The sequence below is a fragment of the Nicotiana sylvestris genome, chromosome 5 (genome assembly GCF_000393655.2).
Source record: "Nicotiana sylvestris chromosome 5, ASM39365v2, whole genome shotgun sequence".
Classification (NCBI taxonomy): domain Eukaryota; kingdom Viridiplantae; phylum Streptophyta; class Magnoliopsida; order Solanales; family Solanaceae; genus Nicotiana; species Nicotiana sylvestris.
Genome location: NC_091061.1, coordinates 103,519,943 through 103,592,031, shown reverse-complemented (window position 1 = coordinate 103,592,031; position 72,089 = coordinate 103,519,943). Strand labels below are relative to the sequence as shown.

Below are 72,089 nucleotides of genomic sequence, written 5' to 3'. Positions count from 1 at the left end.
ATGGAAAAATTATTTTATTTTGAATTTATGGGAGTAATTCACACAGGGCAAAAATCACGTGCTCACAACTTTTCAATAAAGGCGGCAACTTGAAACGCCTCATTTATGACCATACCTTCAATAACAAATTTATAATTAATAACACTATTAATATTATTAATAAAATTATTGTCGCGGGTCATACCTTTAGCAAGGAGGTCATGCATGATGACTTGTAATTCTTGGACTTGAGTGATGACCGACCTAATGTCAATCATCTTAAAATCCAAAAAATTTGCAGCAACGAACTTCTTAAGTCCAGCATCCTCGGTCTTGTACTTTTTCTCAAGAGCGTTCCATAACTCTTTTAAAGTTTCCATGACACTATAAACATTATACAAGCCATCCTCCAAATAACTTAAAATGTAGTTTTTGCATAGGAAATCAGAGTGTTTCCATGCTTCAATTACCACAAATCGTTCAGCCTCAGGAGTATCTTCTCCCACGACTGGAACATCCTCCTTGATGAATCGTTGTAGGTTTAGTGTTGTTAGATAGAATAGCATCTTCATTTGCCAACGTTTGAAGTTTGTACCGGAAAATTTCTCGGATTTTTCTGCCGGTGTCATTGTATGTATTGGTCTTGACGAGGCTGCAGCACTCGATGAAGCACCCGTTCCAGCAGCATTTTCATTAGTTTGGGTTTCATTCGTCATGTTTCTGTAGAGTTGGAAACAAACAGAACTTTGTTAAATCAGTGAAGTTTCGATATCTTCAAACTGAATACCAAACCAAACATACAACACGTAACAATGGTATATTTCAACCCGTACATTTATTATACTTTAAACCGGATAGAATAGTTATTGGAGTAGAAAGCACCATAGCTTTAGTCTCCAAACCAGTATACAAAATATAGATAACAGTTCAAAATAGATTTCAACACAGAAACGTTAATTAAAATTCCTTAAGCTTGTTCTCGCTTCTGTGTTAAAACAGAAATTAAAAACTGTTAGAAGAAACTGAAAAGTTGTAAAAGATAAAAAATATTCCGAGTCCACAATTTCCTTGTGCGTCTTTAAGGAATTTTAACCCCCTCACAAGTTGCCAAGGTAATGGATTAAATCCTCCCAGGATGAAACAAAATAAACCTTCCTGCAACAATGGCAATACAAACCGCAGGATACCAACGAACTCAAAGAACGGAGCAAAATCACACTTACGAATTTGAAAGAGAAACTGCGAAGTAGAATGCAAGATTTTCAGAAGGAAGTTCTATTTTTTTTCCAGTATCTGAAAAGGAAGCCATGCCTCGGAATTTATAGGCAATTGTCGGAAGAGGTGTGATGTCTGTTCATAATGTGAACAGATCTTTGAAAGAAAGAGGTGTCTGTTCATAATGTGAACAGAAGGGAAAAGCAGCGTTCAACGTATTGAATAATACATTCTAGTTAATTCCGTTAATGAACTGACTGGCACTTAATTAATTCTTAATAATTAATTAAATAAACTTTATCCAAAAAATTAATCTCATCGATTAATCATTTGACAAAGCCGAAGTCGAAGCTGAGCCGAGCGACGACGACGGCGCGGGGCTTCATTCTCTTCAATTCTTTTAAGAGCTCTAAGAAGTGATCCTATATTTATACACACAAGTGTAGTTGTCCCTTACCAATGCGGGACAAAGTTTATTTGTCATAAATGACAAAGCTTACTTGATTCAAATTTTCCATTTCCCTCCATTTTATTTCCCATTATTTTTCAATTCACACTTCTAGTCTTTAAAGCCCAATAGCTTAAAGTCCAACAGGTACATGTTGTAATACAATGAAGTTGAACTCTAGAATGGCTACTGCAACAGTGTTTATGGAAGTTTGATGGGTTAATGATGAATAAACAAATATGAGAACAATGAGGAGCACAATTGATTCTTTGATATGATTTGTTGATTAAGGTATTTTTATCCATTGATTGTTGAAAATGGGAAAAGACATGGGTTATTTAGATTTCATAATTTTCTTTGATGAAAAAAAAAAACAGCCAAATCTGGTGTGGAGCTCCAACTCAGCAAAAAAAATATTTTTAAAGTGAATTTATAGTTGAGGTGGAGTTTGTTAGTGGAGAGGGGTATATATGCTCAACTTAACTAACGATAAGGGTATTTTTGTACCCAATAGCAAACGTAAGACATAATTGCTTTGTTTCCAATAGTTTAGGAGCAATTTTAACCCTTTTTCGTTTTTCAAAAAAATGGAAGCCCATTTTGCTCAACTCCCTCTTAAGAAACCTTTTGTAATTGGCAAAATACATAGGTAGCCCCTTAAACTTGACACTAACTTTTATTTAAACACTTCAACTAAGACTTGTTGCTATTGTTCTATATAAAATGTGTTTATTAAACACATATTTGACAACTCCAAACCAATATTTCTGCGTGAACTTCACCTTCTTTTTGAGGTGAAAGACTAGACCAATTAAAAAGTTACATGTCAGCAAACAAAACGACCAATTTGTTTTTTAAAAAAATTTGACCCAGAAATAAGAAAGATAGAAGGAGGGGGTGATCGGAGGTGATGACCAGACTAGAATAAGAAAAAGGGGAGATGGTGGTTGCAATCAAGCAAACCTAAGAAACTTGAGGAGGTAATGGTGGTGGTGGGTGGATTAGAAAGTCACAGTGATTGTGTGGAGGCATTGGCCGAATCTATAGTCTAAAGAAGATGGTGGTGACCGGCCGGATCTGAAAAAGGGAGAGGGAGTCAGTGGTGATGTTGGTGGTCGGATTTAAAGGAGGAAGAGGTGGCGGTGGTGGCAGCAGCCGATTCTGAAGGAGGAAGAGGTGGTGGTTATGGTGATCGCCGGCCAAATCTGAAAAAAGTAGTGAAACTCTTTAAATATAGAAGGAATATGAAGGAAATTGGACCTTAGTTCGTGTATATGCTGCATGAACTTCCACCAGAAGTATTATCGTAAGGATTGTGAGTTCAGTCTTTATTAGTTTAGCCGAAAATTAATTTGCCGGCAAAAATATTGAATTTTCCGTCGAGCAACATACAGTATACACTGTTCACGCGCCTATAAGATATGACATACGCGTGCTTTTACATGTCAGCAAAATGTGTTAAACAGACACATTTTATATAGAGTTAAGGTACCCAATAGGAACAAATCTTATTGAATTGTCTAAATGAAAATTAATGTCAAGTTTAAGGATATTTGGCCTTTTGAAATTTTGGAGCATTCTATTATTATTCTTCTTGCTGGCTATATATAGATGGCTCATTTTCAAACCCTTCCATTTCTCCTTAGCCCCCTCTATCCTTTATATACTTCATCTTCTCTTCTTCCGTCTCTCATGGATAACACAAAAATCAACGAAGAAACACAACAAAAAGAAGAAGAAAACGACGACGTCTTGTCGCTATGTCACCTCCAAACAATCGACGGCGACGACAGCTCTGCTATTACTCCGAGAACTCCTACATCAGCACAAAACATTTTCGAGTTCTTCACAGCATTAAATCCCGATAGCTACGCTAACAAAGACGACGTCGTTTTTTGCGGAAAGATCATTCGCGAAGATAATTCAGATGATGAGAATAGAAATAACTTGGCCACATTCCGAACTGCCTCTTTCCGTGGAAACCTTACCATCGACGACGAGAGAGAGAAAATCGTCTCAGGTAATAACCGGTCAAAATCGCATCGATTCTCCGACTCTCATGACCGGAAAGTGAACATCACTTCACTGACTTCCATGTCGACGAAGTCACTGAGAAGAATGTTCATGTTTGGACCGGTGAAGTTCAGGCCGGTTATGGAGATGAATGAGATCAAGCAGAGGCAGAGCCGCCGTGCTCCGACGACGATGTTTCCGTCAGTTAGTGTTGCTGGCGAAGATGAGACGGCGGCGGGAGATGGCCGAAGGACAGCTGTGAGCGAGAAAGAGGGAGTGAAACCACCATTAGGGTGTAGGGCCCACTTCGGGAATATATTTTGTAGGTCATTGAATTGCTTGTTACCCCCGGGCACGGAAAAAGTTTAGATAAATACGTAGGATGAATCACAAAATTCAGAAGGAAAAATAAAAAAGAGAAAAAGAGTAACTTAAATATATGAATGGCCAAATACAGACCATTAAACTAGGAGGGTTCAAAATCGAACCGAATCGAAATCGAAGCTTAATGGTTTATTGGTATTGGGTTAACGGTTTAACGGACGGAGAACGGATTGAAAATTTTTCATTAATGGCTTATCGGTTTGGGGGCGGATTATTCAATTTTGTTAACGGATAATCCGTTAACCCGTTAAGAATATATATATATATATATATATATATATATATATATATATATTAAATATCAAAAACCCTTCCACTTTAGTCTTCCACTCTTCCAGTACTCTATCTCTAAGTTCTAACGCCTAATTCCTAAATAATCAGAACAGAAACCCTAACGCATACTCCCTCTCGCCACCGTCTCCCTCTCCCTCTCGCCATAGCCACCATCTCCATCTCGCCGACTCGCCGAAAGTTGAGACAATTTTGGCTGGAATTTTGTAGAGTTTAAGGTTTGGCTCTCTTTCCAAATGTACCTTCTCTAAATCATTTGACATTCAATTCCAAGTTCATTTGGAATTGGGCCGTAATCTTCCCACCATTTTATTCCTTTTCTAAGTAAAAAGTAACAACGGAAAAGTTAAATGAGTTTGTTTGCATGGAATTTTCCTCATATGAGCCAACAAAACGTAGGTTGTTTGAATGGAATTAGCCTCAGATGAGCCAACAAAACGTAGGTTCTAGACACATTTATCTAAGCAAAAAGCTTTAATTAGTTTTCATCCTGTATAACATTGCTTTAACTTTTTATCACATGTTCTAACAATTTTCTTCTTAATCTTATTGCTGGGAATTGATTCCTAACAAATTTAGCACACTTTGAATTAGGCCGATAAACGGCCCGATAACCACCCGATAAGAGCTAAATCGATATCAATCCGCCCGATATCTTATCGGGTGGCTAGCGGATTAATACATTTAAAAGCTGATAACCGATAAGTCAAACCGTTAAGAGTAAATAACCGTCCAATCCACCCGATAAGCAGCCCTACATTAAATTTGGCCCAATTTTTTATTTTGGCACTTTGACTCAGCCTTGTTCCATTTTGGCCCTTCTACCCCATGTCTTTTGTTCCACTTTGACACAAAAAATTTTCTCCCAGGTAAAAATGCAGCGCGTGCAAATACCCAACTGCTACCCCCACCCCACCCCATTGCCCCCCCCCCCCCCCCGCAAAAAAAAATTTAACTTTTTTTTGTAATTTCAAATTATTATTTTTTTCATTTTTTCTGCCCACATCCCAGTAATAACTACAGGTTCAACTGAACCCATAACTTTCGACGCGGAGTAAAAATTTTGTATGTAAAAATTCATTAAAATTGTAAAAAAAAAATAGATATAACCCATAACATTTAAAAATATAATGGGTTCTTTTGTTCCACTTTATCACACAAAAACTTTTATCCCAGGTAAAAATGCAGCGCGGATAAATACCCAACTGCTACCCCCACCCATACCCCATTAAAACAATTTTTTTTTTGTAATTTCAAATTATTATTTTTTCTACCCCCTCCCGTGAAAAAATTATTTTTATATATATTTTCAATAATAACTGTGGGTTCAACTGAACCCATAACTTTCGACACGGAGTAAAAATTTGTATGTAAAAATTTATTAAAATTGTAAAAAATATATATATAAACCCATAACTTTAAAAATATAATGGGTTCAATATTAAAAACATTAAAATTGAATCCATAGGATTTAAATTCTGGACCCGCCTCTATGTTGGGAGTATGAAATTTGTTTTAAAAAATGGCTCTCACGCGCCTACAAGGGTGAGGCAAATCACACATGGAATATAGTCAGCTTTTGTGTCAAAGTGGAACAAAAGAAATGAAGTTGGAGGGCCAAAATGGAACAAGGCCGAGTTAAAGTGCCAAAATAAAAAATTGGGCCAAGTTTAATTTGCTGTATATGTATTTGGCCCATATGAATTCATTGATTCTAAATTTTCTGTGTTTGCTAAAGCAATTTTGCATAATATTTGACCAGAATTTATTGCTGATTTGCGCAACCTTCATTTGGAAAGAGATTAGATTTTTTCTTTCACTCTTTTTATGTGTATTGTTTTAGTGTGATCAATTTTAATTGTAAACTTATATGGGTTAGACAAAAATTTAACTTATGTTCGATAAGAATTATGTACCTATTTGTAATAAATCTGATATGATGACATACCAATAAAATTAAATAACTTACTATAATTGATTATTTACATTAATAATATGATAAAAAAGTTATTTGGTTAGTGGTGATAAACTAAATTTTGTATATACATAAAAAGCAAAAATGCAGTAGTGCGTTCAATGTACCTTAGCATAATACAAAGTCATCTGGGAAGTAATATTCCTTGGGTTGTCTCTAAACAATGGAGAGACACAAGTTATAAAAAACAAAGAAAAGACAAGTTTATGTTACTATGGTGAGTGGCGATTACTCAAGTGTGCTTTTTGCTTACTAAATTTTCATGCAGTTGTAATAATTAGGTTGAAACCTCTTTTTGTTTGTAAACCGTAGATGCCAGAGATATTTTTGCTTCAGATTATTTTACTGTGGTCTATCGCACCCTTGTCAGCCCTAAAAGATTGGTGTTTTGTTTATAATCAAAATGAATATCCTAAATTGAACAATGGGAAGTGGCCAAACACTATTGATGCATCTCACGGAACACACACAACGATAAGTAAATGATACAGCAGTGTTTTACGTAGAAAATTCCTAGTTCACGAGATTAAAATCACGACTTACACTCGTATGATTTCAGCTTCACTAATCGATCAAACTTTAGATTACAACCTATTATAATCTAGGAATTAACGTCTTAATCCCTCACCTACTTGTAATAACTCTATTACAAGCCTATTTGTAATAATTCTATTACAAAGCTCAAACTTTGACTAACTCTAGTCAAACACAAACAAAAGATTTATGGTTTTATAAACGATGTCCTACGGAATGCTTCTAACTAAGCTGAGTAGAAATTACAAGTACATAACACTAACAAAGATACAACAATACTAAGGACATATGATAAACTCAGTGCTGAGATCTGGTCCTTCGTTATGTTGCTACTTTGTTCTTCAAGCCTTTTAGTCAATTGAAAAGCGATAGCACACTTGAGAGAGACTTAATGATTTAGGGCTTGCAAGTATGTATTTTTTTCCTTGCCTCATGTTGATAATATATAAGTGAGGGCAATGGGATGATGTATGCAATTATATTATCCGATACAAGGCATGTTCCATAAAGTGACTGTTGCACTGTTGCGCGTGTGTAGGGAGTTGATTTGTATTGTCACCGGAGGAACTGATAGCCATATGTTCTCTCTATCGTTTCTTTAACTGAACGTGTTGGAACTTGTGCCAGACATAAGGCATGTTGTTCTTGAGCACTTTAAGGATGTATAACAGGTTCCCAATCTGGTTCTCATATGAAGTTTGTTAGATCATCAAAATATAAAAAAGCACATAACTTAACAAATTTCCTCATTTTGATGATGAAAAGATTATAATTTAAGTTCCCCCCTGAGAACTAGATCTCTATACAATTTTTCCTGCGGAATGACTTTATTCCCCCTGAGATCCTGAGAACCTGAACATGTTCCCCCTCTCAATTTTCTTCCCCTTTTTGGCATCATAAAAAGATTATACGCAAGTAAATGCAAAAATAGTCCAGCAAGGTTAACTCATGTCACATGTGTGCACACAACATGGCTAAAAATAGCGCGCAAGAGTATAACATACATAGCAAAAGATGAGATGCTCATTAATTAATAAGAGAAGAAAATAGAGGTAGTAGCGCCATTATTACAAAAACATCTACATAAAAACAATTTAAAGTACCAGTCATAACAACAATAACAAGCCAAAAAAATAACACTGGGTTAAGACACACAACATTCAAACAAGACACTAAGAAGGGAACTATTTAAGGGGCACTGGAAGAGGGAGGGAAGGATGAGGAGGCAAGGGTTTTGAGAAGAATGTCCACTCGAGCATTTGTAGATCGTTGCTCGTGTATCAGCTGCTGTTTCCTCAGGTCTGCATTTTCAGTAGTCAAGTGGACAACCTCTGTGCCTTGGGCATTGCTGGAACCAAGTGCCTCCTTAGCTTGACTGAGCTGCCCCTCAAGAATGACATTCCTAGCCTTCAGCCTCCTAATTTTCTCGTTATCAACATTCTGAGCATCAATTAACTGAGAAATGGTAGAATTTTTGTCAACACCCTTTTCTTGTCAATACACTCACATTCCTCCAAGGTTGACTTCGAGAAAGTTTGCTTTCGAGTTCTGACTGTTGCTCTTCCCAAAGGGACTTTGAAGAATTCAAATACGCGAGTGAACAAGAACCCATAAGGCAAACCGTGGTTCCCATCCTTGAAACCTGCCACCTTTTTCATATGTTTAATCATGATACTAGGCAGATTGATAGTGGTGTATGCATCCAGAGCCTCCATGAGGAACACGTCTGCTTTTGAAGAAATGGAACGCCTTTCTATGCATGGAAGCAAGACCTTTTTCACTATTTCAAACATAAGTTGATACTGTAGAATGAGGGGCTTCTTGTGTACCTGTTCCCTTTACTGAATAACCTGATTTTTTAGAATGACCTTTCTAAAGTTAGGGGAACAGGTCCCTTCAACAGATGAGAGCCCTTCGGTGGTCACACCCAAGATACTTCCTAGAACAACCTCGTCCATCACAAAGTCTACTCCATTAACTTTCAAACAGATGTTGTCGTCTTCCACAATAAGCAAATCTGCGTAGAAACTGCAAACCTCCTCTTCATAAACCTTGGGACTCTGAATGGTAAACATATGAGTCCACTTTTGAAACTCGCAGATTACAAATAGTTGTCTCATGTCTGACATTTCAAGAATGTGAACGTCAAATTCTCTGCCCCATAGCACCCTTTACTTCTTAAAGTTTTCTCTTCTCTCAAGTTCAGACACATCCACTTTGGGTTTCTTGGAGGAACCAAGTTCCTCTTTGTCACTTGCCTTCCTCTTCAAAGACTTCTTCACACCTTTCTCCTTCTTTTCAGACTTCTCACCAGACTCCTCTCCTTCAACACTCTTCTCTTCATCAAACTCCACGGCGTTCACATACGATCCTCTCCTAGGCTTTGTAGTCATATATTTCTTATAGGATTTACGAGTTAAGGAAGCAGGTTCATCACTCACCCTTTCATCATCAACATTCACAATATTTGCTGGAGGCACATCCTCCTCACTAACCAGCTTTCCACCTTTTACCAACCTCCTTCTTTCCTTTTCCTCTTTGTTTCTCTTCAAAGCACTCTGAAAACTTCTTTCTTCTGCTGCCTGGTAGTGGGTCTTTTAAGAATGTGCTCTTTGGGAACTGCCCTACCACTTCTAGCAACAATAAAACTTGCCATAATCACATTATGATAGTCTTTCTTATTATTTTCATTTTCCTCTTCAGACAAGGGTCTTATTTCAGGAATAATAAAGTCCAATGACACTGCATCAAAGTGAGGAGAATAAGCAGGGTCAGTACTGACTTGGGGCTCCTTTAAGGAGCATGGGGTTTCATCCCAAGTAGGAGTAGAGCGATCTTCTTGGGCAGAGGGAGCATGTCCCTCTGATGTTCTCCCAGTAGTACTGACTAGCACCATGTTTTCAAGAGGCACTAGTTCCCCACCTTCAACTCCATGTCCTTCTCCTTCCCCCTGAGACCCGACGGTCATATCACCACACTCATACTCTCCAACAACCCTCCATCGGTAGCAATCAGTAGAATATTCTCTATAGTTGCTCTCTCACTCGCACCCAAAGTAGAATCAGAAGATGCAGGAGGAGCATTACCTATTGGAGAGGCAACATTCAGATCAAAACTTGGAGCAGGCACTTCTGATACTTCACCACTGCCAACAACATCTTATTGGGCTGCATAGACATCCCCAACCTGCTTACTTGAGGCATCTTGTCCCTCTTCTTCGTCCAACATTTTGTCGTCTGCCATTTTTTCGGCAAAGCAGAGGTTGTAGCGACAAATCTGTTGGGGGTTTGAGAGTTGTACGACTACGGTGAAAACCAGAACTCAATGGGGTTGGAGAAGAAATAGTGGGTGGTTGTTGGTCTGAGTTGGGGTTTTTACTAGGTGACAGTTGGTACTCAGACTCACGCTTCAATGCTTCGTGAGACGAAGACACAGTGGGAGTGACGCTGGTAACGTTGGAAACCGCTGGATTCTAGGACATAGTGAACTTTTGGAAGTATGGACATGAGAAAGAGAGGATTTTTTGAGAGAAAAAGGAAGTTTGATGGCTTTGATGTGGATAGTTGTGAAAAGGACGTCTTTTGGGGTTATTTAGAGGGGGTGAGGGACCAGTTACAAATGGGTGCAATGGACTGGGTAGACGGGTGGATTTGTAACGAGTGTGACGTTTAGGTTTTAAAAGGATGAGAGAGAGGGAGAGAGAGATAGGCGGAAAGATTTAATGACATGGCACTTTTATAGTCGTTTAAAATGTGCATGAGTGTCAAAGGAACTACTAACCTGAGTCAAGGGAACCAGGTTCCTTACCCAAGTTTTGTAAATGTGAGCCTCATCATTTTACCAAAATGCAATATTATTAGCTGCTTGTTTGCTCTGCATTTGCCAAGCGTGTTTACCTCTAATGTGTAGAGATGAGTTAGAAATTGCGAGAAAACACTTCTTAGTAGTTTCTATGTTCATTTTTTCATAGCCAATCATTAAGGGACCTGGTGCTCAGTTTGATTTTATCAGCCCCAATGCCAGTCGACTATTTTCAAAGTGCTCTCTGCTCAATGCTTTGGTGAAGACATCAGCTACATGGTCTCTCTTTTGCGAATTCATGCAGATGAGACTCTTTTCAACATTATCCTTGAGAAAATGATGTCGCATATCAATGTGTTTTTTCTCTTATGCTGGATTGGGTTCTTTTACATGTTGAGAGCTTTTATATTGTCACACAGTAATGGCACACAATCAGAAAACACACTAAAATCCTCCAATTGTTGCTTGATCCACAACAGTTGAGCATAACAGGAGGCATCTACCACATATTCAGCTTTTGTAGTAGAAAGAGCCATAGAGTTTTGTTTTTTTGTACCTCATAAATCAAGCATGACCCGAAAAAAATGCGCCATGCCAGATGTGCTCTTTCTATCCACTAAGTAACCAACATAATCAGCATCAACATATCCAATTAAGTCGAAATTGTCTTCTGAATGATAGTAGAGGACCAGGTCCTGTGTTCCTTTAAGATACTTTAGAATCCTCTTAGCAGCTTTCTCATGAGATTCCTTTGAACTTGATTGGAATCTATCACATAATCCTACACTTAACACAATATCTCTACTAGTTGTGAGATACAAGAGTAAACTAATGATACTTCTGTACATGGTTTCATTCATATGAGAACCAGGTGCATCCATGTCCAGACGAGTGGCAGTGGAAATAGGAGTATCGATGATTTTTGAACTTTCCATATTAAATCTCTTCAGGAGCTCTTTAATATACTGTTGTTGACTTATCATCGTTCCCTTAGAGGTTTGCTTAACTTGCAGACCTAAGAAATAGTTTAGTTCTCGCATCATGCTCATCTCAAACTCACTTCCCATAAGCTTGGAAAACTCCTCACACAAGGAATAATTTGTTGCACCAAAGATGATGTCGTCAACATAAACTTGCACAATCAACAGGTTCCTCCATCGTTTCTTCAAAAATAGAGTGATGTTAATTTTTTCTCTTTTAAAGCCATTTTTCATAAGGAACCTGGACAACCTTTCATACCATGTATAAGGGGCATGTTTTAACCCATATAATGCCTTGTCAAGTTTGAATACATGTTTAGGATGCTCATGACACTCAAAACCAGGTGGTTGTTTGACAAAGACTTCTTCCTTTAAATACTCATTCAGAAATGTATTTTTGACATTCATTTGGAACAATTTGAATTTCATATGAGAGGCAAAGGCAATGAGAATTCTGATAGCTTCCATTCGAGCAACTTGAGCAAAAGTATCACCATAGTCAATATCTTCTTCTTGATTATAGCCTTGAACTACTAACCTAGCCTTGTTCCTTGTTGTATTCCCAAACTTATCAAGCTTGTTTCTGAACACCCACCTGGTTCCTATAACAGTTCTGTCTGAGGGTCGAGGAATCAGGTGTCGTACATTGTTTATCTCAAATTGATGGAGTTCATCTTGCATAACATTAATCCAGTCAGCATCTTTCAATGCTTCTTTGATATTTTTGGGCTCAATTTGAGAAAGGAAAGCTGAGAAGGCAAAAGATCTTCTTGTCTTTGATCTGGTTTAAATCCTTAAATTAGGAGGAGTGATCGCAATTTGGAGAGGATGTGAACTTTTATGCTTCCAGTTGGACACCTAAATCTCATTGTGAGAAGACCCTCGTTCCTCTGAATATGATCTAGTGCTAGCATCAATGGAAGAGTGAGTGCCACTTCTTTGCTAGGCATCGAGAGTTCCTTGCACGACATCACCAACTTTGTTTTCTGCTTCAGTTGTTGTAATGAAGGAACCAGATTCTTTTGTATCTAATGGAGGTTCTACTGCATCTTCTTCGTTAGACTCCTTGACTTGACTCATCATATCAGCCTTTCCATTTGCCATATCAATAACTTCTCCAGGAACTTCTGACCGCTCATCGTCTTGATCAATCTTATCATGTGAATCTTTTCCATATAAGTGATGTGATTCATTAAAGATTACATGCATGTTTTCTTCAACACATTGAGTCCTTTTATTGTAGACCTTGTATGCTTTACTTTGTGATGAATATCCAAGAAAGATTCCTTCATCACTTTTGGCATCAAATTTTCCCAACGCTTCCTTACCATTATTGAGGGCGAAACATTTGCAACCAAACATTCTCAAGTGAGTTAGCTTGGGTTTCCTCCCGTTTAGCAATTCATATGGGGTCTTGTTTAAAGGGGACTTGATCATGTACCTGTTTATTAAATAGCAAGCAGTGTTGACTGCCTCCGCCCAAAAAAATTTTGGTACACCACTGTCAATTGGCATCTTCCTTGCCATGTTTTCAAGAGCTCCTATTTTTCCTTTCCACAACACCATTTTTTGGGGGTGTTATGGGAGCTGAAAAATTATGACTTATACCATTTTCAGCAAAGAATTCGTTGAATTTTGCATTATCAAACTCTGTGTCATGATCAGATCTTATGCTTACAACATTATAGCTCATCTTTACTTGAATCTGCTTCAAAGGCAGCAAAAACTAGAAAAGTTTCATCCTTGGTTCTAAGGAACAAGGTACATATGAATATGGAGTAGTCATCAACTATGACAAAAATATACTTCTTTCCTCCTCTACTAGGCACCCTCATAGGTTCACAAAAATCCACATGAAGGAGATCAAGTGGCCTTGAGGTGCTTACTTCCTTTTTTGGCTTGAAGGATGACCTGACTTGCTTTCCTCTTACACATGCATCACACACCTTGTGATCCTTGAACCTTGACAGGCAGCCCACAAACCAGGTCCTTCTTAACCCGCTTGTTCAGCAATGAAAAGCTTGCATGTCCCAATCTTCTATGCCACAACTCAGCATCATCATCAACAACACTCAAATATGTAAGATCCCCACTGGTCAAAGACTCAAAATTAGAAATGTAGATATTTTTGAATCTTTTTGCCATCAGAACCACTTCACCAGTCACAAGATTGGTGATTGTGCAAGTCTTTGATAAGAATTCAACTTTGTTTCCTTTGTCGCAGATTTGAGAGACACTTAGTAGGCTGTATTTCAGGCCATTCACATAGTACACATTCTCAATTGAGTGAGTGAGTGTCTTCCTAACTCTTCTTACTCCTAGAATGTATCCTTTTTTGCTATTGCCAAAGGACACACTCCCACCTTGTAGGGATTTGAGTGAAAGGAAATAATCAGTGCTTCTAGTCATATGCTTAGAGTAGTCATAATCCATATACCAACTTTGGATGCTTCCTTTCACTGCTCCCTGCACAAGGAAATCAGATATTAGACTTAGGAACCCAAATAAGTTTGGGTCCCTTATAGTGAGGAAAATGGCGAATTAAACTTCTTCTTGTCCAGGTATGCATCACACATTTTTTTTATTTGAGGGACCAAATTCCTTAACAGTAGGTACTTTTTCAACAAAAACTTTATTTTTCTGTTGGGACTGAAATCTAGCTTTACAAGATTTTTTAAAGTGTTCAGTGTTACCACAGTAAGCGCAAAGCCAGTTACCAGGGACAGTAACATACTTGCTATGTGGGTTGTAAGTAGCCTTTTCCTTTTGGAGTCTAATTCCCTACCTGTTTCCCCCATTACTTTTAGGAAAATTTTCATAAAGCACTATCTTTTAGTAGTAATTAGCCATCTATAGATACTATTTGATATATTACGGATTACAGATACCTTTTATGTGGTTATAAGATGTATTTAATGTATTTAAGCTATTGTATTCATGAATACAGTAGCAAAAATAGGCGTGAATCAGGGAAATCCAGCTAATCAGTTGTTATATTCGAGTGTATTCGACTGTATTCATGGAGTGAAATATGGGATTACAGCTGGACAGATTCTTGTATTCGACTGTATTCACGGCGTGAAATAGGGGATTACACTATTTTTAAAAGGGAAAGTGAATCAATTAACATAATAGACTCCTAATATAACTCAACAAACTCAATTATAATACACAAATTTTGTATTTTCAGTTATAAAAAAGATTCTCAACCGAAAATACCCCAAAAACATAGCAATCTTCAGAGAAATTATATAATACATATGAATACATAAATTATATTAATTAAAAAAAACTTATGAATACATTCATGGCATATAGCGAGACAATGAATACAATGAAATACATAGAATACAATGGAATACACTGAAATATAATGAGAAAAAAATAGTGAATACAATGAAATACATGGAATACGACGAGATACATTGAATTACAATGAAAAAAAGACAATGAATACAATAAAATACATGAAAATACATTGACATATAAAATACATTGATATATATTAACAGAAAATCATCCTACAATATCCATATCTCAATTTTTTCAATTGGCAGGGACGATATTCACGAGGCTAGTGGAGCCAGCTTATACAACAGTGAGGAACGAGTTTAGGAGGAGAATGGGAAGGAAAACGACAATGACAAGCCTTGACATATATTAACAGGAATAAAAGACCCATCAACAATAACAACATTAGAAGCAGAGACCAAAAACTCATCGTGTTGAAACCCAACAAAGACTCTCCATAACTTTAGTTTGTCAAGCCCGTTGTTTATTATGCTTAAAATGGACTGAAACTTGTAGGGTTGATTTTTAGGGTCGGAGGGTTTGATTTTGGATCCGGAAGTGAAAACATACTGTAGGAATATGCCGTTGCAGTCGTCGGATGCGGGAGCCGGAGCAATTTTTGAAGTGGGCTTTACACAAATCCGGTGGAAGGAGGAGGAGATCGGAAATTTTAATGGGATGGGGGACGAGAATGGGATATATCAAAGTAGAGAGAGAAAGAAAATAGTGTAACTGATTAGCGTATTTAGTGGCTTAAGGCTAGGTGGTAACCAAAATTAAATATTTTTCTATAAACCTTAAAAGGTATCTATAGAATATAATTTTTTAAATGGTATTTATTTAAAATAAATAAGGTATTAACTTTTGCTATAAGAGGTAAAAATTCCTTACTTTTATACATTGCAGTGATTGTATCAGAGGATCAGGTCCACTTTAGAGATTTATCTAGGTCACGTTTAATCCTGCCTAGATCTTTCTGAAGTTGTCTATTTCTTTCAAGTTCAGCACACATACTCAATTTCACTATTTTAAGCTCATTTTCGAGTTTAAGGTGTGCCTCACTTGCCACTTCCTTACATTTTAAAGTGTTTCCAGAACTATTTTCTCTTTTTAATTCTTCTACATTTTCTTTTAGATCCACAACTACTACCAACAAGTCATCTCTCTCATGCTCTACGTTTTCAATTTTCTCAGTTAGAGCATCCTTTTATTTCTTTAAATTCTCAATGCTTTCTTTTAAATCAACCACTACGACTACCAAATCATCTCTCTCATGTTCTACCTCTCCTAGTTCCACAGTTAATACATTTTTATCATTGATAAGATTATGATAAGCATCAATCAGAATATTAGCTAAGTATACAAGATTCTTTTGGGAATAAGACTTCAAATTTCTTTGAACGTCTAGAAATTTTACCTCATCACCATCATCATCTTTTCCCTCGTCAGATTTTGCCATTAGGGCAAAAATAGAGTCATATTCAGCTGATTCGATTTCAACCTCCATCATAGAGGTGTCCCTTTGTTCATCATTTCCCTCATATTCACTGGAGGAGTCATACCATGCATCAAGAGCTTGTATCACAATATTGTCAGCAATATCTTTTCTATTGAATTTTCTGTCAAGAACAGGGTTCCTCTTGGTTGTTTTGTCTGTGTTGTACTTGTACTAGTCTTGCTTGTGAAGAGGACAATCTTTAATGAAATGTCCTGGTTTCCCGTATTTATGACACAAGTCATAGCCTTTTGATCTGCTTGAGCTGCCCTTTTCAGAATGTCTCTATTTCTACGAACCATTTTCTGAAATCTCCTTGTCAAATAGGCCATGTCACCATCCTCACCACTTGAATCATTATTGTCTACCTTGAGGACCAGGTTCTTTTCCCTTTTGGGTTCTCTTATTTCATGGTCCTTCATTTTCTTCATTTCATAGGTCTTCAAATTTCCAATGAGTTCGTCAATGGTCAGCTTTTGCAAATCTTTTGCTTCTGTGGTAGCATTGACTTTGCTTTCCTAAGAACCGAGTAATACACTGAGTATTTTCCTGATAAGTTTGTTCCTTGGAATGACCTCTCCTATAGAGTGGAGCCCATTGACGATGGAGGTGAATCGAGTATACATGTCCTGAATGGACTCATCATCCTTCATCCTGAAGAGTTCATACCCAGTAGTAAACATGTCGATCTTTGACTGCTTGACTTGAGTTGTTCCTTCATGTGTAGTTTGGAGAGCCTCCCAAATCTCCTTGGCAGATTGACAAGCAGAAATTCTATTATACTTATCTGGTCCAATACCACAGACGAGGATCTTCTTTGCTCAATAGTTTTTCTCTATAGATTTGTGATCGACATCATTATACTTCTTCCCCGTCTTTGGAACTATCACTGCTGGCTCGCCAATGGTCTTCATGGGGACGAAGGGTCCATCGCAGATGACATCCCAAAGCTCTGAATTTTCATCCATGATAAAATCATGCATCCTTGTCTTCCACCATCCGTCGTATTGTCCATTGAATCTTGGTGTTTTGTAGGTTGATTGACCTTCTTCAAAGTTTGGTGGAACAGTCATGTGGATCCTTTCTAGGTGTTAGCCTTATAGAAATAATCTGCTTTGATACCAATTGATGTAAACTTAGAGTAAAACTGTATAAAGAACCTGGTTCTCTATCAGTTCCCACAGAACATACACATACAACAGTAAGTAAATGACACAACAGTATTTTACATGAAAAACTCCCAACTCACGAGATTAAAAACCACGACCTACACTTGTACGATTTCAACTTCACTAACCGAGCAAACTTTAGATTATAACCTATTGTAATATATGAATTAACCTCTTAATCCCTCACCTACTTGTAATAACTCTATTACAAAGCTCAAACTTTGACTAACTCTAGCCAAACACAAACACAAAGTTTATGGTTTTACAAACAATGTCCTACAGAATGCTTCTAATTAAGTTGAGTAGGAATTATAAGTACACAACACTATCAAATATACAACAATACTAAGGACATGTGATAAACTCAGTGTTGGGATCTGGTCCTTCGTTCTGTTGCTACTTTGTTCTTCAAGCCTTTTAGTCAATTGAAAAGCGACATCACACTTGAGAGAGACTTAATGATTTAGGGTTTGCAAGTGGTGTATTTACCTTGCCTCATGTTGGTAATATATAAGTGAGGTCATTGGGATGATGTATGCAATTATCTGGTACAAGACATGCTCCATAAAATGATTATTGCATTGTTGCCTGTGCAGAGAAACAATGCATCGACTTTAACAGTTGTAGGGAATTGACTTATACTATCACCAGAGAAACGGATGGCCCTCTATTCCCTCTGTCGTTTATTTGACTGAACATGTTGGAACTCGTGCCAGACATGAGGCATGTTGTTCTTGAGCACTTTGAGGATGTGTATTGGGTTCCCAATCTGGTTCTCATATGAAGTTTGTTAGATCATCAAAATACAAAAAGGCACATAACTTTAACAACTATGTTCTTTTAGGAAAATTTACCTGCCATAGTTAATTCTAAGAGTTATGTATGAATTATAAGTACTTTTAAATTCAATTACTTTTCATAGTTACAATGAATTTTCAATTAACCCATCATAGCTATACCAAATATATAGAGTTATTTCACTATATAAATCTTTTCCCTCAACCCCCTCTCTCTTTTCCCTCAACCCTCTCTCCTTTTTCCCCATCTCTTCTCCCTCGGCCAGCCGTTGTCCAACTCGGTCTCCGCCATCAACCACTCTATCTCCCTCCTTCTTCTGGTTCTTCACCATCACAGAAGAGAGAGACGGGTGGAGACAGCAAAACCACTACTCCCTTCACTGCAAATCACACTTAAATACTGTCGCTACCCACTGTCAGATACAGATCTGAAAGCACGAAGTTGCGATCAATCCATTACTGGCGACAAAATAATGGAGGAGGAAGATCGGAGGCGTCACCTGATCTGGATTTGATGGAGATGTTGGAATCCATGGCTTCTTCTCCTTCTTTATATCTCACATCTGAATACATTCGTCTGGCCAAAAACTTATTCCTCTACTACTGCTTTTCACGCCGGAAAAAGGAGCCGTCTCTTTCTTCTCCATTACCTTTCATGTCAGAAAATTATTGTATAAATACAGTGTGTTTTGTATCTCGTTGGAGATCTAAAGTGTATTTTGTATTTCGTCAGAGATCTAAATTGTGTTTTGTATTTTCGCCTAAAATCCGACGAGATTTGATTGTATTCTTTATCTTTTTAGTGTAAATACAGTGTATTTAAAAATGATTTGAATGTATGCTTCATTTTTTGTGTGTAAATACAGTGGTATTTTGTATTTCGTTGGAGATCCGATCGGGTTTGATTATACTCTTCCCTTTTAAATACAGTATATTTTGCATTTTCGCCGGAGATTTGATCGAATTTGATTGTATTCTTTATTTCATCACTTTTTAGTGTAACATTCAAATACAGTCGAATATGTTCAACCTTGCGACATCAAATAATGGGGAATACAACTTAACACTGTATTCAAATACACTCAAATACACACGAAAAAAATACAGCTGAACAGTATATTCAAATACACTCAAATACAACAAATTATCTAAAATTAGCTACGAAATGTAAATACATAAAATATATCTACGAATTGTTAAAAGCTCTTAAGAAGTAGTGGTTTATGTAAGTTCCTCTTTTTTAACTATATTTTTTACGCTACCATACACTTTCGGAGTTTGTGATCTTTTTTCTTCTCTCTCTTTCCTTTTTTTTCCCCGGTCTTTGTTTTTCTTGCTTATGTGATTTTAACAAGTTAAGATGCACTATTATTTACTTCTGATTTATAATGATTCTAAAGTTGTCATGACTTTCTAATTTGCCTTGGGTATTTATAAGTACATTTAAAAAAAACTAAAAAGGAGTAAGTAAAAACAATGATTAAGAGGTTGTTTGAATTGGCTTTTAAGCCGGTCAAATCAGTTAAAGAGCGCTTAAATTAAGTTAAAAACTGCTTAAAACAAGCTAAAAGCAATAAGAGGGTGTTTGGATTGGCTTAAAAGTTAGTCAAATCAGCTTAAAACACTATTTAACTGGTTGGAGTGTTTGGTAACTTTAAAAACAGCGTTTAAACCCAAACAAGCTAAAAAGCAACAAGTTAGGGAATCCCAACTTTTTTTGTAGCTTAAGAGCTAGTTGGGTTTGACAATATAATTTACTCTTTAATCCTTATTAGTCTTTTATTTTCCCAAATATTCCTTCAAAGCCAAAAGCCAAACGTTCTTTTCCTTCTTTCTCCCTCCACCGTTTCCATTTTTGTCAACCATTTCTAATGCCATTTCCATGTCATATCCTATTTTCATATCTATTGCTTTTCCAAATTCTTTAATTTTTATGCCCTGATTTTATTTTCATGATTCCTTGTCACGTAAATAATCAGAACCACATTTTTATTTTACTCCTCCTTGTTTTATAGTATATTTACTAATAATTATTTTCTTGAAAATCTTTGTATTTTGAATGGTTGCGTTTCTTTTATATTGTCAAACAAACAATATCATAACTGTTTGCCTAGTACACAGACTAAAATACAAAAATATTCGAAAAAGTTGAAACAAATATATAGCCCTAAAGATACTAACTTCAAATGAAAAATTATCTAAACATAAATAAATTTTTCTAAATTTTTTAAAGGAAATTCTCCAAAAATAACATACTTTACAGCTTTAAGGATATTTCAGTCATTTTAACAGAAAAAGTGCTTACGAGCACTTATTTACCAAACACTTCAACAACTCTTTTTTCAGCTTAAATATTTTTATCCAAACACGTAACTGCTTATTTGTAAAATAAGTTCTAACACTTAAAAAGTGCTTTTAACTATATTGCTTAAAAGTCAATTTTTTTAAGTCAATCCAAACGGTCTCTAAGTTGGGCAACCCCAACTTATTATTTTTTTTTTCCGGTTTAAAAGCTATTTTTGCTAAAAAAAACACTTCTTTTAGTCAATCCAAATGGGCTCTAAGCCCATAAAAATAAAATAATGAAAAATTTGATTACTCACTTTCAATAGAGCGACTTCGACTTATAATGATCACCAACAAAAAGAATTTAATTTTTTAATTTTGTCAAATATACAACAATAAAATAACTACGCCTCAATTCCAAACAAAGTTGGTCAGTAATATGAATCCTCACTTTTTTCTTTAAACTTATATCATTATGCCAAAATAAAACAAGAACAGTAGTGTATATATATATATATATATATATATATATATATATATATATAAAAAAGAAAAAATAGTAATATTTAAAGCTTATTCCTAACTAGTAAGTATCACCTATATGGATCTTTTTCTTCCATTGTGTCCTATCTTTAGCTAAATATACATTGATTTCAAAAAAGAATTATCGATTTTTCCAGATAACTTCTTTTCATGTAATTTTAGGTCTACCTCGTCTCCTTTAAACACCGCCATTCATCATAATTTCCCACCTATGGACCGGTACATCTGTAGGGCAACGCAACACATGACTAAATCATCTCAGGCGACCTTCTCTCATTTTATCCTCAACGCATGCTACTTGTAGATTTTGGCGAAGGTGATCTTTTTTTATTGTATCTAATTTTATTTGAGCGCACATCTATCATAGTTCATATCTCTGCTCACTCATCTTTATCAATTTCAAGCAATACAACTCAAATCTTTATCAAAAAACGTCAACCAAAAAGTCAATCCGGACCTACTTTTCGGAACCTAACAAAAGTTAGAAATCCCGATTACCCATTTGAGTACGAGTCCAAATATACAAGTTTCACTCCAAATCCAACTCCGAATCACGGTTCAAATATCAAATATTCATTCTCCAAAACTTCTCACAAAACCCCCAATTTTCTCCCTTAGATTTTATCAACAAAAAATCAAAATCAATGATAGAATCATGAATAATAATCAAATCCAAGTCAAAAATGCTTATCCAATCCAAATGGGTGAAAATCGCCTAAAAAATTACCCCAATCCAAGCTTCTAATCTCAAAATATGATAAAATAAGCCAAACAGTCAAAATTAACACATTGCCTAGCGATTCTCGTTTATGCAAACTCCAATTTGCATGTACCAGCTCGCTTTTGCGACAAAAAGCTCTCTTCTGCGAGTCCCACTAAGAACCCCGACTTTCACACCTGTGCACCCAACTCATATCTACGGCTTCACAGGTGTGATCAAATCCCGCATAAGCTCACTCCGCAGGTGCCACCGACCCTGCACATTTGTGCACTTCCAGCCCCAGGCCGTCATTCTCAAATGCACACTGCTCCATCGTATTTGCAAACCTTTTGTCCACATATTCGATGCACCAACACCAGACCTGCCAACTAGCTCCAAAATAATCTGGAATTCATTCGAAACACATCCGAAGCCCTAGGGACCCCGTCCAATTATACCAACCAGTCTCAAAATATAATTAGACCTACTCGAGGTCTCAAATCACACATGGCAACATTAAAACTACAAATTGTACCTCAATTCAAGCTTAATGAACTAATCAACTTTCAACTTTCAAAACTCATGCCGAACCACGTTTTACCAACTCGAAATAACCCAAAATTTTACACACAAGTCTGAAATGATATAACGAACCTATTTCCAGTCCCTGAACAACAATCTTACCTCGATAACCTTAAAATCAACTCCCAGTCAAACCTATGAACCTTCCATACCTTCAAATTTTCAACTTTCGCCAATTTGAGCCAAATCAATCTAGGAACCTCCTAATCCAAATCCAGACATACACCTAAGTCCAAAATTACTACATGAACTTATTGGAATAATAAAATCACCAATCCGAGATCGTTTATACAAAAGTCAAACTTTGGTCAACTCTTATAACTTAAGCTTCCAACCATGGAACTAAGTGTTCCAATTCATTCCAAAACCTACCTGAAACCAAATCAAACATCCCTGCAAGTCACCTAATAATAAATACATATACGGGGAGCATCAAATAGGAGAACACGACTCAAATACACAAAAAGACTGGCCGAGTCGTTACATCAGTCCTGCCTCTATTCACAATAATAAAATGGAATTGGAGGAAATATATAACAGAATAAAACTGCTAGAATTCTTAGAGACGTTTAAGTTGTGAAGAGTTTTCCTAACGAATAATCACTCTAACCTATGAAAAGCCTTCTCAAGATTAATTTTTAAAAATCATGTTAGTATTCTTTTTCTTTATTTTCTTGAAATAAGTGATATACTCTGGTAGAATGATGATATTATCGGCAACTCTTCTGCTAAAAAAGAAGCTGGCTTGGCTTTGTTCAGTGATGGAAGGAAGAAAAAGTTTGATTTTATTTACAATAATTTTAATGACAACCTTGTACATGGTGTTACTGAGTCTAATGAGTCTGTAATTCTTGAGGATAAAAGTACTGTCACATTTGGGAATAAGATACAGGAAAGTAATGTTCATTTTAGGATCCATCTTGTAGGACTCAACAACAGAGTTGCAGAAATTGGTGACATTGTTACCCTCAATTGATAGTATTTTTGGAAGAAGAATGAATGCAGGCCATAAGGATCGGGGGACTTGAGAGGTTTAAAGGAGTTAAAAAACTGGATCCTAATGGAGCATCTAGTATTGAACTTATTGAGTCTCAATTACTCCATCAATCTCTGAGTAAAAAAGAAAGTTATTCCTATGAAAATTAACTTCGTAAATTTCAGTTAAAGAGCAGAGACTTGATGTAAATGATGTGATGAGGAGACAGATTAACTATATTAGACTCGTGGATTTTGATATTAAAAAAAAAAGAATGAAGAAAATAATCGCGCTTGTTTACCTTTCTTTTCCTCGATCAGATAACAATGCCTAAGAGAATAAACAATCACGCACTTACTCATTTGATGTGCATATTAGGTGCAGTTGTAGGCAAGATTTTTGATGTGGAAGACCATATGTAAATAACTTTCCAAATAGAAATCTGCTAATTGCTACAAGTACAATTTGCTAGGGGGCCAAAATTACCTTTTAAAAAGGTTTGGGGTTTCAAACTTGAAGATGACAAAGAAAGAGAAAAGAAGGAAAGTGAAGAAAAAAGAAAGTACCGTTTTGCGTCGTCGTTAGATGTACTTTAACAACTCTTGCAGTGCGGCAACGCCGCAACAAGGAAGTATTGACATTCTAATTCCACCGTTACATTCGCCGGCGCCGTCACTCCTCCAGCCGTTCTCAGCTCGTAACAACTCCACCGCCCGCCCACACCGACGGTTACCGTATTTAAAAGGTACAATTCTCCTATTCGGCATCATTCACAGGTGTACGCCAATTTGTGCGAGTGCGAACTAAACTGAATAGTTTAGGGGATTTAACTTATTTGCAACTCATGATCGTCCTTCAAATGCTAAAAGTCGTCCGTCGGAAGCTAAATTCACAATATTTTCTCGTTCTTTTACAAAATATGTACAGCTAAATGTGTCTCTGTTCGCCGGATACTGTTTCTTGACTGTACGCGGTTACCAATATACTTGTAACATGCAGCTGCTTAGCGCGCGCTTGTGTGTGTGTGTTTCTTTTGAAGGATATGTTGCTTAACATGTGTGTTTCCGTTATAATACTCAAAACTAATGCACTTCTGGTTATGGGGATCAAAGCGTTGTTGGTTGGTTGATTGAATGCACTTCTGGTGCTCTACGACCTAAAATCGGGACGAAGTAGCAAATTATGTACACAGTATTGATTTCAGGAATATTGTGAATTGCTTGCTTTTGAATTGTCATGCATCTGCAACCTTGTGTACTAAATGTGATAAGTTTCTGAAAATTTAATGCTATTATTGCCTATTAGCTCAAGGAATTAGCAAGTTAGTTGTGATGTTTGCGAGAAACTGTAATTCTGTTTTCTTATCAGATGGAAGGTGTAGATGCATCCAATTTGGATTTGGAAAAGGTGGGACCACAAGGTAATGTTGCAGAAGTGGATGGTTTTAGATGCAGTGTTGACGAGCTAGTCATGAAAGTCGATAAGGTACATATCATTTCTTGAACAAAAGTGAGAACCTCTATCTTTTGCGATTCTCATATCTCTCTATTTCTTCCTGTTTTCTACGTAGGATAAGTAATCATGATATTCAGTGTCTTTTACTCTTTTGTTTATTTGTTTGTGGTACCTGAGACATTGTTGCTTACTTTCATTTCTCCTTGTCTGTCCACTATTATGCCTCCTGCTGAGATATTCTTTGGGCGTGGTAGCAGGGAATGTATTGACTCTGAGTAAAATTCTCAGCTCATCAACCATGTAAAGAAAATGGACCTCGGGCCCTAACTCGACCCCAAAAGATAGCTTATGAGGTGAGGATTGCCTAAGACCATATAAGGAGATCAATTCCACATCCCACAATCGATGTGGGATAACTTACAGCTCACGAATTTGCTAGAATTTCAGAGTCATTCATACTCTATTATGTATTGATGGAGTGTCATATTTATGATGTATAAAGTTATGTAAGCTTGAAGAGCCTTTGAAGGTGTTTATTTTTATCAAAGGGAGTCTTAAATGACTAGGCATTTAAAAATAAGTTTATTGAATATGGTTTGACATCAAGACCTCTTCCAAGGCTTGTTATGTGGGTTCTATAAGTTACTAACACAATAGAATCAATTCAAAGCTTTATTTTATGGAAAGGACACAAAGTAAAAAAATAGTAAGTGAGAACAATAAGCTGCTTTTTACAACAGTTCTTGTTGTTGGTGCACATAAATGGTACTTATCTAGAAGTCATAGCCCATGATCCCTCTGTAATGTTCTTAGTAAAAAACATGCCTTTACAAACTTCTAATTACCTCCAATATTTGCAAAACTTTGGCTTTCATGAATTCTCTAGTTCATTCTTTTGACAACCGTGTCTACTGAAAATCATTAGCAGATAATAATTCTGCCACTGCTACTATTTAAGTTTTGCTTAGAATCCCTGCAGCTTTAGATCATCCAATGGTGCATCAATAACTTTAGCTTCTTGTATAAAAACACTTTCCATAATATTTTTTGTGAGTTAAGTGTTAACTGCTAGTTGCTGCAACTTTCAGCTTGAACAAAGAGTGAATGAAGTTGAGAAGTTCTACTTGAACGCAAGCATAAAGCAACCAAACACTTCAAAGAATACTTCTTCAGGGAAGTACAAAGATAAGGAGAAACATGTTCCTGGCTTTAAGAAGCTACAACTAGAAGCATCACGTGGAGAGGCCGCTGCGGCTAAGAGGATGCAGGAGCTTATGCGCCAGTTTGGCACAATTTTGCGCCAGGCAATACTTAATATCTGCAGTTCCCATTCTATCGATAACTTTTGAGGTCTTGATTGATACCTCATACTAATAGTATGTTTCTGTTCTTTATTGTGCCAGATCACTCAGCACAAATGGGCTTGGCCTTTTATGCAGCCAGTTGATGTTGAAGGACTTGGGTTGCATGACTATTATGAGGTAAAACTTTCTGGTTCTGTTTTTTTTTTAAGCTTAAAAGCCTTTTTGATTCTTTTCTACAATATGAATTTCTCAGTTAATGTTCTTACCCACATAAGTTAAAAGCCTTTTTGATTCTTTCTACAATATGGGTCTATCGGAAACAACCTCTTTACCTTACAAAGATAGGGGGTAAGGTTTGCGTATACCCCACCCTCTTCATTCCCTACTTGTGGGATCATACTGGGTATATTTTTATTGTTGTTGTTGTTGTTGTTGTTGTGCTTACTTTGCTAGGCAAAGCTTTAAATTTAATGCTGGGGATGGGGGAATTTCTCTTGGAAGTCTCGGACATGGTTCTAACTTATCTTACCTGCTTTTTGTACATGTCTCTATAATTTCTGGATCCATTTATGGCAATAATTACATTTCTTTTTAAGGTTTACAATGCAGTTGAATTGATTTTCTGCCTTTCAGATTATTGATAGGCCCATGGACTTCAGTACAATAAAGAACCAAATGGAGGCCAGGGATGGTGCCGGGTATAAGCATGTCAGAGAGATTTTTGCTGATGTTAGACTGGTGTTCAAGAATGCAATGAAGTACAATGATGAAAAGAGTGATGTTCATCGAATGGCGAAAACATTATTGGAAAAATTTGAGGAGAAATGGTTGCAACTTCTGCCAAAAGTTACTGAGGAGGTAACTATTACTTTGGACATTAGTTCTTTGTTATGCCTCCCTTTAATTTCGTAATATCATGATCTTTGTATTGCAATATTCCAAATTCTTATCTGTAAATGTTGCATGATCATCTCTTAACTCTATCCATTTATTTTCAGGAAAAAAGACGAGAAGAGGAGGAAGCAGAAGTTCAATTGAATATGCAGCTTGCTCAGGAGGCCGCTCATGCCAAATTGGCGAGGGATCTGTGCAACGAGGTAAAAGAAACCTACTCTTGAAGCTTAACTTTGGCTCAAAACTAGTGATGGTTCAGTAATTCCCTCAAATCTTGCTTTAAGCTTTGAAAATTCATAACGATTTCCTCTATCTCTCTTTTGAGCTTGATCTGGCCTATGAATTTTCGAGTCTGAAATTACCCAACTTTGTCACAGCTTTATGAAGTTGATACACACTTGGAGGAACTCAGAGAGATGGTGGTCACAAGATGCAGGTTTGGCTCAATGACTCAGATTCAAATCTATAATTGCTACCTTTTATCTGCTCTATTTGTTTTCTCTTTTTAAGGATTGCTGCCTCCTGACTTCTTTCCCAGGATTTGAGGTTTTGTCTGGAATGATAGCTTCAACAATTAATCTTGTTACATATGGCAGACCCTAAAAAGAAAACCTGGTAGAAGGTTTCTTGCATATAATTTCGAATTATCATTTCATGATTAGGTGTCTCTTCTATTTAATACAAACTGATTAAGTGGCTCTTATTTTTGAAAATTTCAACTTAAGCCAACTCATGTTCCCATACATGCCAAATAGGCCAAATACCTAGATAGCCCCTTGTAGTTAGCACGATTTGTCAAGTAGACACTTTAACTTTGTGAGTGTCCAATTAAACACCTCTTCCCGACAGAAATATATGTAATAAAAACCTCATGCTGACATGGAAAAATATGTGCTTTTCACTTACATTTGAGTGCGTGAATAACTTAGAATTATTCGTTCTTTTTTTTTTTTTTTGGGGGGGGGGGGGTCATTTCTGTGGTAAAAAATTCGTTATGGAGAATAAAAGTTAGCTTGAGGGGTGTCAAGGACAAGATATTTCACCCACACAGTGATGAATAAAATTAAGCGTTTTCGTAAGGATTGAACAAGCTCTTCTAGTATAAACTAGGACTAGAAACAACAAAGATTAAACAAAAGAAAACCCAGCATAATAAAAGAAAATGAGAAGAAAAGTTCACTTTTTCCATGATGAGAAATTGTGGAAGCCATTAAGGCTTTTCAAAATAATAAGAAATACCAACATAATAAAAGCCATGGATGTGACGTTTTGAAACATTACGGAAACGTCAATACCGTTAGGACTATTAATTAGTCAGTTGATTTTGTCAAGAGAATAATGTTTAAATCTCATAATTATATTGGCATTCAACAATCAGATTCATTTTGACAAAATTGAATTCAAAGTTATACAAATTATTTGTTATAAAATATTTCATACAATAATGGGTCATTATTCCATATTTGTAACCGTTAGACCGTTACTCACTCATTATAACCACTTGATTCCATTCACCTCTCTCTCTATATATATATATGCACATTCTTTCCTTTTGTGAGGTATACAGAAAATATACTTTCCTTTCCTTCTGCTAGATTTTCTACCAAGAATGAATCTTTGTTAGTTTCTGCTCCTAGTTTTATTCTAGAAGAGCTTGTTGAATCCCGGGGATACACCCAAACCGGGTAAAATTATCCTTAAGGACAGTGTCTTTGACATGCCTCAAGCTTTGTGAATTCCCTACAAATTTTGTGATCAAGGCAATTTCAACCACCTCCTTCCTCCTTCAATGAGAACCTTCTTCTTCCTCACTTTTATGAGAAGAAGCTGCCAGAAAAACTGAAAAGAAGCTGGCAGTGGGGTGAGTGCAGGGGATGTGAAATGAGAAAGAAGTGCTCTGGAAACTCGTACAACCATACATCTTTGAAGGATTCACTAATTTCATATTCAAAACCTGCATTTTAGACTAGCAGCTTGCAGACATTTATCCCCTGGTAGATGTTTGTATTTGTCTTCTTCTTTATGCATTAAAAATTGCATTTACGAAAAAAATTAACCCTCAATTCAGCATCCTAATTGGGGAGTGTAGATTAGAATGGGGTGGGGGAAGGGAAGGGGGGAACTATTTTCTGTTTTCTTTTCAATGTTGTATTCCTTTTTCCTTAAAAAGTTACATGTAGCAGTCAATGATTGGTTCATTAGACGCGTCACCGCAAGGGTGTTTCACTTGCTTGGTCTTATGGACACAGGTGTTCACAAAACACGCTTTTGTCGCGCAAAAATATTCAGATGGTCAGTAATTAAGTCGAAGTGTTTAAGTGACAAGTGCCAACTTTAAGGGGCTATCTAGGTATTTAGCCTTTCAACAATGAAGATAAGCATTGAGTTACCTCATCATTGAAAGTAGATGAGTTGCATGAGTACAAGGCTACATCTAAAATTTACTGCTAAAAGCTAGTGTGAGCAAGGTTACTATCAGGGGCAAACTGAATCGATGATTCCGGAAACAGATAACAGTCTTATGTTCTGGATAAGAGTCCCTTGAGCCAGCCATAGTTCTCAACACCTCACCCTGCCATCGGTGATAGCATCACGCAGAGGAAAAATATTGGTAAAAGTCTTTAAGCTGAAGATCCAGTATAGTTTGTTATAAAACTCCATTGGGAGTAGCTACGTAACAAGTACTCAGTTAGAACATGAGATTCCCAAACTTGGAAACCAATAAGAGGTATACCTGTCTCATTTTAGAAAAAATGGTTAATTTTTCCCAGATATATCCAGTATGAGTGAGACACGGTCACCTTGACTTGTTTGCTATCCAGTGGGCCAAGTTGCTTATATTCTGGACTAACTAAATTTGAATTTCATTTGAAATCTTGAACTTTTCTGGGTATGCAAGTATAGAAGCTCCTGAAATTGACAGATGGAAATAGATGCAGTAATTTTATGATAAGTGCATTCCTCATTAATTTCGAAACCATACAAGCCTGGCCAGCCTATTATGCGTGGCCAAAACCAAGGCAAGCATGGCAATCGTCTCCCTTGCAGTATTATCAATAATCTTTCCTTCTTTAGCCATCTAAACTGATCCTTTGATGCCAGGGGCTTCTCTAGTGCAGGTTCCTTTTCGCCTTTGTTGCTCCACTAGTACTTTCGTGGAAACTTCCTGGGAGATGTGAAGTACAACAATTGTTTGAATCTCGTTTAAAGCTGACACTGATAAATTCGTATTAATTTGTGAATTGGGCTTAGGTTAATCTTCTTGTGCCAACTGATTGTTTCTGACTGCACATGATATAGTTCTCCTCGGTCAACTTGGATATGTTTCTCTTGGTGCTGAACTTACAATAGGTAGTTTTGGGCTGGCAACAGAATTTGCAGATCAACAGCTTGAATGACTTGTTGAGATGGGATTCTGATTGATTCTTTTTATCTTGTTTGAGTACTGTTTCATCTTTGAGGCCAATTGCTAACTTAACTTTCTGGTAAAGAGTGAACCCCTCTTCCAATTTGAATGTTGGTTTAAATTCACCTTTTCGTTGTCTTTTTCTTGGTCAGTAGAAAGGTTCTAGCATCTCTTTTTTATTAGCATTGGGTTGATCTTACCAACTTATCTGTCTCTCTATCTTGAATTCATGAGATGTTTGGTGCTGGATGTCTGTTCTACATAACCTCCAAAATGGAAAGAAAGACATTTCGTCTTTAGGCACAATTCATCTGGAGTGCTCTCTTCATGCTCAAATCTTTTTCTGTACACTGGTTTCCTTGTGTGGCCAAGTTTAACATTTTGTTTTTTCCCTCGTGTATGGCAACTTCAGAAAAATATCAATAGAGGAGAAGAGAAATCTAGGAATAGCTCTCACGAAGTTATCTCCTGAAGATCTTAGTAAGGCGCTGGAGATAGTAGCGCAAAATAATCCACTATTTCCAGCCTCGGCAGAAGAGGTGGAACTTGACATTGATGCTCAGGTTTTCACGAGACTTTAATCATATCCCCTTTTCAAGAATCTTATATACGGCTCTTGCATATTTTAAAAAGTTCTTTTTGTGGTTTCTGCAGAGTGAATTGACATTGTGGAGGCTAAAATTTTTCGTCAAGGATGCATTAGAAGTTCAGGGCAAGATTACAAGCAAAGGTGACAACAGTAACTCGGTCAATCTAGCTGTTACAAATCCTAATATCAGTGCTGCCTCCAAAAGAAAAAAGGAGATTTGTGATGCTCTTGTGAAGAATGCCAAGAAACGAAATAAAAAGCCCTCTAAATGAATTTGTCTATGAAATGGCTGCAACATGGGTATGCAGTTCATATGTGTCATCAGGAACGGTTTATTTGACTAATCTTCGTTGAATCTAAAAGTTTTTGACAATTTTCCAGACCCGGGAGGAGAAAAGGATTGGTGTTTGATAGGTCGAAGTAACCAATGTTTGATAGGTCAAATTAACCAAATCTCTCAATGTTCAGCTTAAACGCTCTCCACTTTACAGGAAAATGGCACCAAGTAAATAATTTTGGGGAAAAAAAAAACAGATGTATTTTTCTCTTACTCCTAGTTGCAAAATAGTCTTAAACAATAAAGCAAGACAGATTTAACATCCGAAGTTGAACTGGGACAATCCTTTTGAAAAGAGGAATTTACATAGAATACAATCTTTTTAAGACTTGATTAAAATTCCTACAACTACACATCAATTAGTTTGTTTAGTAATTGCTAGTCCGCAACTCCGTATAACATAAAAAGTACTCGTACGAAGCGTTAAAAATCCAAAATTAAGGGGGTCAAATATGAGACTCTGAAAACCGTGGTACTGATTTGTAAATTCATATATTTCAAATACAACAACGAACAACCACTCCCTCGCTCTAAACCCTTGTCGTCACTGCTCGTTTCACTACTAAACCTCAATCCTCCGGCGGCGGCGTTGTTTTCCATTCAGAAATGAAAGAGAAGAAATTGATAGCCTTAGGGTTCGAGGGTTCCGCCAACAAAATCGGCGTAGGAGTAGTAGCACTCGATGGCACAATCCTCTCAAATCCACGGCACACTTACATTACGCCGCCGGGCCACGGTTTTCTCCCGCGTGAAACCGCGCAGCACCACCACCAACACGTGCTACCCTTAATAAAATCCGCCCTAGAAACCGCCGGAGTAACTCCGGACGAAATAGACTGTCTCTGCTATACGAAAGGCCCCGGCATGGGTGCGCCGCTGCAGGTTGCGGCGGTGGTAGTGCGCGTGTTATCTCAGCTGTGGAAGAAACCTATCGTTGGGGTAAACCATTGTGTGGCCCATATTGAAATGGGTCGGATTGTAACCGGGGCTGATGATCCGGTTGTGTTGTATGTGAGTGGGGGAAATACTCAGGTTATTGCGTATAGTGAGGGAAGGTATAGGATTTTCGGGGAGACGATTGATATTGCTGTGGGGAATTGCTTGGATAGGTTTGCTAGGGTTCTTACTCTGTCCAATGATCCTAGCCCTGGGTACAACATTGAACAGGTTAGTTTAGCTACTTTGTAGTAGAAAGTATTTTTTTCGGTTCCATCAGAGGCGGATGTAGTGTATAACTTACGGGTTCAACTGAACCCATAACTTTCGATGCGGAGTCAAAATTTGTATGTAAAAATTTACTAAAATTGCAAAAATAGTAGATATGAACCCATATTATAATGGGTTCAATGTTAAAAATATTAAAATTGAACCCATATAATTTAAATCCTGGATCCGCCTCTGGGTTCCATTGCTTAAATTTGGACTTGGCTTCGTTTGTTTTATGAAAAATCAAATCTTTATTCAGAAACTAAGTTAAGCTGGACTTCTAAATATTAAAAATATGTATAACAACAGTTAAGGAAATCTTGGTCAAAGAAAAGTTATCGTACACAGTCTAAATAGTGACTGTTAAAAACAGATGGGGTGCAAGGTGTATTTTGACTAGTTTTGTGATTCTTTGTTAGTTGTTATTCTTAATTTAGGTTAATGTACTGAGAATCTTATTGCATTTATTGGTATAAGCTATTGAATGAATACCATACTTTTCACGAATCACGAGTAAAGGTTATGATCATGTTAAACCCTGCTTAGGAGATGCGAACAAGGTAAAGAGATTTTGTGGGTTGGGCAGAGAGAGGATGAATGGTAACATTAAGAAGCCCGAGGACAAAGTTTGTCCTTTTCAAGGGCTAGGGTTGTGCACTTTTTAATAGATGTTTTGATAATATGCCTGGGTATTGGTGTACTTTATTGCTGCTTATCTTAGCCACCTCTTAGTTGTCATGTTTTCCTGCATATTTTACCATGTGTTCTCTCCCTTAGCTCTTAAAGTAGCTTTGGAGAATCTGGACTTCCAGCTCTCTAATCTAGTCTGCTTGTTTGTCACCCATTTTACCAATTTCACCACATCTACTTCCTTCCGTTACAATTTTAGAAATTTAGTGTACTGTTCATTATTTTAATTTGGTCAACCAGCTAGCTGACTAAATAAAGGTATGTTTTAACCAACTTAAGATAGAAATGGGACATTACCGAGAAGGGAAGGCTGCTCTGACTAATATGTTTAATTTGATTAGGAGGGGGTGCATGATAATTAAGGTCCCTGTGGATTGCATCTGATTCATGACGGGTTGGGGTCGGGTTTGATAAACAGGGATCTTGTTAGTGTATTCTGTCTTTCCTATACATTATGCTCTTCTTTATCCTTTTGTATCTTTCTTCAGTGTCCTACTTTGCCTCTACCGTTTTATTCATTATTTTCTTGTTTTGTGATATTGGATTTGCTTCAGATTACAGCTGGCTATACCTGATCTTTTTTGGGAAATTGACACCTATATACAACTCTAAAGAGCAATTGGCAGCCATTTAGCCAACTATTGGCATTGGCGCCTATAGCCCAAAATATTGGCAACATCTAAATCCTATATGCGACTGGTGGTGGAATGACGTAGTCCAAGGTAAAGTGGAGGCGAAGAAGGTAGCATACGCGAAGTTGGCAGGGAGTACAAGCGAGCAGGAAAGGAGAGCGAATAGAAAGAGGTACAAGGTGGCAAGGAAGGAGGCAAAGCTGGCGGTCACGGAGGCTAAGAATGCAGCGTTTGGCTGCCTATACGAGGAATTGGGGGAGAAAGGCGGGGACAGGAAGTTGTTTCGGTTGGCTAAAGCGAGGGAGAGGAAGGCCCGGGATCTGGACCAAGTAAGGTGCATCAAAGACGAGGATGGTAGAGTATTGATGGGAGAGTCCCAGATTGAGCAGAGATGGCAGACGTACTTCTATGGTCTTCTGAACAAGGAGGGGGACCGGGATATAGCGCTAGGGGACTTGGGGCATTCGGAAAGTCTCCGAGATTTTAGGTATTGCAGGCGCATTAAGGTGGAGGAGGTCGTGGGGGTTTTGCGCAAGATGAGTAGGGGTAGAGCGACCGGGCTTGATGAAATCCCGGTTGAGTTTTGGAAGTGTGTGGGTAGAGCAGGATTGGAGTGGTTGACTGGGTTGTTCAATGTAATTTTTAGGACGAAGAGGATACCGGAGGAGTGGAGGTCAAGTACAGTGGTACCGTTGTACAAGAACAAAGGTGATATCCAGTGTTGTAACAATTATAGGGGTATCAAGTTACTTAGCCATACCATGAAAGTCTGGGAGAGGGTGGTGGAGGTGAGGGTGAGGAAGACGACGTCTATATCCGACAATCAGTTTGGGTTCATGCCGGGTCGCTCCACTACTGAAGCTATCCACCTTATTAGGAAGTTGGTGGAACAGTACAAGGATAGGAAGAAGAATCTGCACATGGTGTTTATTGACTTGGAGAAAGCGTATGACAAGGTCCCTAGGGAGGTGCTTTGGAGATGTCTTGAGGCAAAGGGCGTGCCGGTAGCCTACATAAGAGCAATCAAGGACATGTACGATAGAGCTAAGACTAAAGTTAGAACTGTGGGAGGCGACTTGGAGCATTTTCCGGTTGTTATGGGATTACACCAAGGCTCTGCGCTTAGCCCGTTCTTATTTGCCTTGGTGATGGATGCATTGACACACCATATTCAAGGGGGTGTGCCATGGTATATGTTATTTGCTGATGACATAGTACTTATTGATGAGACGAGGGTCGGTGTTGACGAGAGATTGGAGGTTTGGAGACAGACCCTCGAGTCTAAGGGTTTCAAATTGAGCAGGTCTAAGACAGAGTACCTGGAGTGCAAGTTTAGCGCTGAGTCGAGGGAAGTAGGCAGGGACGTGAGGCTTGGATCACAGGTCATCCCCAAGAGAGATAGCTTCAAGTATCTTGGGTCGATGATCCAGGGGGACGAAGAGATCGACGAGGATGTCACTCACCGTATATGGGCGGGCTGGATGAGATGGAGGCTTGCATCGGGAGTCTTGTGTGACAAGAAAGTACCACCGTTACTCAAAGGTAAGTTTTATAGAGCTGTGGTTAGACCAGCCATGTTGTATGGGGCAGAGTGTTGGCCGGTTAAGAACTCCCATATCCAGAGGATGAAAGTAACAGAGATGAGTATGTTGAGGTGGATGTGCGGCCACACTAGGATAGACAAGATTAGGAATGATGATATTCGGAAGAAGGTGGGCGTGACACCTGTGGATGACAAGATGCGGGAAGCGAGGCTCAGATGGTTCGGGCATGTGCGGAGGAGAAGCCTTGATGCTCCGGTGAGGAGGTGTGAGCAGTTAGCCGTGGTGGGTACGAGAAGAGGTAGAGGGAGGCCTAAGAAGTATTGAGGAGAGGTGATCAGGCAGGACATGGTACGACTGCAAATTTCTGAGGACATGACCCTTGATAGGAAGGTTTGGAGGTCAAGCATTAGGGTTGTAGGTTAGGGGGGAGTAGAGCTTTGCGTACTTCATACCGGGGGTGAGGCGGGGTTGGATTAGGGTTGATCTTAGATAGTTTGCAGTTTATGTTGAATCCACACTATCCTTGCTGTTTATCTTAGCCCCGGGCCTTAGTTACTGGTTACTGTTATTGCATGTCATTTATCTTTTGGTTGTTATGCTTCTGTTACTATTATGGTTTCTACCGGAGTTACTAATGAATTGTCTCCTTCTCTTTTTCTTTTTTCTGAGCCGAGGGTCTATCGGAAACAGCCTCTCTGCCCTATCAGGGTAGGGGTAAGGTCTACGTACACATTACCTTCACCAGACCCCACTTTATGGGATTTTATTGGGTAGTTGTTGTTGTTGTTGTATCTAAATCCTATATGCAATGTGATATACACACATGTATAAATGGTGATATACGCAAAATCACCAAATAGAGACCTCTTTGTGAATCTCACACCGTCGACCACTACCACTCTACGGTCTCACACTGGCTGAGCTTTCATTTTTAGTCACAAAAGCCACCATTGCTTCTCATCAGCCAAAAACCCAAACACGTTTTCCCCGTCGTTCTTTAATTCACCCCAAAACGATAATCTTCAACTGTTATATCACCATTACCCTCCCCACCACCAAACCCATTACTGAACCAAAGGATATATAATCTCTGGTAGGGATCGAAAAGCAAAAGGAACAGGATCATCCATTCATTATTCATCCCACTGATTTTCGTGTTTGATTTGCTATAATCTGTACCCTAAACCGTGAGAGAGGAGATGACTAAGAGAGGTGGAGAGGCGGTTATGGGGAGAGAGAATAAATTGGGAAGTAGGGTTTAGGGGATGGGACTATATTTTGCCAATTATTTTACTTAAAAAGCTAATATGGCCGACGAGGTGCCAACAACTAGACATTGGGTTAATTTATACCATTAACTGAGACTAGTTGTCATACAGTGCCAAATTCTCATCTTTTTTGCCTTGTATGTTATAGACTTGTAGTTTTCATGTATTTTTGAGTGTTTTACATCTCAGTATTAAAGTTTTGTAAGGAAGGGTAAAGTGATTTAGGTGAAGCAAAATACTAGTGATGGATGATATAGTTTTTACACACTTTAGTAGAGCTTGTTAACACCATCTTATAATTGACGCCTTCCATAAGTTATTCACATAATTTATTATCTGCTGACTTTTTAAATCTGTATTCGTAAATGTAGCTGGTTCATGCTTTTATCTATTATGATAGCACAAGATGTTAGAGGAATTAATCAGAGATCTCATATTTGTTTTCCTTCCCATCAGCTTGCAAAGAAGGGGGAAAAGTTCATTGAACTTCCATATGTTGTAAAGGGAATGGATGTATCATTCAGTGGAATACTGAGCTACATTGAAGCCACTGCAGAGGAGAAGCTGAAAAATAATGAGTGCACACCAGCAGACCTTTGTTTCTCTTTGCAGGTTAATATTTCAGATTTTGACTTCTTATCTTCAATCATTTATGCCGCGTCAGACTCCAAAATCTGAAAAGAAAACGTTTTGATTACCTTTTCTTTTGTTTGCAATTCTTTTAGGAAACTCTGTTTGCGATGCTTGTAGAGATTACAGAACGAGCAATGGCTCATTGTGATAAGAAAAATGTGCTAATTGTTGGTGGTGTAGGATGCAATGAGCGCTTGCAACAGATGATGCAAATAATGTGCTCTGAGAGGGGCGGCAAGTTGTTTGCAACTGATGACAGGTACTGCATTGACAATGGAGCAATGATTGCTTATACTGGTCTCCTAGAGTATGCAAATGGTGCATCGACTCCGATGGAGGAATCAACATTCACACAGCGATTTAGAACCGATGAGGTCCTTGCAACTTGGAGAGAGAAGGAATCAGCAAAAGTCTGAATAACAGCTGGGTATATTGAGGTATCTTCACTCTGTTTTCTTGGTTTTCTGATTACATTTGAAAGTGACATAGTCTCTGAAGTCTTGGATTTTATTTCATGAAGTTACATTTATTGAGACTAGAAACAACCCAAGCAAATTTGTGTCTTTAATTCAAGGTGCACTTGTTTTATATGGATAAGAACTGGCAAGATTAATACTTATAAGAGAAATGAAATTTTTGTGTAGGATAAGTTTATCCATTGACAAAGGAGACCGAGGTGCCATTGAACACAGTCCAGGGAAAGCATCTATCTATAGTGATAGTGATCCATCATCTTGACTTGAATCTCCTCCATATCTATTTCCTACCCGCTTGTAGCGGTTAGTTAGGCCAGCTAGTTAGAACCTCTCCGCCAATTCTAGATTCTGATTGGACTATGGAGGATCGATATAGACAGGGAAGATTGTTCTTCCACAGCTGGCTTGTTAACTATGATCTCTTGAAGGTTTCATTCTTTTACGCTTTCCCAGCCAACAACCTGCTAACCCTAAGCTTGAAAGCACCTTGGTCACAACTAGGTTCCTATTCAATTGTTCTATTTGGGATGGAAAGAAAAAGATCTGCCTTATGTGGAAAGAATCTCCCAAAAGCACAGGATGGGCCTTCGCTTCCTTTACGTCATCCACCACCTTGTCCTATCCATTCTCCCCAAATCTCTACTCGTAATTTGAAGAAGACGCTATTGTTGGGACTCCTGATTCCAAATGTTTGACCTTTAACCTATCCTATCTGGTGCAACTACTCATGTAGTTCGTCCTACTGTAACTCAAACTAAAAATAGTAAAAATTCTCATGGTTCTTTCTTATGATGAGAATGTATTTTAGTCTTAATCATCGGAGGCATCGACTTATAGAACTTGGAGCATATAGTAATGTATTTCTTGTTTAAGCACATATTTAGATAGATCCTTTTTCCTCTAGAAGAGTTGTTTTCTTCTTATTCGTGCTTGCCGTACATTTTGATCAATAGTCATTAAGATGCCATAGTTGTGAGAGGTATTATGTATGTGTTAGGAATACAGAGGTTGCTTTGTTCAATGTTCAAGATCGTACGTTTCCTGTTAATAAATATTTTTCCTTCTAGCATAGTATATTTTTCACTTTATTTCATTGAGGCTGTTCTAAATTCTATTAAGTCTTTGTTGTATTAAGCAATTGTACAGTTCGGCACTGCTGAATTGAACTCTCTGAAGGTCTTTGTGCTTTCCCTTTATAGGCCTATATTTACATGTTCTAACGAATTTTGCATATTTTGTCTATGGCAGGTGAAGATGTAAATCTTATTTGGTATCTTCAGTTTGTTACACTTTCATGGTCAATCCGTGTGATTGTATTGTACTCTATTTATCTGCCCATGGCGGCTTATAATGGTCCATCCATGTCAACTGTAAGTCGTACATGAACAGTTTGTGTACTAGTTACACATTTCCAGAAGATTATTGTAATATATTGTTATACATTCTTAATACTGGAATTGCCACTACTTTGGGCCCTTTGAAAGCTTATGATCTGCTTGCAGCCTGAGTGCTTGGCCGATTCTTGAGCCAAGGGCGTTATAGCTCTTGAAGCTTTGGAGCTTGTTGTTTGACCCAAAAGATATTGAAACCTTTTTTATTAAATCAATTAAAGAAGATGAAGGGGTAACTCCAGATCTATAAACTAATTAGAAAATAATGCATAAGACAAGATAGAGGTAACCAATCTTATTGATGCTTTTCATTTTTCTCCCATTAATCGGTGGAGAAAATCATTTTACATACTCTCTTGGAGATTGCTTTGTTCTTCCTTCTACTATGAAGGTACAAAGGAGAGGAAAGAGAAAGAGAAGAAGGCCCCCCCTTCCTAGAAGGTCTTCCACCATATATATAATTATGGAATCTCTGCTATGTACTTGGTTCGACACACTTTCATATTACGTCCACCTTCGTCGTCCCCTGTGCGTTATTTTTTGACTTGGCGGGTATTGCGAGTACGGTATTTGGAATAAACCATGTCGTCTTCCACTGCCTCGCCGTTTGGATGGGATGTCGGTTGGATCGATCATAGCGGTCAGATTTTGACCAATACACTTATTTTCGTGTATCAAGTAGTGATGGTGGTAGTTTTTTCTGGTGCTCGTCAGTGCTAGTGGTGGTGGTGGTAGTAGTTGTTCATTGCTACCTGGTCAGTAGTACAGAGGGTTTGGAGGGTGCAGTTTGGGTGTCAGTAGTAGTCGGAAGCTCGGGGGGAGGGGGGGGGGTGGAAGCAGCAAACACTTCTCCTTTTCCTTCAGTATTTTTTCTTTCCAAATAGTTTCTCACCCTTACTGAAATCAGATGCACCAAATATTTGTCAAAACTTGGATGACTTACTGAGTCATCGCAAGCAATGGATCGAGTTAATGCAAATTTACATTATGCCTGAACTTTGTGTGGAAACTTGATTGTTTTCTCGGATCTTTTATTTGTTAAACTTCAAAAGATTTATTAACTCAAAAGTCGAACAGTTGAATTATTTTGCTTGTATCATGAATAATATAATTTATGTTCTTTTGAAGAAGTATAGTGATTGAGTTTTGGTTCTTGTACTCGGTCGTTTAACTCAACCCCTTGACTAGTTGAGCTGAGTTTATTTCTGAGCTTTTAAACAAAGACGGGCACATCCATTAATTTAGTGGAATTGCATAACTATATCTAAAAAGAATTACAATGGAGATGTAGACAAATGTAACAATAGTCACAGGGGGATTGGGTTCTAGTGAAAGAAAAAGAAAAAGTAATGCACTTTGTTTGGTTCTACTGTCATGAGAGATCAACCAAAAGTTTTTTGAAACTAAATTATTATCTTAAATGATCTATGTGATGAATGTTTGCGAGAGTTGGCACAAGAAATATGGGACCGACTCTAGTTGCCTTATAAGATTGGTCAAATGGTGCAGCCTGTTACTACTAAGAAAAATGTGGAATAGCTTATAGATAATTGTATGGGTCAAAATCTGACTAGAATGGTTGTCCTTAAGAGAAATGAAAAGGGGTCGACCAAGCCGTAATCATGCTCACGGGGCGAGATAGCAAAGAGCACCTCGATCATCGCCGGGGTCAAATCGTCGGAAAGCTTACATCACATAACAAGCGTCGTGTTCGAGCAAACGACGAAAGATACAATTGTAAGAAAGTACGCCGATCAAAGACCATCGGATAAAAGGGAAATGAACTATATATATGGGGAAAACTCAGATAAAAAGGGGGATTTTTCAGAGAGAGTTACGAGGACAAGAGTCAATAAGAGGAATCTCTTCATCATCAACAGTTCCCTCTCTTCCCCTTCCTTGCTCCCGTGATTATGACGCATATTTGTCCTAGATGTAAGCTCATCTCTCATGTTTGATATACGATTATTTACGTTAAGAAATATTACGCATTCTTATTCTTCTTCTATCTCGCAGTCTGTATGTTTGGATCTGGAATTAATTATGTTTGGTTAAGATTTACCTTCTATATTATTAATAATTAGTTCGACAAAAGGGTTTTACACTTTTTGGTCAAACAATTTGGTGCCGTCTGTGGGGATTTCTTAGCCAAATTTCTTAGTTTCCTTCAGATCTAGAACCGACGAAATGTCACTACCCACTCGAAAGAGTGGTAAATAAACCTTCGAGACAATCGTACTAATCAAGGTCAGGTTGCTACATAAAAGTAGAAGTTATAACCAATATCCATGCAAAACCCACATCTCGCCTGTAGCGATAGGTTTAGCACGACATATGCACGTTCAAAATAGGATGGCGGTCATCCAGCGTGGCCATATCCCTATTTGACACATTTACCTTATATAATAACCCGCATTCCCACCCCTTAGGAGGGGACGACAACTTGTTGCGCGGTCCTTTGAAAAAATGGGCACATCATGCCCTACTTTCACATTCCCTCACGCATTGGATGATCTATGAATGAAGTATGACATGTTCCCCTTGTTGTTGGTACAAATCAAACGAGATCGGATCGGAACTCGATTTCAACACTTCAGCAAGCGAGGTGGGCCCAACCCCGTAGAGCCTAGAAGCTGTTAACAATGGAGCTGAACACGGTCGCCAAATCTGAAACCACCATTCGAACACCAAGCAGAGCGAGTAACACTACAACGCCGGTTTTTTCACTGACTCGTTGGTCGAGGTATGGAAAATTTCATTTTAGTTTATCCTCTTTTGTTGGTTTAAACAGGAATGCGAGCACTCGCACGAGCAAGCGAGCAAAAGAGCATTCCAACTAGAAACAATGGAAGGAAAACTATTACAAAACAATTGGAATGTCGCCCACCTCAAATACTTCAACACCCTAAAAAAGGACACCCCTCAAGTCGTACCCTTTTTCCCTCACCCGGGTTTCATCCCAGTTGGGTCTTCTCGGGGAGATTTCTAACCAGGCGATGAAAGGGACATCTCAAAGTTCAAGTATGATTCATCACCCTGCCTGTCGACCACTTCCCCTAGGCCGGGCGATGAAGGGACTAGATACACGGAAACTTCTCTAATATATGTATGAAACGAACATGTACAACATTCTCCAGTGAATGAAACAGAGAAACATTTTGTACTCCCCATCAAAGTATTCTCCAACACAAGCAAAGTAAAGCAAATTGGGACTCACCCAGGAAACACATCGTATTCTCCAATGTAAGTGAAATTAAGCAAACTGGGACTCACCCAGGAAACACATCGTATTCTCCAAATACAAGCAAAATTAAGCAAACTGGGACTTACCCAGGAAAAGCAGAAGCTAAGCAAAACTGCGACTTTCCCAGGGAACACCCAATATTCTCTAGTAAAAACAAAATCGAGTACGTCAGGACTCACCCCGACGTATGCACAAACAGTACAGTGACTGTGAAATTCTCCAAAATCTGACAAAAGAAAAAATTCGACCTCGCTCGAATTACAACGGGTTAATATTTCGACCTCAACTCGAAATAACACCCCTACTGCCAAAGGCCATCGCCAAAAGAAAAAATTCGACCTCGCTCGAATTACAACGGGTTAACATTTCGATCCTAGTTCGAAATAGCACCCCTACGGCTAAAGGCCATCGCCAAAAGAAAAAATTCGACCTCGATCAAATTACAACGGGTTAACATTTTGACCCTAGTTCGAAATAACACCCCTAAGGCCTTCGCCAAAAGAAAAAATTCGACCTCGCTCGAATTACAGCGGGTTAACATTTTGACCCTAGTTCGAAATAACACCCCTACGGTCAAAGTCCATCGCCAAAAGAAAAAATTCGACCTCGCTCGAATTACAGAGGGTTAACATTTCGACCTCAACTCGAAATAACACCTCTACGGCCAAAGACCATCCCCAAAAGAATAATTCGGCCTCGCTCAAATTACAACGGGCTAACATTTCGACCTTAACTCAAAATAACACCCCTATGGCCAAAGGCCATCCCCAAAAGAAAAATTCGACTTCGCTCGAATTACAACGGGTTGGCATTTCGATCTTACTCGAAATAACGCCTTTACAGTCATCAGTCATCGTCAAATAAATAATTTTTTTGTTTTTCTAACTTGTTCAGATAAGTTAGAAATTGACTTCGCTCCAGATTCCAAGTTCGACCCCACTCGAATACGTATGAAAAAGTTGACTTCGCCTAAATTGGCAAGTCTGAGCTCGATCCCACTCAAAAGTTCAAGTCGAAATCGACTTCCTCCGAAATAGCGAATCAGAATTCAACCTCGTTTATATCAAAGATGATTCCACTTAAAGCGACAATTCAAAATTCAATCTCGCCCGAATGTGCAAATCCGAAGCAACTCCATTCGGACTCACACAACGAGACCATACTCGGCCCGGTCAAGGTCGATTCCCAAATCAAAAAATCAGGGACTCGCCATACAAAAATCCGAAGGTTTATGCCAAAACAAAAAGATGTAACAAGCAAGGGGAAGGGAGAGAAAATCAAAGGATATACAACGACGAAACAACTCTTTTATTAATATAAACGTGCACAATAGTCGCACTTTATTGGGCCAAAACAGGCCCAATAAACAAACAAAAAAAAGACAAAAATGAGCAATATATATATATATATACACACATACACACACACTAAAGTAGCAACAATTTTTCACTCGGCGTCATAACCGTCATTCCCCTCATCATTGTCTTCAAAAAACTCCTCCTTAGCATAAGCATCCTCGTCGGCCTTCGGTGTCGCAGGGTTGTAGCCGCAGTTGACACGAGCCTCTCGTGCCTTCGCCCCAACTCATTCATAAGAAGCCTCAAAAACATTACCCCCCTCCCACAAACTCTTGTATATGTCTCGTTGGGCCTCGACATGAACCCAAAGCTCATGTAAGTGGCGAGGAACAGTGGCAGAAGCAGATTCAACTTGGGCCAACAATTGCGCATTTTCAGCCTCGAGTATGGCGACCCGATCTCCCAAGTTTGAAGTTCCCGGTCAATTTCGCCAATGTGGTCTTTGAGCCTCGCCTCCCTTAGCGTGGCCGTTGCCCTCTCGGACTCCTACTCGGATTGAAGGACACAGATAGTGTCCTCCAACGTCGCCGCCCTTGCTGAAGCCGACACCCGAGAATTCTAGGCATTCTCTAACTCGAACACTTTTCTCTCCAGCTCGGCTAACTTCCCCATCCATTCTGCACTTAAAGCTTCAACTCTGGTGGCATTTTGATCAAGTTCGGATTGCAACGACAGCACCTTCACCTGAAGATGTTCGCACTCTGCAGCGACTCCCTTTCCCAACTTAAGTTCTTTGTCCTTTGCACAAAGTAACTCCTCGATCTCACTACTCCTATGGATAGACTGCATCAACTCCTGATCCCTTTTCTCCAGCTCCACCCCGAGAGATTGATTACTAGTGCTCGCCCTGAGCCGCTCATGCATCTCATGGTATTTGTTGCGGTAGCATCGATACTTTTCCAGCATCATCAAAAAAATCTTGGCCTGAGTCTCGGCCCTGCGAGCACTCTCTATCTCCAGCATGTAAGACTAAAAATAAAGAAAAACGTCGGTGAAGGCCAAGGCCGGCCCCAAAAAGGGGGGGGGAGGGGAAGAAAAAAAACAACAGAGAAGAAACTTACCCTCAAGAACATCGCGACCACTTCATGTGATAATTCGACATCGCTACCGTCCTGAAGAGCCTCACACTCTGCGGCAGAGCATAAAAGGTCGAACTACGACACCAAACCCTTCGTGTCTCGCTGGAGATTGAGATCCGATGGAATCTCAAGTATTCGGGAAGGACCTCCCGATCTTACCACAGTACGGGTAAAGCCCTCCTCGAACATCCTAACATCATCAGGATCGAGGTCGGAGTCAGACTCGTAGTCATCAACCACGACACTTTTTCCCCTCTCTGCGGCCGAAGAAGAAGTGCGATTCAGTCCGGATGACGAAGGGCCACCCAAAATGGCAACAGCAACCTCGAGACCCTATGTGTCCGTCGCAATAGCCTATTGATCGTTCACAACAGCCAAAGCCTCTACCACCGGGTTTGCCTCTGTGGCCGGGTTAGCACCACTACCAATTTCAGACACTGCCAAGGGAGGGTCGCCCCCCGAAGATGCTTCGGTTGAAGGAGCCACTTCAGACTCCACTCGCCGTCTCTTCTATGGTCCTTCTCCGCTACCAGCATGAGAAGATTCACCCGTATAATGGACGGTAGGAGCCGGAGTCTCAAGTTAAGGAGTAATTTTCATGCACACGACCGCAGGTGCAGATTGAGTAGCTCTCAATGTAGGTCGGGCAACAAACCTCGGTACGGGCCGAGTAGAAGGCGCCGATTGATGGAACGCAAGCGGATGAGCCCTCTCCCTGTCAACAAAGAAACACTATCATATAACGACAAGATCAAATTACAAGGCAATGAACAAGGAAACTACAACGAGCTGACTTACTAGTGAGAGGCTTACGCCCGTATCTTTTGTAGAAGGACGCCTACTCGCGGCCCCCCACTGTATGAGGAAGAATATCATTTACCCACTCGCGGATGGCATCAACTTGCGGGGGAGGCAATCTCTCAGCTGCGAAAGCAAAAATAAATTAGCAATGCCACCAAAAGAGGAGCGGTCGGCTACCACCTCGAGAGGAGTCACAAAATAAACAAAGGAAAACTTACGGGCGAAGTTCCACGTCTATGGAAACCCTGCCGAGTCCACCACAAGGTGCTCGGTCTACACGTAAAAATAGCTTTCCCGAAAACGGCGATTAGCCTTGTCGTCCATCTTCACCACCAAACTCTTTGTTCCTCGGTGGCGCATGTGGATCATCGTGCCTCAAATAAGTTGAAGGGCAAAAATATTAAGAATATGACCAAAAGTGACCTCTCGACCAGAAAGCTCCACGTACTTGAGTAGCATGAGGAAGAGTTTGTACATGTACGGTGAAAGCTGAGTCGGGTACACTTCGTAGAAGCGGCAAAAGTCTATCACTAGGGAGTGGAGAGGAAACGTATACCCAACAACAAAAGGGTACGCGTAGAATGTGCAGTACCCTGGGTGATGCAGATGTACAATGTCTGTCCCCGTCGCCGACACCATTTCAATGTGGTTTGGAATTCCTCACTTGGTCTTGAGCACCGCAATCGTCGCTTCATCCATGGTAGAGGATGCAAGATCCGGTTCTTCTCCGACGGGCTGTTGAAATCGGTCCATAATTTCCCTAGACGGGGCAGTATTTCAGGCACTGTTGGAACTCCCTCATCTTCCGCCGCCTCCGCTCCTTCTTCGAGAACATGTGCTTTATTTTCCGGCACTAGAGCTTTGACGAACCTGTCAATCTGGGAAGAAATACCGGTCATTTGTCTGGATTGATCAGAATAAATAAGTATGATGAAGGAAAAGAGAAGATGGTAGCGTCAAGTTCTGACTAACAGGAATATGAAATCAGAAGTATGAAATATTGAAGAAGGTGAAGGTTTGCAAAATTCTTCAGATAAATCGAAAAGTGTAGCAATCGAATGGTGGTTTCCCCTATTTATAGGAACATAAATCTCCTGAGCGGGAAACACAAGAGCCGCCAATCAAAACTGATATGGAACAAGAAACGATACGGTGCCTGGGAAACGTGTTCCATAATGATAGTGGCTATTCATAATGAATCGAATCAATACAACGATTCAACTCCGAACAGACGTAACGGTCCGATGGTACCATTGAAGCGTCATGTCGCCACCTCGACCTAAGGATCTTACTCAATGCGTAACATTCATATTTCTCCTAACTTTTGAATCGACAAAGTCTTTCCGTTGAGCCTTCTAACAGGCGACCTCGACGGGCGGAGGAACTAACTGTATTGGTCAAAATCTGACTAGAATTGTTGTCTTTAAGAGGAATTATAAGGGGTAAACCAAGCCATAATCATGCCCACGAGGTGAGATAGCAAAGGGCACATCGGCCATCGCCGGGGTTAAATCGTCGGAAATCTTACATCACAGAACAAGCATTGTGTTCGAGCAAACGACGAAAGGTACAATCGTAAGAAAGTACGCCAGTCAAAGACCATCGGATAAAAGGGAAAGGACCTATATACATAGGGGGAAACTCAGATAAAAAAGGGGGATTTTTTAGAGAAAGCTACGAGGACAAGAGTCAATAAGAGGAATCTCTTCATCATCAACAATTCCCTCTCTTCCCCTTCCTTGCTCCCGTGATTATGACGCATACCTGTCCTAGATGTAAGCTCATCTCTCATGTTTGATATACGATTATTTACGTTAAGAAATATTGCGCATTCTTATTCTTCTTCTATCTCTCATTCTGTATGTTTGGATCTGGAATTAATTATGTTTTGCTAAAATTACCTTCTATATTATTAATAATTAGTTCGACAAATAGGTTTTACACTTTTGGTCAAACAATAATAGCCAAAACCAACTTATAATCTTCCAAGTTTATTTGCTACAAAGATGGCTTAGGAGAATAAATAAGCATTAATTTCAATTTGAAAAATTGTATGCCAATACTGGCCATCCCATAACATGAAGGCCTAATAAACCGGATCCACTGAAACTATTTTCTTATAGAATGAAACTCCCGCCGAGAGATCTATTAGTGATATCAACAAACCTATTTAAGAAGTGGTCTTGAGAACACAAGTCCTAAAACTTCAGCTAAAACTACTACTCAAGAACAAATCCATCAAACAGATCAAGAACGTTGCATGCATATATTCTCTAATTCTTTTTCACTCATAAGTATACCACATTTATAAATAGTAAAATCTTTGCTGACACTATTTTTTTTATGATTACAGAGCATTCTATGAGTTAGATTCCAGGGTACACAGTGTAAGTGTCACGACCAAAATCAGAGGGCCGCAACAGGCACCCGACGCCTTACCCAACTAAGTACCAACGTAACATATCTTTCTTGGGTTATTTTCTTTGTCTTAACTTACCACTCGTACTGGCTCCGTATGTATCAAGTGTTCATTCACACTTATTTATCAATAACATCTAGTGTGGGAACCCAAACTGCCTCTCCCCGACGACGTGCTTGCATAATGTTCTGGAGTACATATCTATAGGGTCAGAATAAATGCTATCTCATTCCTTTCGTCTTTCTACCACATTCTTTATTTATTATTTCATAGTTACCTAAACTAATAACTCCGACTTAATACTATATCACACCATCTTCCCCCCTTTAGGAGAGTACTAAGACTTAGTGCTACGAAGATCTACCTATAGATATTTTACCTCTTCATTTTGGCGTATTTTCACATCATCAATGACCCTTACTCGCCTTATGGTAACCCTTCTGTACCAAAGATCACTGAATTTTTTACGCACGAAGGTGACACCTAGTGTAATTGGAACACTTAGTCCCTTAATATTAACTCTGCTCAGACTGCTTGCTTTAGGGAAGCGTCTTCCTAAATGAACTTTAAAGGTTATTCGTCTGTTGTCTATTCTATTATTGTTGAAACACGATATCTAAAATTCTCACGCCAACTATTACCAATTCTTTCGATCCCTAATTCATGTTCGATTTTTTTTTATCTTATTTACTATCCCATACTAAATTCTATTACTATGGGGCTCTAATATTTCCTTCTGGTAATCACGTTCGGGTCACCAACTCAATTCTCGAATGAGGATATAGCCTTTGGCCTATACTCTTTTATTGTCTCAAGGCCTTTCACCTCTTGTCTTTTCCTTAACTAGACTATAGACTCTGTCATTCTGTCATATTTTGATTTACCATTATCATCCATTTATCACATCTTACTCATAATGCTTCAATTACTTTCTTCTTATTCTCCAGCTAATATTTCTATCTATCACTTTATTCTGATAACTTCAACGAAACATTCTTTCACTTTTAGCTCCCACTGCTTCATCCACTGGCTCTTCGGGTCGCCTAACATTCTCTCTTTACTCGGGACGGGAGCCATACAAAGGTAAATATTTATCCCTTCTAGGATTCCAGTGCTAATCTTCTAAATTTTTTCAGACATTCTAGTATTCATATCTAAAAGTACTATTCTAGATTTCACCATCGGGGTGTCTCACAAGGAGAACTATTACCACATTTGTAATATCCTTCGGAAATTTTAGCTAATGATAATAATCCATCTACCATTTTGGGTTACTCTAACCCCAACTGGATCTTGCTATCCCCTTCCTCTCTTAAACTATATCTGGCAACTCCCATAGGGCATAACTGAGATGGGTGTGGCCAGTTGTACATACCTCTATTACTATTGAAGGTAACTCAAAATGCTTATATTTCTCTGCTTGAATTACAAATACTGATAATCTTCATTAGGTGGGTACCTCGTACTTTTTTTCAAGTTGCTTCTTTTACTTATTGAAACTTGTATCCACGTCCTGATTCTCTCATCTCTCTTTACCATATGGGTAGATAGATATTTATGCCTTGGGGCTCCTTATCAAGAAGCTCACATATCTTAGTACATACATGATCTGCTGAAGACCTTACATTTACTCATCATAAGCATGATGCAAAATCAAGTTCCTCTAACTCAGCTCTTTGTGGATGTAGGTATCATTGTATTATGACTAAAGTTGAATTTAGGAGTTTGAATTCTTACAACTGAGCTCTACCACATGATCTAGAGTAAGAAGAAAGAGTGACAGTCCTAAATGCCTTGTAGCCTCCTGCTTATAAGTGTGGTGCACAACATACCCATAAACAAGACTCTACTAGACACGGCTTGTAGACTCCCTATGACAGAACTACTTTGATACCACTTTTGTCACGACCCAAATCGGAGAGCCGCAACGGGCACCCGATGCCTTACCCAACCGAGTACCAACGTAACATATCTTTCTTGTCATACCATTATGGGTAAATGGGCCGGAAGGGCCGTCATGATATAACCAGAATAAAATATAAGGGAATACTTGACATAGGACGACCCAACATGTAATACAAACTTATACATGTGACATACGATCCTATAAGACCAAAATGAACAGTCATACACTGAACATAGGCCGACAAGGTCAACAATCTTTCATATACATGACATTGTCTACAAGTCTCTAAGAGTACATACACATCATAAAGGTTGGGACAGGGCCCCGCCATACCAATCAATACATGTCCAAATCATACTAACCAAATAGGTAACTTTGGAGCAAGTGGAGTTCACCAACACCTTCCGCTGAACTGATAGCCTACTAGGAGGAATGTCAACCTGTCTATCAGGACTTGTGGGCATGAAATTCAAAGTCCCCAGGCAAAAGGGACGTTAGTACGAATAAAGTACCGAGTATGTAAGGCAGAAAAGTATAAATAAGAACAATAGTGTAAATGAGAGATAGAGGAGATACAACCTGTAACATCTGAGTGCCTTTGGGGGCTACTGACATGAAATGCATAATACATATATATACATAAACTTTTAAAAACATACGCCTCTGTGGGCATCATCATCATATCGTACCCGACCTCAAAGAGGACTCGGTAAAAATGTACCCGGCCATTATAAGGCTCGGTAGAATCGTACCCGGCCACGTGGAGCTCGGTAAACCTAACTGATCAGTGGTTGCACAATAGGTGTCGTACCCGGGTGACTATAGCGCGACTTGGTAGAGTAAAATAGATACTATATATAATGCATTCTAGACTTATGAAATCACGTTCTAAACCTTTCGGAGTGACTTAAGGTTGTTGCACCTTCGATTAACATTATGGACATCTATAACCTCAATATGAACCTTAGTAGGATTCAAGGATCATACACACTTGCTTAGAATAACTTTATAAGGAAAGAACAACATAGACAACCTTGGTTGCTAGGAGTAGATTCGTTATGAAATAGTGTATTCATTTCACTTTAGATCATGCCAAAAGAAAGAAGGAAGTGCCTTAACATACCTTAAACTCGTTGAGTCCTTATTACCTTCCAAGCAACTCTTCAAACAAGTTAACTCAATCTATCATAGTATAAGGAGATTCAAAATCAGTGTTGAACAAAGGCTAAGTCTGTAACTTAAGTTAGTAGCTCATTTACGTAAATTCAGGCAGCATCTCCCCTGTAACAAGGGTCTCCTCCAATACCATATACTAACAACAACAACCAAAAAAATCCATCAACATATAAATATCAATAACAAGAGACCATATAACAATAACACGTCACAACTACTTCACAATGAGCGGCAAGCTCCGATTGGAATCCGTATTACCCATATCACCCCTTATAGACTTCCTACATTAACTTAACAGTATCATTAACATGATAATGAAGTCATTCATCAATGATTCCATAATTATACCATATATTTATAACAAAGGAAACAATCCTCAATTCCAACTATCTTCAATTAGTAACTTTATTCACTAGTTCATGTCTACTTCATCCATTTAACTTAATAAACATCAATATAACCTTAAGCACATGCAAGAACACAATACACATACCTCCTACAATAACTTCAAGTCGAAATCCAAGTTATATTCATCTTATAATAACCCTCAATGGCAATACAACACCATAGAAGTGACTTAAGCTAATCTAAGTATTATGTTGTGGTTTATCATCCTAACAACTTAACTGATGTTTTAAGCGTCAATACCACACAAGAGGGAGGGTGATTTGTGTGGTATCCAATTTTTGCTTAACTGAACTATAGAAGAACCTGGTTCTTCTAGGTGTTCCAACTACTACTGTTTGCGGAATAATAAATACAGAAAATAAAGAACACAAAGATTTTTATGTGGAAAACACTTGGATCAAAAGGTGAAAAAACCACGACCTACTACTCAGTAGGATTTTTCCAAACTTCCACTAATATCACTGAGCCAAAACAGCATTTACAAAACTCTTTGTAAACCTAAGGATTGACTCTAATGCCGTTGTGGCACACAGCCTTAACTGTTGCGACAACTTCAAGTTAGCTATAACTTGAACACTCTAGGTACCTAATACAATTGCTTCTATGAAAGCTGAAAGGTACAATTTTAAACCACCTACTATAATTGAACTAGAATAAAAGATAGACACAATGGAACTGGTTCTTCTATCTTGTTTAAGTAGCTTCAGGAGTGCACACTCAAATCACACATAAATTGCTTGCAAAATCACCGTGCTATTTTGCTCTCAATTTAGTTTAACTTCTACGTATGTGCATTACCTGTAAAAGAGAACAACACTGACATTTAATAGGTTAGTAATCAGAGTTTGATTGGGACTCAATTGCTGCTCTTCTATCGTGGAAGAGTTCATGATGATCTCAAACTCTAACGTTATCTTCATTCTAGATTGTGTTCTCTTCATATAAGGAGACTTTCTCCCCTTATCTAATATGAAACCTTTTCTATCAGATCAGGAGATATTGCTGCATGATCAGTAGGATTTATCTCCTTCATGTGCATCTCACATGTATAGGTTGATCATGACTGTGCTTCACAAGATGGACCTGGTCTATGACTGAGTTCTTTTGTCAATCTTCAAAACTCCACCTTTTCTTGGGCCAACAAATTTCCCCTTTTTGATGATGACAAACTCTGTGCTTTTTATTGATTTGGAACCTGTAAGAACTTAGCTTAACCATCAATACTAAACTTAGAAAATTCACTTATCATCAAGGACCAGGTTAATTAGGTTATAAATATCACTTATTTCAGAATTTGTAAAGCACAATGTCTCTTCCCCCTTTTGGCATCATCGAAAAGTTGCATACAAAGTGTGATTCCCAGATTTTAATAAGTACTCATGGCCACTGGGACAACTGCAAGTGCAATCATCAATAATCAAGCAAACATATTTAAACTATCAAGGATAGATTAATCATTGAACAAGAGCAAAACAATAGTTATCATTGACAGAGATATGTTGCCACCAATAATCCACAAAAAGAAAGAAAAACATCTAACCCATGAGCAAAAACAAAAGATAAATAAATCCCTAATTTGAGTCACTGAGGTACTAAACAAGTTCAGTAGCTAGAAGTCCTAAGGCTTGGAGGAATTGGAGGGTTGGGTTTGAGTTTGGAAAAGATTCAGCATGTTATGAAGAATTTCATCATTCTTATCCTTTTCTTTGGAAAGCTCAGTTCTGAGACCATCCCTTTTAGATTCCACTTCAATCACACGAGCCTTGAGCCTAGCTATTTCAGCATCCTTGGCTGCACATTCCTGAACCAGAGCCCCAACTTTGTTGTTGATGGGTGCCTTCTGGGATAAACCATGTTCATTTGGGATGGCATTGACTGCATAGTCACAATCAAGAAGAGTATTGATACCAAAGTGATCCTTGCTCGAGGCCATTTCCCATTTCTTCAGAGGCACATTGAGCCTGTCTAGAACTGTGGTTATAATAAAGCCATAGAGAGTAGCATAAGCCTTGGAGCCATTTATGACCCTGTTGTGAGACCCCATGTATTTTTTTATCTTCTCTTACGTAATATACGTAACGTGGCGGGGTTATATTAGGTATATACGATTGGATATAGAATATTGGGAGAATAAAACTGAAAATGTGTGGTAATATCAAAGAACTAACTAAAGCTTTAGGTCAAAGGAATCTCTTAAACAAAGGTTCGGGGTTAAAGAAATGGCTCGGGTAGCACCCCGCGCGTTCGGAAGGTTTAAGCTAACTTGCACCTGTGGGATAAGACTAAGAGTGTATAATATGATAAGAATAGTGTATTATGAGGTATTATAATATCACACGGGTCACATGTTAAGTTTTGGAGTCAAGCAAGTTGCGAAATAAAGGTCGACAAAGGTTATCGTAAATTTCTCTAATAATTTTTCTAAACTTTGGGTCAAATGTATTAGATCATTTCTCCCAATATATAATAATTTATGGGACCCACAACCTATCAAATTGAAGGTCTACAAGTCTAGTTTGCAACCAAAAACACCTCACATCAAACAAATATTGGAGTAAAAGGTTATGACTGTTTTACCCCGGACTGTCCAGGCTGAAACCGGGTCGCGAACCGAGTCGGGTCAAACAAGTGGTATAAGTCAGCAAATCTGACTTGTAAGACCCCAAAACATTTCATTTTCGTCCCAAAACAGTGAGGGAGCTGAAGAGAGGGTTCCATGGTATTCTTGAGTGATTAAGGTACGTTTTTAACGATTTCTACCGTTAAAGTTTGTCCCCGTGCCTAGAAACTCAATCTCTACGCTTTGCAATCGTTTCCCCCTTCTATTAGCTGTGTTTGGAGCTATTTTTGGAAGATAGGAATTTATTGTTCTTTCTGGTTCTTCAGGCTTTATACTTGATTTCCAAGGTAATCATCTTGGGACTCTTTTATGATCGTTTTTAAAAAGTTCTACGGACGTTTCGTCAAGTTAGGGCCATATGGCAAATCTGCCGATTTAAACTCAATTATGAACTGTTTATATGTGTGTATAAGCTGCACATATATAATGTTTGTGAAGCTTAGGATGTAAGGAACAACTTTCGTGAAGGAACTACAGGCATTCAGACGTTCGTTGGAAAGGTATGTTAAGGCTAAGCTCCGTCCTTCCTTTTTGCACGAATTCTTGGAAATTCCTAAGACGTCAAATATGATATTTTACTATTCTATTGCTAGAAAGACCTTCTATGAAAGGCATTGGGATCGTAGCTAAAGTATTTCATGATGATATTAGGTTGATATTCCACTCGTTCGGTTAATTAGGGTATTCGACATCTATATATGTCATTTTGTCGGTTTTCTTATCCGTATGTCTATATATATGAATTCTTATTCGTCTTTGGATTGTGTGACTAAACAAAATAAAGGCATTTAGTAGTTACGATCAGTCCTTCTTCCTTGTTAAAGTATATTTTAAAATCTCTAAAGTGACACATCGATTTCCAAAAATCTCAAATATAAATTTTACGTTTAAACTATTAAAACACTTGATATACTTTCCTTTACTAATTATCAAGAAATCAGGTATAAGGACTAAGTGAAACACCTTAAGCCTTTTTATGAACATCTTCAGTGTTAAGTTATCTTTCTAAAAGGCGAATTAAGTTTTCAAGCTTATTTATTCAAAGAAAACATATGAGGTTCCAGGAGACAATTCTATGCGATACGAAGGTGATTATGAGATCATGAGGATAAGAGTACCTATGAGCCAAGATTGGCTAAGTTCTTGTTATGGCCTATTATGTGCATTCAAAGTTCATATCATACATGGCATATTATGCATGGACTTCGAGCTATAATCGGAGGTAAGGGGCCTATTTGCCCGAAAAACTATATATATTGTACAGATGGCCACAGGTTGGCAATATGATACCGGTTAGCTACCGGGAGAGACCGCCATTACTAGCATTTTGTTGGGTATGTCATGCATTTGCATCAATATATATGTATTCACGACATACGTTTACACGAGCATACCATGCATAATTGATTACTATGAGGTCGGATGTCGGTCATGGAGGCTATAAGAGTTTCAGTGTCAGGTGGTTTCACTATTATTTTTTTTACATCAGCTATGTATGATTCTACTTTCTGCCTTACATACTAGTACATTTTTATTCGTACTGATGTCCCGTTGCCTGGGGACACTGCATTTTTGTTTCGTGCGTGTAGGTCCAGGTAGGGACTCTGATCGACCCCTCCGCTAGGATTTCGGGGTTCAGCTATGAGTTGGTAAGCTCCACCTCTTCCTGGAGCTTTCATAGGATAGTTACTTTTGTATACAGTTTGGGTATAGCCGGGGCCTTGTTCCGACAGTGCTTATGACACTCTTAGAGGCTATTGTGGACACAGTATTCTGGGTTTCTTTTTGCAGCTTTCAGTATCCAGCCCATAGGCTTGGCATGTATATATATGTGTGTAGGCATGTATGTTCCCAATCGCGGCCTCGTCGGCCAACTAGTACTTTATTATTTTGGCTCGTTTACCTTTGTTTATATGGTTTATTGTTATTCAGGTCATGACTTTAACGGTCCAGGCTTAGTATTTCAGATGTTGTGCTGCTCGATCTGTTGAGCCCCAATTTAGTCAGCTAGTATGTTTAGTGGCTAACTCGATCGAATACAGTATCGAGTGTCAGTCGTGCCTCCCCTAGTTTGGGGCGTGACACCTGTCTAGCAGCTTGATAATGAAGGCAAGCCAGTTGACTTGCTTTCCTCTCTCCAGCCACTCCATAAGAACTAGATCCATGTAATTTGCAATGTGCCTTCTCTCCTGTCTGGGCAATAAACACTTGTTGACAAATTCAAACAAGACCTTGTGCTCAGGCCTCATTTCACTTTTCTGCACAGCCCTAGCTTCATTCACATCTTCTGAATCACAAAACCTCTTGGTGATTACAAGAGCAGTAGGGAGGGAGTCCAGGCAGGGCCACTTTTGCCTTGTATAGTCATCAAACCCTTCAGAGTGTATGTCCAGGATCTCTCCCAGTTTCTTTGCATCAAACTGCACTTGGACTCCTTTCACCAGACTACTAACAATGCCACCCTTAACCGCAACATTTGCCATAAATTCAATTAGCTAATTTTTGGTTAGCCTACCATCCATCTGAAGGACCATGTCCTTCCATCCCTGAGCAGCTAGAGCATCCACCAATCTCATCATTCCTGGTTCCACCAGGTCTTTCAGCAGTCTACCCTTTAAAATCTTTCTTTTGCCAAACATGGCAAGCTTATCCTGTTCCTTCTCAGAATCATTTTCTTCTTCTTCTCCACTCCAGTCATCATCTTTAGAAATTTTTGTTTGTTTGTTTTTCACTGTAGATCTTGTCCTCTTGGCTAGTGTAGGTTCAACAGCCTTAGACACATAGGAAGACTTCTTGGAGGAAGTCTTGGGCTTTTTGGGCTTGGGGGTAGGAACCTCCACTGATGTACCCCTTTCTTGATGGACCAGTTCCATCTCCTCTTCCTCAACAACATCTGAGGATTCTGCTATCTTTCCCTTTCCTTTATCCCTTTTCTTTTTCTTACTTTCAGCTAAAGCCCTTTGTAGATCAGCTCCATTCTGTTTCACCCTACTTTTTGTGGCTCTACCCCTTGGCAATGAAGAGGCAGTAGGTGTTGGGGATGAAGCCTTTCTTTTCTTGGAAGGCTTAGGAACAATGGGGGCTTTTGTTGTGGGAGTTCTACGTTTCTTTGGGTCATAGCTTGCCCCAAACTTTTTCAGCAAGTCTGCTAGGGTTTCTTCAGTAGATAAAATAGGTTCATCTCTCTGTGTGCTCAGATGAACCAACCCCTCAGCAGCTTCCCCAGAACCACTTTCCCCTGACTTCTTGTCACTCTCTTCTACCCTTTCTTGTGCAACCCCACAGATATCAAGCACTACTCCTTTCCCATTTCCCCTCTCATCACCATATGCACCCTTTTTTTTTCTTTTTCAGAATTCTTTTTACCTCCACTTCTTTTTGACGCTGGTACTTCTACATCCTTAACAAACCTAATCAGAACAAACCTAGTTTCTAGCGTTTCAGACACAAAAGAAATTACCTTAGAGATTTTTGAGTCTTTTCAGAGTCAAAAACCCAGGTCCTTCCCCCTCAGTAGCGGATTGATATGATTCAGAATCAGAACTGGAGTCGGAGTTTTGGGCCTAACTTGCCTTCAACTTTTCATTTAATTTCTTCCTCAGAGCCCCAGACTCTACAGTCTTTCGAGCAAGCATTTTCACCCTTCGCAGTCTAGGTTTTGGAGATGTACTGGGTGGAGGAGGTATGGATGAATTTGAGGGAGATAGTGGTGGAGGAGTTCCGGGATTATCTTGTGGGTTAGTCATGATCGTTGGTTTCTTGAGAGAATTTGGAAATTAGAGTTTTGGAGAAGAGGGCAAGTGAAAGTGAAGAAGGATTTTTAACGGTTTGGAATTATGAAGATGGCAGAGGAAATGATGTGTATTTAAAGAGAAATACACATTTAATAAGTAACAGCAGCTTTTAGCAGTGGTCAATTAGAGGTCTAATCAACCTGAAATTTCAGATTTTGAATGATCGGTTTATCTTCCCTAGATTTTAGGCAATTTTTTTGGTTTAGAGTTCTTAGGCAGATAGAACTGGTTCAAAGTTAACGCATAGAATTTTCTAGGAATTGAACAATTATAGGACTTCTGCTCATGATTGAAATATAAATCTTTCTAATTGTGCAGAGTATAGAAAACATAGCTTAGCTTTCATATGAACCCATACTGATGACCCAGGTTCTTCATTTAGAAATCTCTTGAACATGCCTCAAATGTCAAAATAGAAAATTTTTTGTAAGAGATCAGTGAGTCATATTAACACATGTCACAGGAGTATACTAATTAAAGTATGAAGCTGGGTAAGAATTAATCTAGATATTTACACAAGTTCAAAATTCCTAGCCAATTTGTTTTTCATTGTGCATTCTGAGCTGGACCTATTAGGTGATCTTAATCATCCCTAATTCCAACTTGTTCCTCTCAAAGTTTTCTCTACTTAATGCTTTAGTGAAGATGTCAGCAATTTGTTTATCAGTAGTACAAAATTCTATGGAGATCAATCATTTCTCATAGTTATCTCTTAGGAAATGGTGTCTAACATCTATGTGCTTAGTCCTCTTATGATGAACATGGTTCTTTGTCATACTTATAGTACTAGTGTTATCACATAATATATGAATGCAACCAACTTCAATGCCGAAATCTACCAGCTGTTGTTTGATCCATAGCAATTGCGCACAACAAGAGGCAGCAGCAACATATTCAGCCTCAGCAGTGGATAAGGCCACTGAATTTTGCTTTTTAATGGCCCATGATACAAGACATGAACCAAGAAAGTGAGCCATACCTGAGGTTCTTTTTCTATCCACAAGGAACCCTGCATAATCAGCATTAACATATCCTACTAGATTAAAATTACTACCTTTGGGATACCAAAGATACAGATCAGTGGTGCCTTTCAAATATCTTAGTATCCTCTTGACAGCAGTCAAGTGAGACTCTTTTGGATTATCTGAAAGCGAGCACAAAGCCCTACACTGAAAACTATGTCAGGTTTGCTGGCAGTAAGATACAAGAGTGAACCAATCATACCCCTATACAACTTCTGATCAACTGATGAACCAGGTTCATCAATGTCTAATTTAGTGGAAGTTGCAATGGGGGTGTCAATTTCCTTTGATTCATCCATTTTAAACTTTTTGATCAGCTCTTTTGCATACTTCTACTGATGGGTCATGGTTTTGTTTGGGCTTTGTTTGATCTGTAAGCCTAAGAAAAAGTTAAGCTCACCCATCATACTCATTTCAAACTCACTCCCCATTAATTTGGCAAAATTCTTACTTAGTTTATCAGTGGTGGCCCCAATGATTATGTCATCAACATATATTTGTACCACAAGGAGATCCTTACCTTTTTCCCTTAAGAATAGGGTACTATCAATTTTACCTCTTTTGTAGCCATGTTCAAGCAGGAATTTGGACAGTCATTCATGCTATGCACTAGGAGCCTGCTTGAGTCCATAGAGAGCATTGTCTAATTTGTACACATGCTCAGGACATTCCTTGCTCTCAAACCCTGGAGGTTGTTTCACAAACACTTCTTCTTTCAGGTAGCCATTCAGGAAGGCACTTTTGACATCCATATGATGGAGAGTGAATTCCATGTGTGCTACAAAGGTTATGAGGAGTCTTATTGCCTCTAGTCTTGCAACTGGAACAAAAGTCTCATCATAATCTATACCGTCCTCTTGGGTGTAACCTTGGACCACCATTTTCTTGCTTTTGAAGGATGATCTTACCTGCTTCCCCCTTGCACAGGCCTTACAAACTTTGTCTTCCTTGAATTTGATGTTAGGTAGCCTATCACCAAGTCCTTAGAAACTAGTTTGTTTAGCTGATTCAGACTAGCATGACCAAGTCTTTTGTGCCACATGAGGGGATCATTATCCAACACACTTAGGCAGGTGAGTTCATTTTCTGAAATAGTAGACAAATCTACAATGTAAATATTGTTAGCTTTTTTTCCCTGCAAAAACAATCTTGTCAGTGGTAAGGTTAATCACAAAGCATTAGGTAGAGGTGAATGCTACAAGGTTACCTCTGTCACTCAGTTGTGACACACTAATCAGGCTGTATTTCAAGCCATCTATCAAGTAGACATTCTCAATGGAGTGAGAGTCTGTCTTACCTACCTTTCCAACCCCAATAATCTCACCTTTCTTCCCATTTCCAAAGGAGATATTACCTCCCTTTAAGTCCTCAAGTGAAAGGAACTGGTTCTTACTTCCAGTCATATGTTTTGAGCACCCACTATCCATGTACCATATTTGGCTACTTCCCTTCACTTGGACCTGCAAAAAGAAATCAAGGGTTAGTCTTAGGAACCCAAACTAGTTTGGGTTCCTTTATATAGGCAAAGGGGTAAATCAAATTCCCTTTAGCCCACCCAGGCAGTCTATTTTTCTCTTGAACAAAAGCTTTGTTCTTTTGACTGGCCTTTTCTTTTGCATTGCATTCATTTTTGTAATGGCCAATCTTGGCATAGTGTGTGCAGATTTTGTTCTCAAGAAGAGTGAGGTACTTGCTTTTAGGATCCCATTTAGGTGCTTGAGTCCCATAGCCAAGTCCTCTTTTGTTGCTACTGTGATGTTCTCGTAGCCAGGAAAGTGCATCAGAAGCCTTGTTCCATTTGCAAGTTATGTCTAGTTCATATTTTACCTTCCCTAGATCTTCTTTTAAGACTTTTATATGTTTATCCTTCCTGTACAACTCGTCCTTCATTTTTCCTAAGTTTTCTTCTAGGGTGAGATATGTGTGATTAGTTTTCTTTTTACCTATTCCTAGTTTCAGTTTTAAGTTCTCATACCTAAGTTCTAGGACACTGGTGTCAAGTTCAAGAATCTGGTTCTTTAACTCAGCATTTTTATTATCACTCTCATTAGCCCTAGATTCTAGATTTTTGCACTTGGCTTTTAGGATCACACATTCCCTAGACAGATCTTCCTTCTCATTGTTTATTATCTCAAACTCATCAATGAAGTCTAGCAATAGCTCAGACAACCTTTTTTTAGATAGAAATTTAATCTTATCTTTGAGATGAATGATACTTACCTCTTATTCATTATCTGATTCTCCGATGGCCATAAGTGCTTGTTCATCGCCAGCTTCATCTTCTGAGTCCTCATCTGATGTTTCTCCCCAAGTAGCAACCATAGCCTTTGTTGATCCTTTGTTCCTTTTAGGTTGAACATGTTCCTTCTTCATGTTCCTTCATTCAACCTTTTCCTTCTTCCACTCAATTTCCCATTGAGGACAGTTCTTGATCATGTGATCAGTCTTACCATATTTGTAGCAACCCTCGTTGGTCTGTTTCTCAGGAACCCTTGGTTTGTTGAAGGTTGTACCTCTTGAAGTACCCTTTCCTCTCATCAGGTACTTTTTGAAATCTCTTGTGATCAAGGCCATTTCATCATCCTCCAGATCTGAACCTTCAGCTATTATGAGAGCCAGACTTCTTTCCTTCTTGGGTGCATCCATTTTCATGGTTTGCCTTCTCAGTTCATAGGCAGTGAGGCTTCCAATCAGTTCATCCAACTTGAGGGTAGCAATGTTCTTTGATTCCTGAATAGCAGTGATTTTGCTTTCCCAAGTCACTAGTAAGACTTTTGTCAAGATTTTCTCAACCTTGTCTTCTTCAAGGATAATTCTCCCAAGAGATTTAAGTTCATTTGTTAGTGTTGTAAACCTTGTGTACATCTCCTGGATAGATTCTCCTTCCTTCATACTGAAATTCTCATATTGAGAATATAGCAGTGTTCCTCTTGATCTCTTTACTTGAGGAGTTCCTTCATGAGCTACTTGTAAAGTGTCCCATATTTCCTTTGCAGTAGTACAACTTTGAATCCTGCTGTACTCGTCTGGACCCAGTTCACACACAAGCCATTTCTTGGCTTTGGCATTCTTCTCCCATTTCTTCAAATCTTTAGCAGTGCAGTCAACTCTTGTCTTTGGCACATCCACTCCTTCAACATTCTTCTTTGTAGTTGCCAGAGGACCATCAGTGACTATGTCCCCGAGTTCATAGTCTTCTCCTATGATGTGATCTCTCATCCTATTCTTCCACCAAGAACAGTACTGACCATTAAAGAGTGGTGGCCTAGTAGTGGATTGCCCTTCCTAGTTTCCAGGTGGTGCACTCATTTTGATCTTTTCCTAAGGTGTTAGCCTCTTTAAGGATAACTCGCTCTGATACCAATTGATGTTTTAAGCGTCAATACCACACAATAGGGGGGGGTGATTTGTGTGGTACCCAATTTTTGCTTAACTGAACTATAGAAGAACCTGGTTCTTCTAGGTGTTCCAACTACTACTGCTTGCGGAATAATAAATACAAAAATAAAGGACACAGAGATTTTTACGTGGAAAATACCTGGCTCAAAAGGTGAAAAAACCACGACCTACTACTCAGTAGGATTTTCCCAAACTTCCACTAATATCACTGAGCCAAAGCAACATTTACAAAACTCTTTGTAAACCTAAGGATTGACTCTAATCCCGTTGTGGCACACAGCCTCAACTATTGCGATAACTTCAAGTTAGCTATAACTTGAACACTCTAGGTACCTAATACAATTGCTTCTATGAAAGCTGAAAGGTACAATTTTAAACCACCTACTACAATTGAACTAGAATTAAAGATAGACACAATGGAACTGGTTCTTCTATCTTGTTCAAGTAGCTTTAGGAGTGCACACATAAATTGCTTGCAAAATCGCCTTGCTCTTTTTCTCTCAATTTAGTTTAACTTTTGTGTATGTGCATTACCTGTAAAAGAGAACAACACTGACATTTAATAGGTAGTAATCAGAGTTTGATTGGGACTCAATTGTTGCTCTTCTATCGTAGAAGAGTTCATGATGATCTCAAATTCTAACGCTATCTTCATCCCAGATTGTGTTCTCTTCATATAAGGAGACTTTCTCCCATTATCTAATATGCAACCTTTTCGATCAGATCAGGAGATATTGGTTCTTGATCAGTAGGATTTATCTCCTTCACGTGCATCTCACATGTATAGGTTGATCATGACTATGCTTCACAAGATGGATCTGGTCCATGACTGAGTTCTTTTGTCAATCTTCAAAACTCCACCTTTTCTTGGGCCAACATTAACCAACATACAAGAAAGCTCAAGCACAATTAGTAGGCTGTTATACTTACCTTATCCAGTAGCAACAACTTGGAATTTCAGCCAAACACAGCCCACAACAATCCTCAATGACAATACAACCTCAAAGAGGTGTTGTTCTTCACTAGAACTAAGTTTTGATGTTGAAATATGGTGTAATCACTTTGGAATCACTTTAAACCCTTGTGGTATCTGTTTATAAGGGTTAGGAGAAGTTTGGAGACGAAGTTGAGTTGAAAATGAGTTAAAAATAGGCGTCCAAATTGTTTATAAAGTGAAGTAGGTCGACCACCGCCTAAACGGGTCCCATTGGGAGTTGCTTGTGCGGTCTCGCAAAAACGGGAATATCTCTATACTCCGATATCGTATTGATGAACGGTTTAATACGTTAGAAACTAGACTCGTGGATATTCAATTTGGTAGGTAGATCACCCCATAATTCCAAGTATATTTTGAGCAAAGATCAGCTATATTTGACCTAATTTTCTGCACATTTATGAATGTAACTTGTGATGACCTTTGCCAACTTTTGTTTCACAACTTGCTTGGCTTCAAAACGTAGCAAATGACTATCATACGACTAAAATAACTCATAGAATAACCTCCTTATCATGTTAAGAACCCTAGTCTCACCCCCAAAGTACATGTTATAACATTCCAAACTTATCGACTTTCGACGAAACATATTTTCTTCAATTGTTTTAGCTTCTAAGCTTTCCAACCCTTTTGATACTCCTTATTCATGATCTTAAATATTTGTAGCCTCCAAGGTAGCATGATTATCTTACTTTATATGCTTCCAAATATAATCTTATTTCTAAGCTTACATCAATTGATTTACGACGTACCCTCACTTACGAAAACATGAGGTGTAATAGTAAGCTATTATAGGATGGCTTTAGGCTTGTCAAAAAGAGATGCAAGTTAGCAGATAAATTTAGTTCAGTTCCAACTGGCAACACCTTTTTCCTTTTTCTTTCTTCAATATTCTTTCTTCCATGATGTTCTGCAGTTTCTCTTCTGTAAATTTTGTTCCTACCCTTTACTGAACTCCCAAGCACCAAATGTTAGTCAAAACACAAATGAGTTACTGAGTCATCGCAATTCGCAAGTATGCGCCGGGCGGATGGAGAGTGTTATTTACGTGTTCGGACGACTTCAGTAGCTTTTTGCCTAGACATTGTATTTGTATTAGAAAATTTATTAAATATATATAAATATTTAATTGCGAACCCAATAACTAACGAGCTAGGGGTACGGTTGCATATTCAGAACCCATAAATTTTAAATCTCGACTCTGCCTCTATATGCACGAATTAGTTTATGCAAATTGTGTTATGTTTAGACATTGTGCTATTGATTTCTGTGCTCTACTTTTATTTTTGGTAACGGAGGATGGGCCCTTCTCACCTCCTACGAGTTGTCCGGGTGAAAAGACTTTCTAATTAAGGTCAAAGAACTTGGGATTGTCGATGTCGATGTCTTCCTTAAAGATTGGGATGGGTCGATGGGTACCAAAATTGTGTTATGTTTAGACATTGTATTATTGATTTATGTGCTCAACTTTTTATTTTTAGTAACGGAGCAAGGGCCTTTCTCACCTCATACGAGTCATCCTGTGAAAAAAACTTTCTGAATAAGGTAAAAGTAATTGGGATCGTTGATCTTCTTTAGAGATTAGGATGAGTCGATGTTGGTCGATAGGTATGAAAACACTTCCTGGTGTCGAATTTCAAAAACCAGTAAGAGATTCTCCACTCTTCTTTGTTCCGTCTTAGGACGGAGTGGAGACCTCAAACACGAGCGGAAGTGCAATGTGTCTAGAAATTTAAGATTGTAAATTGATTCGAGTAACCAGTCTGCTGTCATGTGAAATCACCAACCAAAGCTTTTTTGACAACTAAAATACATGTGAAATGATCTATAAGAAAAATGTTTATGACATGCAGAGGCGTATCTAAGTTAAGGGTATGGGTTCACGTGAACCCACAATCCTCTCCCTAAACTATGTATAACATTGTTATATTTTTTCAAAATTACTTAAATATATGTGTGCGCACTCATGCTCAAAGACTCTTAGTACAATTATTATTAGGTGCACCTCTACAAGTAAAATTGATGGTTTAAATTCCACTCTAAACGGTCTTGTTTTCGGCACAGAATATAGATATATATGTAAAGATTACTAAGAGACTAAATTTAAATTCATCAAGTGTAAATTCTAAATTCATCTCTTCACAACAGTACACCCATTCTCTTGAAATCCTGGATCCGCCTCTAATGACATAGGCCACAAGAAATATGTTATTGACTCCAGTTGCCAGACAAAATTAATCAAAATACTGCACTTCATTACTACTAAGGGAAAATGTAGAAATAGTATCGCCAAAAATCAACTCATATTTAAAGAACTGCCAGCATAGAGGATAATTTACTTGGGAGAAGCAATAAGCATTTCAATTTAAAAAATGCTATGCCGACATTGAATAGCAGAAAACGTAATTCACCTCTTCACAACGGTGCACCCATTCTCTTGAAATTCTGGATCCGCCTCTAATGACAGAGGCCACAAGAAATATGTTAGTAAAAATTACACGGGGCGTCCTATTTGGTCGCCCCATTTAACCTATACCCATTTTTTTTTAAACTTTTAACTTGTACCCACTTTTTAAATAACTTCAGCTCCCTTTCTCCTCCTTCATTTTCTTCTTCTTCTTCTTCTTCTTCTTCTTCTTCTTCTTTAGGGGCTCTCATTCTTATTCAATTTTAGAACAATATAAAAACCTACGATTTTGGCATCATTGAAATTTCCAAGTTCGTTGTTATTCCTCAATTGACTGGTTAGATGATGGCTGGTGAATGGTGATAAAATTGCATTTGCTCTTTCTGTATGATTAAATGTGTCGTTTAATAAACTAATAATACTACCTAAATGGCTGTTTCTTTAGAAAAAAAGAATGATGAGAAATGAAGAAGCAGTTAGGTTTCCCTCATATTGATCCTAATTCATGTTATGCCGTGTGTTGCGAATAGCTAACGAGCATCTTCTTACTGCCCAGATTGCTCAGAAATGCTTAACAGCAATGGACAAAATGCTATGCATGTTGCTATATTGAACACTCTATAACTGAAGTTTCCCTGTTACAAAGACAAAAACTTCAGCTCTAGAGCTGAAATTTTTGTATTGTAACTGGAAACTTCAGCTCTAGTATGTAATATTAATAGGTGGTAAAAAAACTTCAGCTCTAGAGCTGAAGTTTCCCAGTTACAACAGAAAAACTTCAGTTCTAGAGCTGAAGTTTTTGTGTTGTAACTGGAAACTTCAGCTCTAGTATGTAATATTAATAGGTGGTAAAAAAATTTCAGCTCTAGGAGTATCTGCTTCACGCCGCATGGACTTCTATTTCACGTGAGTCTCTGCTTTTTCTCCATTTGTTTACTTTGAGATTTTACAACGAGCACTTGCCCCGTGTAGCTGGTGTATATATCAAAACAATACTTACACGAAATGTGTCTTTTACGTAAAATTTATAGCTCTTAATTATGATTAATTCATTAGTATATAGTTTCTACCTCAATTTATTACTTTATGTTAATATGATTTGATGTATACCTATTTCGGATTACCAATCCACACATTTTCACTCTATAACTGAAGTTTCCCTGTTACAAAGACAAAAACTTCAGCTCTTTATGTTAATATGATTTGATGTATACCTATTTCGGATTACCAATCCACACATTTTCACTCTATAACTGAAGTTTCCCTGTTACAAAGACAAAAACTTCAGCTCTAGAGCTGAAGTTTTTGTGTTGTAACTGGAAATTTCAGCTCTAGTATGTAATATTAATAGGTGGTAAAAAAAACTTCAGCTCTAATATGTAATATTAATAGGTGGTAAAAAAACTCTCAGTTACAACACAAAAACTTCAGCTCTAGAGCTGAACTTCAGGCCCGCTACTAGAATGCTGAAGTTTTGCGTGATTGTCTTTGCTACTTCAGCATTACGCTTGCAATTTTTTTTACAAAGCGAGCACAAGTTAAAATGTGACACAAAAAACGGGTATAGATGCAAATGCCCCAATATGTTATTGACTCCAGTTGCCGGACAAAATTAATCAAAATACTGCACTTCATTACTACTAAGGGAAAATGTAGAAATAGTATCGCCAAAAATCAACTCATATTTAAAGAACTGCCAGCATAGAGGATAATTAACTTGGGAGAAGCAATAAGCATTTCAATTTAAAAAATGCTATGCCGACATTGAATAGCAGAAAATGTTATAAGACACGCCCACCGTGCGGCTCTAAACCACGACCACAAGGTTAAGAGCCTTGCGCTCTACCAACTGAGCTAGACGAGCTAGATGAAGAATACATGCATATGATCCTTATTATTCTACATAATAAAAGAAAATAAAGAAAGACGAAATGAATTAGTTCAACTCAGTGGGATTTTCAGCACATAAATTGGAAAACTTGGTCCCTTGCTTCAAAGCCATTTTGTGATGAAATAGCAAGGGGAAATTCGCTATGATTTTTTACTGTATCAAGTATTTGAACAGACTTCATTTTGGTGATTCATTTCTCATTTTTCTGGTTGATATTCAGTTATATGTTCTGAAGAAGTTAGAAAATTTACATGGCGGTATATAAATAACCATGGATTCTTCTGTTTTTTAAATTTTTATTTTCACAAAGCACGTAGGAAACCATAAAGGCAAACGAATACCACATCAGAACCAATATAACCCTCATATAAAAGATGAAAAAATATGAGAAAACTGAAGCAATATGTGCAAAGAATTGCAAATTAAAAGAAGCTTTTGTCAAAAAAAATTCAGAAAGGAGGGGAAGTTTCAACCTACTTAACAAACCAAGTTAAAGCAATTTCTTTATCCAAACAAATTCTGCTGCAGCTGTGCACACGTTGGTCAGTGCAACAAATACATTGGGTTATTTGCCACTAAAAGCATAAGTAAAAATTCTTATGCCAAGACAGTATTCTGGGAACTGGGGAGCAATGACACTGTACTAGATCTTTTGGGTTAGATTTGCCACTAAAACGCTAAGACCCAAAAATATTTTCATCTCTAAAACAAAAGACTGGTACATGTGCACTTGTAGTTGAGAGTGGCCATAAAGGAAAAGAAGCCGGCAATAGAAGATGGTATTGAGTGTATTTGTGCATAATGGATATCAGACTCAGAATGCTGGTGAGATAGTTTATGGTCACATATTTATGAGTAACAGAGCTAGTTTGATACTTCAGGAGATACTGAGAGAGTGGCAATGGCACAGGGAGAGTCGAGCGCCATCTATGTGAAGTGGAAAATTATAAGCTCTTTCAAGGCAAGGTTGCAGCCTGAGACATCATGTTTATTCATACACAAGTTCCAATGGATATAATCTTGTAACAATGGACACATTCCATCAGCTTGATTCAGCTGGTGGAAATTTGAAAAATACATCTAAAACTCAAACTGATTCTCACTTCTACATGAAAAGTCTAAATAAGATTCCTCCTAAATGAATCTTCAGTCGACAGAAGGACACAATCAGGTACAACATGAACTTCACGGAAGATGATACCTTTAACATTGCACTCGTGAAAGTGATCTACACCAGCAACGCATATAGTCCTGTGAAGAAGCTACACATAAAGGTGAACGTGCAAGAAAACCCATTATTCAACCCTAATTCTTGTTGGTCTTATCTAGCACAGGCAAACAATTGAATAAGATCTCAGCTGCATGGTCCAATTCTTGCTCTGTGATGGTCAATGGTGGTACAAGCCTCACAACATTTCCTTTTCCAGCCGTTAATACAAGAAGGCCAGATTGTTGACATGCATCAACCAGTGGAGATGCTGGTACATCAAGGTCTATCCCGATAATAAGCCCCACACCTCGTACTTCTTTCACATGTGAGTTTCCTCCTAATTTCTTAACAAGCAATTCCCTGAAATATTGACCTTTCTTGGTGACACTGGCAAGGAAACTTGGTTCGGCAATCTTCTTCAGCACAGCAACTGCAGCATTGCAAACAAGAGGACCGCCAGCAAAGGTGCTACCATGATCTCCATAATTTATGGCAGCAGCAACTCTTTCAGTCACTAACACCGCCCCAATAGGTAGACCTCCCGCAAGTGGCTTTGCAAGAGTCATAATATCTGGGTATATGCCATAAGCTTCATGTGCCCAAAGATGACCAGTTCGTCCTAGGCCACATTGAACCTAATAACACAAGATACACATGGAAGCTCCAGCAGAGTGTTGACACATTCCGTCAAAAATTAATTACCAACATAAAGTTTGAATGAAGGCATCATATCACGTCTTGTTATAGGTAGGCAGCACTTTTTGTGATGCATTTTTATAGGTAGACAGCACTTGTACTTCCTTCTTTTTGGGATAAGTAAGATGCACTCATATTTTTCATTGAATCATTTATCTATACAATTCAATGTAAAAAAATCTTATGCGATGAACATATAAAACCTTATTCTCATATACCAGCTTATGGTAGAAGCTATCTAATATTGACGACTTGACTCACGAATTATCTTACTTTCTCAAATTGTGTACTGAATCTTAATGTTCACAACATACATAAAGAAATAAGAATAGCAAGTCTTATTTCTGATGAAGCAATTAGGAATCACTATTCATTAGTGAAACATTGTTAACCAGTACCTTCCACAACTCATAAAATTTGAATCAGGTAAACAAAAAGCTTCATTTGCACAGATACCCAAGTGATTTTAAACAGTACCAAGCAGCCAAGGAAGTACATGAAAGCATTGAATACTAATTTGAAATATAAGAATGAAGAACCCAAATAAGGACAATTTCTTTTAGTATTCTGAAGAAAAGAAGTATATCAGTCATTACTCCTGTTTATTCAAAAGCCTTTACTCAAGAGTAGTGTGGTGAAAAAGTTAAAGATAGAAAATGGAATAATAAGTTTTAGCCTAGATATTGAAGAACAGAAGTGTATCTAATACAGTTTATTGCAACTCAACCACAAGCCACAACTTCATCGATTTAATATTGGCTAAAGCCAATAACTGGAAATCCCATTTCATATTGCATGATTCTTATCACCCTTAGAAAAATTCCTAAAAACTCGAACAGAGGAGACTCAAAGGATAAAACAGTTTCCACTTTCCCTTCATAGAATATAAGCTAGTGGGGAATTGTCCTCTCAAACTGTTAATGGTAAGGACCATAGCACAATCCACTGTGCTGAAAATGTTAGGGATCAAGTTCATTCAAAAGCTCTTCACACCTTAAGTCCAAACTGTTGAACTTTTCTAGTGGAAAGCTCTGAACATTTTTCATATACTTGATTTCTGATGAATACCAGAGAAATTATCTTGTCAAAAAGATGCATTAGACATTCTAATTTACATCCGTGTGTTATTGATCAAAAAATTTGTTTCTGTATATACGCTTTTCTGATGAGACATAATCATACCGTAGACTAAAGTGGCAGCAATATAATTCGAAAGTTTCTTACCTCATCAAAGACAAGAAGCGAACCAACACTATCACAGGAAGTTCGCAGCGCTTGTAAGAATTCTTTTGTTGCACTATATATTCCACCTTCGCCTTGGATTGGTTCAACAAACACAGCAGCTATTTTACCACTCTGAATTAGCTCTGTGGCCGCTTGAATATTGCCATACTCCAGGAAGGTAACTCCTGGCATTACAGGTTCAAAAGGTGACCTGTAGTGCTCTTTGCTTGTCAAAGCAACAGCACCCATGGTCCTTCCATGGAAGCAATTGGAAAAGGCAATAAACTCCACAGGAGGTTGCTTCTCACCGGGATGTGAAAACCGTTGAAACTTCCTTGAAAATTTAATTGCAGCTTCATTTGCTTCTGTTCCAGAGTTTGAGAAGAAAACACGGTCTGCAAAAGAACTAGCAACAAGACGTTTTGCAAGCTCAAGCTGCAAGTAATAATAGAATAATATGTTAGTGTAAAACACAAAGTTCCTTTAGCAAATGGAGGATAATAGATTCCTTGAAGCTATTATAATACAGAATTACAGTTAAGAAGGTAATTAAGTGATATATCAAGTTACATACATAGAAACAACTTGAACAAAAATGTATAGGAAAGCTCTGTTGAATAAGACCCCTCTCACGACTGCCTTCCAAAAAATCCATAAAATAAAAAAAAGAAACTTCCATCTGCTAGTAAGGGTAGGGGTAGGCCAAAGAAGTATTGGGGTGAGGTGATTAGACATGATATGTCATAGCTCCAGCTTACCGAGGACATGACCCTCAATAGAGTAGGGTGGAGGTCGAGAATTAGGGTGGAAGGTTGACAGGTAGTCGTTAGTATTAGTAGTAGTAGTAGTAGTACTATTTGTGTATTTTTTCTGATTCTTTATACTACATATTGTGCCATTTGTTCCTATTATATTGTTGTTGATACTGTTACTTACTTTATTTTCGTTATTCTTTGCGCAAAGGGTCTATCGGAAATAACCTCTCTACCTGCACACGGTAGGGGTAAGGTCTGCGTTCACACTACCTTCTCCAGACCCCACATGTGGGATTACACTGAGTTTGTTGTTGTTGTTGTTGCTCGTAAGTTCCAACTATCATTTCAGACTATTCAGTTGCATGAAATGAATCCACAATAAGCTACTAGTGTTTATATTTA

The 72,089-nt window shown here is 38.3% G+C and overlaps 4 protein-coding genes and 1 non-coding gene across 5 annotated transcripts in view; 2 read left to right on the top strand and 3 right to left on the bottom strand.

Moving 5' to 3' along the window:
* Window positions 1-13,151: 13,151 nt before the first annotated feature.
* LOC138869068 (uncharacterized) lies at window positions 13,152-17,089 on the bottom strand. Its single transcript, XM_070146659.1, has 5 exons — window positions 16,982-17,089; window positions 16,576-16,924; window positions 16,329-16,486; window positions 13,604-14,086; window positions 13,152-13,325 (listed from the first exon to the last, which is right to left on the bottom strand). Exons 1-5 carry the CDS (start codon window positions 17,087-17,089, stop codon window positions 13,152-13,154), a joined length of 1,272 nt encoding a protein of 423 aa, XP_070002760.1.
* Window positions 17,090-23,903: 6,814 nt separating this feature from the next.
* LOC104246382 (transcription factor GTE6-like) lies at window positions 23,904-31,658 on the top strand. The gene is made up of 9 exons (XM_009802187.2): window positions 23,904-24,204; window positions 24,828-24,944; window positions 26,003-26,218; window positions 26,318-26,395; window positions 26,852-27,076; window positions 27,217-27,315; window positions 27,490-27,548; window positions 30,931-31,081; window positions 31,173-31,658. The coding sequence occupies exons 2-9, from the start codon at window positions 24,828-24,830 to the stop codon at window positions 31,377-31,379; spliced, it is 1,152 nt and encodes a 383-aa protein (XP_009800489.1). The 5' UTR covers window positions 23,904-24,204; the 3' UTR covers window positions 31,380-31,658.
* A 297-nt stretch (window positions 31,659-31,955) lies between these two features.
* On the top strand, window positions 31,956-39,379 carry LOC104246381 (uncharacterized). The gene is made up of 4 exons (XM_009802186.2): window positions 31,956-32,611; window positions 37,241-37,396; window positions 37,510-37,854; window positions 39,142-39,379. The coding sequence occupies exons 1-3, from the start codon at window positions 32,051-32,053 to the stop codon at window positions 37,831-37,833; spliced, it is 1,041 nt and encodes a 346-aa protein (XP_009800488.1). The 5' UTR covers window positions 31,956-32,050; the 3' UTR covers window positions 37,834-37,854; window positions 39,142-39,379.
* A 28,323-nt stretch (window positions 39,380-67,702) lies between these two features.
* TRNAK-CUU (transfer RNA lysine (anticodon CUU)) lies at window positions 67,703-67,775 on the bottom strand. Its single transcript has one exon. It is a non-coding gene; the product is annotated as a tRNA-Lys (tRNA).
* A 959-nt stretch (window positions 67,776-68,734) lies between these two features.
* The window catches only part of LOC104246380 (acetylornithine aminotransferase, mitochondrial), a 4,382-nt gene continuing 1,027 nt past the window's right edge, over window positions 68,735-72,089 (bottom strand). Inside the window, exons 2-3 of the mRNA XM_009802185.2 lie at window positions 70,933-71,367; window positions 68,735-69,647 (exon numbers count right to left, since the gene is read on the bottom strand). Coding sequence (XP_009800487.1) covers window positions 69,108-69,647; window positions 70,933-71,367 — 975 coding nt within the window. The 3' untranslated portion in view covers window positions 68,735-69,107. The remainder of the gene's footprint in view (window positions 69,648-70,932; window positions 71,368-72,089) is intronic.

Bases quoted from the DNA above. Each gene is read 5' to 3' on its own strand.
- LOC104246382 (XM_009802187.2), top strand. From the start codon at position 24,828: ATGGAAGGTGTAGATGCATCCAATTTGGATTTGGAAAAGGTGGGACCA. The intron at 27,077-27,216 runs GTAACTATTACT...ATTTATTTTCAG, and splicing joins TGCCAAAAGTTACTGAGGAG to GAAAAAAGACGAGAAGAGGA. The intron at 27,316-27,489 runs GTAAAAGAAACC...ACTTTGTCACAG, and splicing joins CGAGGGATCTGTGCAACGAG to CTTTATGAAGTTGATACACA.
- LOC104246381 (XM_009802186.2), top strand. From the start codon at position 32,051: ATGAAAGAGAAGAAATTGATAGCCTTAGGGTTCGAGGGTTCCGCCAAC. The intron at 32,612-37,240 runs GTTAGTTTAGCT...CCTTCCCATCAG, and splicing joins CTGGGTACAACATTGAACAG to CTTGCAAAGAAGGGGGAAAA. The intron at 37,397-37,509 runs GTTAATATTTCA...CAATTCTTTTAG, and splicing joins ACCTTTGTTTCTCTTTGCAG to GAAACTCTGTTTGCGATGCT.
- LOC138869068 (XM_070146659.1), bottom strand. From the start codon at position 17,089: ATGTTTACTACTGGGTATGAACTCTTCAGGATGAAGGATGATGAGTCC. The intron at 16,487-16,575 runs GTACAACACAGA...TTGTGATACAAG, and splicing joins CACAAGCAAGACTAGTACAA to CTCTTGATGCATGGTATGAC. The intron at 14,087-16,328 runs GTAAAATTTCTA...TTCCTTGTGCAG, and splicing joins AAGATGATGATGGTGATGAG to GGAGCAGTGAAAGGAAGCAT.